Raw genomic sequence first — 72,089 nt, forward strand, 5'->3', positions numbered from 1 at the left:
CAAACACATTATATATATAATACCATTATACGCGTAATATACATGACCGCTGATGTCACCATAGTCGTTCATTGTCGTCGGGCATTCAGGGCCGAAAAGCACTCGGCAGCGGTGTGGGCCTACTGCCGGTTTATGTATATTATAAATTATAATGTGCACGACGCTTGTCACGAGAGGGTAACAGGATAGAAGACCACGGCTTCTGTTGCTGCTGCTGCTGCTGCTGTAATCCGCGGGATTGTATTTTTGTTTGTTTCTGTTAATTCCAAAATGATTTATGTACTCGCCGCCGGAGCGCAGTTTATACGTATACTATATTATATAGGGCGACATTTTCACAGCGGATTATGTAATCCGGAGAAGGTTTTTTCCGTCGCCGTGATAAGGACCAACTGTGTGATATATATATATATATGTGTGTGTGTGTGTGTGCGCGCGCGCGCGCGTGTGTATTATCTTGTCGTGCCGGCGAAAACCGAGCTGAAGAAATTAATGTGCTCGCGGTATGTTTTATGTGCATCCACTGCTGACTACGACTATACGCGTTACGAAAATCCATTGCCGCCGAAAATCGTTTACCACTGTTATAATAATAATGTACGCCCATACAAATATATTTATATATATGTGTGTGTGTTTATTCTACGTCCTACTCACGTGTGTGTGTTCTGTGATATAGTTCAGTAATACTTTTTACTCGACAGAGTCAGTCATTTTTTCTAATGCTTTTCCAACAAAAAATTATTGTTCCTCCCCATCAGAATCCTTTTTGTCCGATCTTAATTTGGTGATTTGGACCTATTTAGATACGGTTTATAATATAAATTATAAACATAGAACCATTAATTGAATCGACCTTTTGTACCTTTTATATGCCTTCTATATCTTTTATCAGTTTTAAACGGTTACACACATACATAGGCTTCCTCCCCTTGCTCAATTATCTTCTTTACCCCTTAACTTCGTCGTCACATTACCATTCTCTGGTCCAACTACTTGAATAGTTTGCCAGCTTATTTTGCATCTAATTACAAAACTATTTTTCCCATTATTCTTCATAAAAAAACTTGGTTTTACAATCTTGATCTACCAAAATCTACCATTGTCCGCTTAACCGACTCCGCGCGGGCCACTCGTTTCTTCCGAACCATGTATACAAACTTGGGTTAAATGATTCTCCCCTCTGTACACTCCACATAACGGAAAGTGACATCTCTTATTTAGTTTTTCACTGCCCTTCATTATATTCTAATCGCATGTCCTTGATTAAATATGTAAAGTCTCTAAACATTCCACCCAACCTTCCTTCCATGCTTAATACTCAATCTAAAACGGTCATTATAAAAATAATTAATCTATTATTGGATGCTGGCTTCGTAATTTAAGGTAGTTAATATTATCGTCGCATAATACTAACCAATTATACACTATATATTTATAAACTTTTTATTTTTCATTATCACTACACTATACACTATGTATATTATGTTATACATCGAATTATATAATCCTGTCACTGTCGAGCTGTCATAGTTATTAACTAAAGGCTATTAAATAAAAAAAGTAACAAAATAATTGTTTGAGTTCGATTACAAAATATAAATATCGCGGAACATGGTTTTGTGATTAAAATGTACGCATGTCACTTAATGAGCAGTAACGACATTTTGAAAAACTTGATTCATTGACCCATAAAGATGTTACAACTTGAAGAATTTTATATTTTAAATATCCATTTATTTTTCAGTAAATTATGCTATTTTATGAATGCATGGAGTGATTAAATGCCAATTAAATTTACTTTTCCATGGTGGCCCTAAAATGTAATCTATCCATCTATATGTATATTTCCATATCTTTCATTACATGTTGACGTTTAGTTTTACACGGGTTCATACCACACGCAGTCCATATGTTATCGATCTAGGGTGCGAAAACTTCTTTTGAAAAGGTTTATTATAATATTGAAGTTTCACTATACGTTTTACCAATGTACAGACTTCAGCACACATGAGTCTTTAATTCATCGTATATTATTTAACTTTTTACTAAACGAGACTATTTATTGTTTGCCACACTTGTAGTTATACATATAAACATGACTGTACGTTTTAATTAAAACGAATGTTTTTCATGAAAATTACCACTTCTCTCTACACGCGTGCGTCTGCACCACCTACATACCTACACACCTAGACATACATACCAACACTCACACACACACACACACACGCGCGCATATTCAAACACACACTTTATTCATACTCATACACGTACACACGCAGATATGGTGAATGTATATAAACATATATCTATAAAACTATCAAAGAAAAACGCTATAATACCATTATCCTATACATTTATATAAGTCAAATGCGAGTCATAAAGGCTCGGAGTTAACGCACGCGTTGTCATAAATGCCATTTGTTCATAGACCGAAGTGCAATGCGAAAATCATAAATTCTAATGCACAGATTTTACGTTGATGTATACTACAAAAATGGCGTTGCCTAGTTTATCACTCCATGTTGCGATCTACTAAATTTCAAACGTTTAAGATAAAATATATTTTCTTATCCTCGAGTAAATGTTATTCTGTTGGTAATAATCACTGAGCAGTTCAGTGATAACATTACCATCCAACAGTGGCGTATATAGATTTTCATTTCGGAGGGGGCCGATTATGTATTTGATTTTTGGGTGGAAAGGAAGGAGGAAGCACACTATTTCGAAAAATTATTACTTTAACACTATAAGACTTCTCGACTGACTTTACACCATCAAAGAAATAAGAAACTCAATTTTTTTAATGATTTATTATTTTTTAAAAGTATAAAAACTATATTGTAATAAACAAATTTTTTATTAGAGTCACTCAAAATTCACCACATATTTTCTTGAAAGACTAAATATATTTTATAAGTATAAAATTTTAAATTATCTCATAAGCAACATTCTCAGTGTCGCGACAAATTTTCAGAAAACCCCAGCATTAAGACATATCCATGTTAAAAATAACAATCTTTAACAATGGTGTTTTTTATTTCGGAGGGGGCCTGGGCCCCCTCGGCCTCCCCTCCCGTAAATACGCTCCTGCCATCCAATTATGAGTTAATTCAACGTAGGATCATCCGGCAAGTGAATCCGGTGCGCAGGAATCGCCTCCCAAAACTGGTTAGGTTACTTTTTGTCTCTCGAATCGCCTCCGGATATTTCGGAGGCAATTCAAGTGCCCCTATTTTATCATACTCGAATTCCCTCCCGTAACAATCAATATAATTGACATCGATTTCGATATTTTATTATTGGAAATTGAATGATAGTGAATATACGGCGCAAAACTTGTTCTAAATTTTAAACTTGTAATCTAAAACAAGTAAAATGTGTGGTTATTTGCGGTTGTAGTAATATTTTAGCAACCTATACGAATACAATAATAGGTATTTAAACTGGATAAACAATAGAGATAAAAGTGTCACATTTTCGTACTTATTGCTCGCTAACATTGGTTTTACCAATTGCCATTAGACAATAACGGGGTATGATGCAACATAATGTTGCTTTTTCTGGTTTTCAATTTAAAACTACAGATTGACACCAGGTACTATATCTTTACTATCGCGTCAGTATTCATTAGTGAACTATCTTAATAATGAAGCCGCGGTATATTTTTCGTTATAATTTAATAATTTAAAATTATAATACAATTAAATAATTTATTTTGATCAAAATGGCTATAATTTTAAGTGAAAAGGGAAAAACTGTTATAATGGTCTTTGGTATTATTGCATAACTCGATAGTTTATATCGATTGTATTGATACGATTAATAGAAAATTTTCAAATGGGAGGCAATTCGAGTTTCCCCAGTGGATCATAATAATAATTAATAATAGTACACAAAAAACAAAGAGGATTTGATGACAAATATCCGAAGTTCAATGTGTCCAATCAAACTGCGATACAACGTGTAAATTTTGTTTTTTTTTTTTATAGAAAATTTGTGGTCTTTTTACAACATTAAAATACTTTAATAGACTTTAATAGACGACTGAAAAATTAATTCAATTATTATTCAAAAACTAAACAGAAAAAATACTTAATGGTCGCTTACATAGAGAATTTATCATACTAAGTATTAAGTAACGATTAAAAATAATAACACTTACGTATTATTATCATTGTTAAGATACCCTGTTTTGAAAACTTAATTGGTGTGATGTTAATCTCCTTGAATCCATACCGTTCAAGCAGTTTAATCAATTTTCTTCTGGATATTAAATCTGCTCGAGATTAAATTCCTTAAAAATTTCTTGAAAATGACCTAAGACCAAAAAAAATGAACCAGATACTTAAAACAAAATCCACAATAGTAAATTATCCGCATTCATTAAAATACTTAAGTTTTCCTTTTATCTATTAAATCCTACCAAGCACACCGGTTCACCATTTTCACTTTGTGGAGGCGCAGTGATCTATTATATTATAGTAAAATTATTATTATATTTTCATATATTTTTCAATAGGGTTACAGCACTAGGCATTTTGCCTTCTATTTGTTAATTCGTCTTATTATCATGTATTTATTGAAATCAATATGAATATCAGTATTAGTATTATCATTTTAATCCTATTTACATACACTGTATACATGGTACGGATTACGAATATTATTTTAAAATAAAATACTTTGTTAATAATATCAACTCTACTTATACGAATGTTATATAGACGTCGTCTACATTGATTCTGCTCGAGGCATAATGTTACTAGACATCCAAACACCCTTATAAATCACAACTTCACTGTAATATGTTAATGTACGATAGCTATAAACAGCACACTACGAATACGATACCGTTTCAAATCATGACACGCCGTCGAAACAGATCACAAAATTATTTTAGGTGAAAAAAAACTGAAATACTCTCATGTCTAACCCTAGAGATGACATTTTTTTAAAGCTTGATAAATCATATATATATACGAGGTTATACATTTACCTAGAACAACCTACAAAGGTATGATATGGGTACGACGACCGAGTACTTATAAATAATATATATATTCTTTATATATACAGTGCGAAGGGTTCATTTGTTATTAGTGACTGTAAAATTATACGATTATGATATAATATTTCAAAATTGTATCCAATTCACCCAGTAAATCTATACATATACCATTTGTGTATGTGCACAAGTACCTATATAGTTACTAACCTAGGTATGATGTAATACAGTTTTCAGCACCGCATATAACTATACGTTAAGAAGTATATATTGCAATACTTTCACACATTTCGCTTTCACCTTCTTATATTTTTATTTTAAACAATTTAGAAAAATTATAAAATTTTATATTATTTTCATCGAAAAATTAATAAATTATAAATTCATACATCAAAAATGATATAAAAAAAGTTTATTAAATCACGTGATTGTGTGATTTTCATTAGAAGTATACTAAAAAATTAGAATCGTTATAATACATAAGTTATCGAATTTTACTTGAAGAATGCATGAAAAAAATTGAAAAATAAAAATTCATAATTAACGTGCTTTTTTTTGTCGGGATGTTAAAATCGATTCAAGAACGACCGAATAGTAAATCGACAGACGCATAGCGCTCGTTATCGAGTAGTGCCAAATGATACAATCATACGTATATATTTATTAAATAAAATACACACACATATACATGCGTATGGTCATAGTAAAAAAAGGACAAACTTCTCTATTTCTGTTTAATAAAACATCTTCATTACTAGTAATGAGTAATAACAGAACAACTGGTACATGCGACCTATGTACTAATTTATAGCACAAAAAAATACAGGAATTTTGTGTAACAAAGATTAGTGCTAAGGGTACCTCTTCAGTATTTGACACGGGCAATTTTCCGTTTTGGACCCATATTCGCCATGCCATTACGCATATGATATTCTATGATATTTCGACAATTTTTAACTTAAAAACCACTATATAAAGATATATATCTACGAACAGTAGAATTCGTTCTCATACATTACAAATCCTCGGGTATGGATATATTAAATATGATGCACTACGTCATATAGTTTTCAAGTTTTTACGTCGGTAATTTTTATATTATTTCAAATATTAAGGGATCTATTCGATTTGATCCGTCTCGGACTGGCCGTGAATTACGCACACGCGAATTTTAAGGCCGTTATTTGGGTCGATTTTTTATGATCGTAATACATCCGTAACTCACGAACGACCGTTGTCGTTTCGATTTTAAATGGGTTCGTTTTTTATGTGTCCTAAAAAAAACCTACTGACCGAGAGCAAATAAAAAGTGCAAAGACAATTCATTTTTATAGAATAAAAATGGAATCATTTTAATCGTCAAATCCTAGCTAGATACATGTATAAGAGTACACCCGTACTGTGTGCTGCGGCGTACACGTAATGTGCACGTTGCCTGAAATACCAATAAAACACGATTTCGATCTTTGCTATTCGACGACCGATTTATGGGATACTTTTTACTCCGATCGGAGGGAAATAAAAACATTGAAAATAAAACGACCTTTCAATCATGCCTGAAAAATAAAGTGAAATTAAAATACTCGGTACACAGTATAGGATTGTACACGGGGGGCGATAATAAAACGGAATACATACATGTATATTGCACGTGTATAGGGTATATATGTATACGTAGCGAATGAACAAAACGACCGATATAATCTTTTTTTATAACACCACATAAACTTTAGGTACATAATATATACATAATTTTATATAGGTACTTGCAGGATTAACCTCTGTCGATTCCGGAAGAACGAGTTCTCTACGCCCGTCATAAATTCATAAACGATATTGCGAAATGTGTAGTCTGGAGCCGATTTGTGTTTGCGGGTTTTCCAAATAATTTCGATAACAGCGTATGTGTGCTAAACTATGATGTACGTGAACACACGTACGTACGTGTATATGTTTACAATATTACATTTTAACGCGCGTACACACGATCGAACAAAAGTGACGAATGCTCACGTCAGGGTCTATTCTAAGAATTTTTGTCAACAACGCATTAAACCTCGTCTACCCCTCTGTCAAAAGTCACATTTATAACTCTACTCTTAACCAAGTATGCTGAATATAATTCTTTATATGAATAAACAATACGCTAGATATTATTGGGTGCACTCTCAAACTAATACTGTACTTCAAATATGAATACATTTTACCAGTACAATGATTAGAAAGCCGACGATTTGTAAAATAATTATTGGTGGAATTACTGGAACTGAATCGAAACAAACCAAGGCTCGCATACCTATTATAATGTTATATTCATAACGCATATGAATAGTGTATTATATACAATATACATAATACTAAATCAAACAAGTACAATTAAGGAAACAATTAAGAAACTACGTCTATGTTCGGCGTAGGCAAGTACTGATAAAGTAATGGACTTTCGAAAAATAATACGTATAACTGGTAAAATAATTTAACATGTAACATTACAAATTTGAAAATCACTTCACTAAAATACGCGTAAGTCCCACAAAATTATGATATCGGTGGTTTTTCAAAAATATAATTTTCAAACCATTTTACCCAGGCCCGTAGCCATGGGTTACAGGTGTAGTAACACCCCTCCTTAACCGCGTTAACATTATACTGAAGTCTAATAAAGATAAAAATTGATCATAAACCATGATGAAAACATATTTATCATAACGAAATATATACATAACAATAATGTAAAGCCAGGATCCGGCTTCTCATTACATCGTTTTGTCTAATAAACCAAAGCCGTGGTTTTATGTCGTATCATGCGCGATTTAAAATAGACACATATGACAAAAATGTACATTTGAAATTTTAATATGATAAAATATTTAAATACTTTCTCATACAATAGTACATTAAACATGGATAGACATTCATGTGTAATGTACTAATGTGTTTGTATTCTTGTACAATAAAGTATACGTAAAGTATTTATTTTGTTGTGTATAATTTTGAATAACACCCCCCCTTTTGAAATAGCTAGCTACACGACTGAGTTCACCAAACCAACCTTCTCACCCGTAATATTATCATTATAACATTATCAAAAACATAATAATGTACTTCCAAAATCGCAAAAAATGTTCTCGATATCGCAATCAATGCTCAACAGCGCCTTACAATATACCCTGGCTCACGTACGTTCGCATGCGACCCATTGTGCGAGCGTGTAGACGTGTGCGCGAGCATTCGGATCCATTCGTCGAATAGATCCTATAGTGAGTCGATCACTGTCGGTATTTTAGCTTTGCGAACACCGCGCGCATTCGAATTATCGTGTGGACGGTCATTTTGGTTTTGTGTTGTGCGTCGTATGCCAGTGAGAATAAATATTTATTATTTCATACGAATAATGCTATAAGACTATTTTAGTTAGTTAAGTACGTTTTTCTTTGAAAAAAATGGACTGGGATAGCAAATTATGTTTTGAATTAATCGAAGAATATCAGAATATTCAGAAGACATACGAGTGAAATTTTTAAAATGCAAAATATTTTCATCAACTGCATATCATCAAGGGCGGCTCCAGGGGGCCCTAGGGGCGGCAGCCTTCTCCCAAGACCGTGCCGTATTTATAAAAATATGTATGTTGTTAACAAAAATGCATATTATAGTATGTACTATCATACGACACGCACAAGTATGTAGATAGAGCCATAGAGGTATGACGGTTGAAAGGAGTTTCTCAACACTTCGGAGATTAAAAACCTGGTTTCGACTATCAGCATTATATCTAATTAATGTATATTATAAAGCAGAGCTTACGCTAAGAAAATATTAGAACTGCACATCCTGTTTGTTTTACAGAAATTAAAAAAAATTTGACACTCGCTTAGCTCGCATATAATAAATAATACATACTAACATCAGTATTAAATAATATTTTACTATACGTCATAATTTATGTAGATTTTAATAATTGAAATAACAAATTCCTTTAATCTAATTTTAAAATGATTCCTTTTTTTTTATTTTGTGACAACCTATTCATTATGAGTATCACTATATTCAAATTTGTGATGTTTGTTTGTAGCATCTGGACACACACCATTGAAATAATTTTGTTGCTTAGCCTTTGTTCTTGTAATTACTTTATGTTTTTGCTGTTCATCGATTTGACAATTGACATATTAGGATCCCAATCATACAAGGGAGGCATGTTATAATTAATGTATAAGTACATATTTTCAGTTGAAACATTCATGGCGGAACGTAATGGAGACTTTAATCAATTACTCATTCCGTAGTTTTAATCTCTTGATATTAATAGATAAATATTTATTATCAATGTTTTAATCATAATTTCTAATAATTCCAGAAAACAAAATAATGTCAAATGGTACATATGTTACAAACTCATAGACATATAGATTTAATTATTAAAAATTCAAATCATATTATTTTTTTATGAACTGCACATTAGCGCAAGCTCATAAAGTAGATATTCTAGATCAAATAGATCATATTATTGATATTTTTGCCAATTTTAAAAATAGACGACTTGAATTTGTGTTGTAAAAATTGTTGTTTTTTTTTTTTTGTTATAAGATTTTGTAAAATTATAACTTCGTCCCCCTCCCCTAGCCAAGGCTCTGGAGCCGCCCCTGTATATCATTCAGAAAATTTAATCCTCTATCTGTATTGTTCTTGTAGATTTTTGAAATCCACCAGCGGTGATCAAGTCGAGTCTTTTTATTTTTTAATAAATTCATGCGTTACTATAAAAACTGCAACACATAATTGAAGCTAGTTATTCATTATTTATTACAACTTTAACCTATTGTTAAATTAAATCAATTAAAGATACTTTAATTTAACTTTTAATATAATTTAACATAGGTATGTATTTCACTCAATATAAATTTAAAAAATTATCGACTACTGAAAAACAACTGATAGCAGGAAAGCTGGAATTAGTGCATTTTATAAGGAATTTTCACTGGGCGACAAAAATTTTTTTCGTAAAATAGTCAATGTAATACCATACTACGGTTATAGTATTACACGTTTGTTTCGCATTATTTCGCCCAACCTTTCAAAATATTGTCGACAGAGTATAATCATTGGGCGACATTTGTGTCACCTAGTTAACTAGTTAAAAAATGCACTGGCTGGAATAGGAGTGAATGGGTGAATATTGTTCGGCGCATGGTATGTGTCTCACATTTTGTACACACAATCAAACAAAATTCATACGAATGCTCACGCATGCTCACATATTCGTAATGTGCGACGCACAAAAATGCTCTCGTGTGTACATACCTTTATATCGTCGAATCTTTTCATTTGAATTCATTCCTACGGTTTAGCAATACACGAAATCATAATCCGAAGTAGGATCTCATTGTTAATATCATGCGTTTTTCTGTGAGTAAAATTACGCGTATTTAAAATATTTATAATAAAATGCACATATATTCTTAATGATTATGTTAGGTGATCGTGGTTCCCGAACAAGTGCACGGAAAATTTGATAAAATTGTAACATTTATTCCAAGCAAAAATGAAAAAAAATTGATTTTAAGTAAAATGGGTTTTTGGGTAAAGTTGGTTACTTTTTTGATATGGTACGTTGCCAAAGCCCAAATGTCCATTAATCGAATCCACTGTTCAACGCGTGACATTTTAAATTCTAAGTGTAACGAGCTATTGGTATGATGTATTATTGTGAATTTTTATTTTTCGTTTATCTATGTACACGATTTCGATCAAACGACTCCAATCATCACAGTCTTGGAAGATATCTGATTGGAAATGTTGTCAAATTGGTACTAAGGAGATTATTTAATAAAAATTTTAATTGTTTTTACAATAATTACAAAAAAACTAATAAAAAGTAAAAAAAAAAAAAATTGAAACAAAATTACGCCATGCAGGTTTTCGATAATATTGATTTTATTTATTCGTCGCAACTCAAAAATAATAAATTAAGAGAATTGAATGCTTATATTACTGTTCGCTATGTGTGGAATGATCAAATGATTTTGACTATTTTTGAACTAAATATAATACAATTTCATATTTTCTTAGTTTTTTTTTTTCGTAAAATGTCCAAAGAATTATTTTCTGAAAAATCTTGAAAATAAAATACAAAATAATTCACTCATAACCGTTATTGGTTTGTAAAAAAAAAATATATGTGTATTTGATTATTAAATTTTAATAAAACTTGACAAAAATCACGTAAATCCATAACATTTTGTAGTTAAAAATGCATAGAATTCCTAAGATTTAAAAATTGGATAAAAGATTTTTCATAAGATTTTCTTTATAACCGAGAAAAATAAATTTTACCGGAAAGTAGCAAAAAAGATTTATAAGCGTTAGAAAATTAAATTTTTCAAAATATGATACTAGAACGAAATTCGGTTATATTATACTGTTATTATTTGGTTGTCGCTCTATAAATATTAATCATAGAGCTATTTTCATGTGTTACGACCTTTTTTTCGATTAATTTACGTTACTAGTAAAATTGTACAAGGTAAATTAAATTATGATATTCACATCACTATCAGGGTCAATCTCAGAGGGTGACAATGGGGTAGCTCCCTCCTCCAATGACCCATTTTTTTTTTTAAATGTTTATTATTTATTATTAATATCACACTAGGAAAATACATAAATCTAAATATATGTTTGAAGTTCGCCTCTCCCCCTATAAAAGTGTCTATGGACGCTACTGATCACCTTAGTATTATATGTATTCATTATAATATATATAGGCATATATTTAGTTAAAGGCATGTGCCGAGTAAACGCGAAATCGGTGTAATTAAACATTGTTATTATCACCTACGAATACTGCTTGTTATATTTGAATATTTCTATACAAACCGGACTGTTAAACGTATGACGGAAATATCCCGGCAGACATCGGCTGTAAAATTCTCTAGGGCTTCATTTTTGTGTATAGTTGTATAAGATGAAAATAATTATTATTTGAATTTAAAGTTGTAAAAACAAGAGCGTAGTAAGTACCTAACTATTAATAACCTAACTAAGTATTATGTACCAAACTACCGACGCACAGTGAAAAATACGTAATTTTGCGTAGTAAGTGTAAAACTTTTATTACGTCGCAAACGGATTAACTTGACGTAAACGAAGCTTTTATACACATATATAAATACATTCACTATATAAATCCATCGCAAGTGAACTTGTTGGCTGTGTATATACTCGTGTACATATAATATCCACTTCTTTGTGAATGAACTTTTTTATTTGTTCAGAGCAATTCAATGTCGATTTTACACTCACAGGCAATGGCAATGGTATTCGTGTGCAGTGCCGTTTTGAGTATTTGCGAGGCTTAGTAGTGGCGTAACTAGAGTTCAAATCTTGGAGGTGCTACAATAGTTAAGCCCTATAACAGTAGCGGGGGCGAGCTCCACCTCCCCCCCACACATACCTTCTGACATAACACATTGTTCCGGAATAAGATTTCAATAATGTTCCTATGTTTGTATTTTATTAAACTTAAAGTGGAAAAAACATAATAATATAGAAAGTTGAATAATTCACCGACGAAATCGTGTAATTCGATTTGTATCGATGAAAAAAATACGCTCCTACTCCACCACCACTGTGGCAGTGTGTGGGGACCTTTATCGGTTGGTCGTCGTTATCATCAACTGATATACTCGGAAATACTCCGCGTCTTAATTTATCGCAAGATAATTATTATAACCGATCTTCTTGTGTTGTTTTTGTTCGCTCGGGTGTCAATACGTTTTCTGCAGTCGAAGTGGTCTGGTCTAGGAAGTCGTGGTAAAGTCGTTGCAGTCAATAATTTTTACGGGAATTTGAATAGGTTTCTATCCTTGATTTATTTGTTCGAAAGTCGTAACAATCACCTAGCGGTCTCCTACAATGAACACTACTAAACAATCAGAAGGTTGGGGAATGATAACGCGTTCAAAACGAGCTCGTGAATTAAAATCGGGAACTTCTGAATCAAAGAAGACAAAAACGTGTAATAGCCAATCTAATGATTCTGCTCCCGTCGATTTAAAGGTGAGTTAAATGTTTGTGACAAAAATCTAAGTTTCAATCACACAAATTGTTAAAATTAGTGATGCAATAAATACTAATGTGAGTATTAATGATTTTTGAATGTATTAGAATGGTCATTATACTAATATTAAAACAATTTTATTTTATAGATTTCAAATCGCAATAAATTAATTTATGAACTGTTGACCTCTTTAATTTTATTAAAAAGTTAAAATTCATTGTTAAATGTTAAAGCTTTTTAGTTGAACGGTTAAGGTATTGCAAACATTGTAACTATTGAAAAGTGGATTTATTTTCCATATTTTACTCTATTTAACTACCTATACGCATATTTTGTACCTAAATATAATATAATATGATATATATATATATAAAAAGAGGTACCTAGGTAGGTACATAAATTATTTTTTTCAATGTTAATGTTTTATTTTCACTATTCTTTAGTATTATTACTATTTTTAAAATTACAAATAACATTTTACTGTTTTAATTTTTCATTTCTAATTTATAGAAAAATATAAGAAAAGTACTGGTATTTTAAATAGTTGGTTAGGTACTTTTGTAAACAACTTGTAAAGTAAAAAACTTAACCCATTAAGTTTAAAAGGTGATTTTATATAAATAATATTTAAAGCACTTAATAGTAAATTCATGTATTTGGAACATTTTCAGGTGTTGTGGTATATTTAAATAATTATTACAAACTACATTTCATTCGATAATATGAAAATAACAAAATATTATTAAATAAAAAATAATTTTTGAAACATAATGAAATATGTTCTATCAATGATAAAATAATAATAAAAAATTGCTTAGATTGTTGTAAATGAAGTGTTATAATATTTACGACGACTGGTTTCGAATAAAATTTATAAAATGAACGGTTACTATCTCGCCTGACTCCATGTTCATTTTTTTTTTATCGATTTCTTATTGTTAAATATTTCTTATAATAAAGTGATTTATATAATTATAAATTATACACGGGGGAAAATATAAATATTTAAATAAATTAAATTTAATAAGTATTTAATTTGAATATTAAATATAAATTATACATGCGTATACATGGGGGATGTGGAGGTCAGATACCCCTTTTTCTTTAAATATTATTAAATAATGTGTAAAGGTGTTAGAAATGTAAAAAAATAATGATAAAATAAAAATGATGATTGTTAGCAAATCATCCCCCCCATACAACACTGAGTGAGTCTTAAAAAACTGAAGGGCGAGACTGGGCAAGTGTCCCGTTTGCCCTACTTGTCGGGACGGCACTAATCGTGTAATCCAGTGCTTCCCAATCTTTTTCGACTCACGGCGCCCTTTTTGATGTAAGGTTTTTTCAGAGCGCCCTTCTCTAAGTCATAACATGACTAATCATAAGGAAAATGTTAGACTCGATAGTATTTCATGACGGCGCGGCGCCCTTATACAGACATCGCGGCGCACACTTTGGGAACCTATGGTGTAATCCAAACATTATTTTTTAATAATTTTTGATAATTTTCAGAAAACTAAACGGCTATTTGCACCATACAAATATAATTAATGTACATTTAGGTTCATGTCTGTTGCCTATGGATTTAATTTCGAATTAATACGATAGAATTAAGAATAATTTTAAAACTGTCCGCTGGAGGTATGATATTATATGCAAATACAAACATTTAAACATTAATGGATTTATAACATTACCAAGACATTAATGAGTTAATAAGTTTTAAGTAGTAATTTAACTTTGTAACTTATTTCATTATTGTATTTACTTATTAAATTGACTCATTTCCATATATGTTATCTTTATGATTGACGTATTTTTTTTTTTTTTTAATCCCAATTAGTTTTGATTTTCGAGACCAGAAAAATATTTTTGTAAAATACCGCGTTCGATAACAACTTCATGGAATTAAGAAAATGATCAAAATAAAATCTCAACGATTCCAAAGAACTTGGTATTTTTATTTTTAGATCATATTTATTTTACGTAGAAACATATTGATCGTGGTATTTAATAATAGGGGTTTTGCCGGTCTCGGGAAAAGTAGTGACCGTTTAAAGACTATTTAAAAATAGCTTTACCGCCTATGAAAATAACACTTCTATCGTTATAAAAAATTGGCCATAAATCTATATTACAAAAATAGGTACATATTATCATTGATTATAGAATAAAATTATTACTAGAATTATACCAATAATCAATGGTATTTTAAAATTTGTATCCCCTATAAGGCTTATATAACATAGCGGCAAAGGTACAAAAATGACATATCTGCGCCATAATTTGTAGGACATGGTGAGCATCAATATAATATTATTTTCCAATTAACAAATAAATATAATAAATCGGTTGATTGCGATTATTTGAAAAAGAAATTCAGTATTTTCAACAGCACACAACTCGTGTGATATGCATTATTTTTGATGGTCTGTTGGTAATGTTTTCATTTGATTTTCTTGTACAATTATTACGATAAATGAGACTGGGCATATTATGATCGTTCCTATATCCGTGTAAATGCTTATGTACTATTGCAGTCATAAATTTATCTATCTCTATTCTAGCAGAATATTTTTTTTTAGTACACCTCAATGACCAATAGTCGTTTCTTTTATAAATTTATGTTTTTGGTTTTTAAATAAATGAACACGACACGTTTTTTTTTAACATGAATTGATAAATTTTAATTTTTGCTCCCAGGGCGTAACTCTGGGTAAAATTATATCATTTTTCATACTCCGGAAATAATCATAATAAATTACAGTTATAACTATATTTAGAAACTAACTCCATGTGTTTCTAATCAATCTGTACTTTATGGAGGATCTCTTAATTTTTCGAATCTGGGGTAAAATTTCCCATCCCCTCCCCTGCTGACGATGGTTCTGAAGTTATGCCAGTTATGGCTATATTGATCATCTAGCTCCTCGTGGATTATGTCACGTATTGACGTGCTGTAAGGACGGTCGTACACGATGAAGTTTTTCAGACAGGTTTACCAGAGCATGTATGCGAGTTTATTTTTATGCAACTATACAGTTTATAGAAGATAAAATTGTTTTCGGTTGTATTCCGAGAAGACAATAAATATGACCTTGTGGCTGACTTTTGAAACTAGTTGTGTAAACTATTAAGTACCTACTGGAAAAACAAAATTTGGGTTATTATTCCTACCACCTAGGTGATTTGATGAACCAGAAATGTAAATTTTATGTGTGAAATATCCGTGTCGAACAATATCTCATCACCAAGCCGGTGCTTTATAACATATTTTCATTGGTTTAAAATATTTTTAAATATCTCTTAAGATAAACATATGTATAACTACGTTTTAATGGATACGGAATTATTAATGATTGAAGTAGATATCGTCAGTACCGCGCCAGTGGCGGTTTTAGGAGGGGGGTGATAGGTGGACCCCCTCTCTTGAGCCGTGTAAGAACTAATAATATGAATGAGCAAATGGTTTACTAAAAATCATCTTCACGATAATTTTATGTCAAAACTGTTTACTGTTGACAAAAATGTTTGCTTCTATAAATTAGGACTGTTAATTAAGATTGAATAAAAAATAATTTTTATTTTAATTTTTTTATTGATACCTATATCTAAATATTATGCCCCATTGTCGTTTTAAGTTTACAGAACTTAAAATTACTTCTCATTATCACTAATCGTAAATCTAAGTTGGTGTTATCGTCAACGGCGTAGTAGACGTCTAATCAGCTGAGAACGCCGAACAGCTGCTATGTGCGGTCGACTGTCTGGCGCGACGTGTTTCTTATCAATTGCGTTGAAACACAGAACGACGAGACATAACGCCTGAAAACTTGTGTAAAAGAATCGATTCCAAAAAAATAAGAACGAAAATTGTCTCCGCGTTTTAACGGCTAGAGTGCCAAACGTGATCAGTGTGTTCGGTGCTTCGACGATAAAAACGAAAAATATTGTCATCGTTGTCGCCGTAATAATTATCATTACGTCACCGGTTGATCGTGTGCTGCTGGTCTGCTTACGGCAATGCTCATTCTTTATGTGATTCACTACGACCGTCTGCTCGGCCGGGTGATCATCCTCACCATGTTGTTGCTGCTTATGCTGTTTGTCGACTTTTACATCACCCACCAAAGTCAAAGTTTTATCCATGCAATCAACAGGCAGTTCAAAACCGTTTCGACTTACTGAATGCGCAAGCCTGGCACCGCAATGGAGTCTACGGTACCGTATTCACTCGTGTAACTACAGTATTTACCCGGATTCGAGGAGTATCTTCTCTCACAAACTGTTTGGTGGTTGAGCGTCATGAATTATAACAACTAATGATAAGGGGAAGAGAAAACCGAGTTTTCTCATTTTTATTTATATCCTTATTAGTGATGATGGGACTTGTCGTTCACTTAAGTGAACTAGTTCATCATTCACTTAAATGATCAATTGAACAGTATGTAAATAGTTCCCTGTATGATACGTAATTATTTCATTTAACGACTAAATAATTATGTATCATTATAGTTGGATAAACAATTCTATTCATTTTTTATAATTTATGTATTAAAAAATTATTGATAATACATTGGTTTTGAAAAAGAAATTATTATTTTGATCAAGAATGATATTGATTTCTCATACTGTAATATTACTGATGAGCGTACTAATAAAAAATTGATGAAAAAATGTTAAGGTTAATAAATACTGTTCATTCAGTTGTTCATTGAACATTTTAGTAGTTGACTGTAAATGAATATTTTGTGTACAATGAATGATTGAACAATGTTCATCTATATGTAAACTAGTTCATTCATGAATGACATATCTTTATTACTTGGATAAAATAAAGAAGCAACACTTTGTATGTAAAATTTTCTCTTCCTATATTTTATAATACTATTAAAAGAACCAGGCTTGAAATGAAATTAATTTTACATTTTGTTTAGCGTTAAAGCGCTTTACCAACAAACTGTACCCGTTTCAATTAGGTCTTCTTTTTTTACTATTTTTTATGATTATACTAGTATTACTAGTTTTTATGTGAAAATACTTTTTAGACCTCTTATCTACACCTAATATAAATCAGTAACATGTTATTAATATTTGAATATTTGATTATTTGATTATAGGAGAATGAAGCAAAAGCATTGTTCCGCAAAGGTATTGAATGTGAACGTGATGGTAATCCTTACGAAGCCACTCAATGTTACAAACGAGCATTAAAATTGGACCCAGATGTTGAAAAAAAAATAGCCCATGAAGATGCCATTGCACGTCCTATGGATACCTGTAATAATGAATTATTTCTTTTAATTATCCATAGAATGAGAGTTAACCATTTTTTTTCCTTTATAATTATGAAGTAAATGATCAAAATGATGAAAGTGAAGATGAGTATGATAATAAAGAAGACCTTTTTCTAAGATTTCAGAGGATCATGGGACCACAAATATGTTTTCCAGAACATGAACAACGTGTAACCCCCCAATTTATTACTTAACATCTTTAAACATAGTACATATTTTAATATATTATTGTTTTTCAGGCTACTCATTTTTCAGTTCTTCCTCCTGAGCTCATCTTGTACATATTTAGATGGGTTGTATCTAATGATTTAGATTTACGTACATTGGAACAATGTTCTGCTGTTTGTCGTGGTTGGTACTTATGTGCTAGAGATCCTGAGTTGTGGCGTCGAGCTTGTTTGAAGTAAGAAACATATTCTATTAATTTTAGAAATTGAAAGAAACAATTGTTATTTAAATCTAAAGTGAACTGTCCATCATGCGGATTACGTTAATATACAGCATATTCTATCATTATATATGTTACAGTTAAAAGTATTGAATTCCGTTATTTTATGAAATAACTAGGTTGTTCTTGAATTATCTACAAATGTTAGTTAAAGTATGAAATTATACATGAAAATTGTACTTTATTTAGTTATTTCATATCTAGTTATTCTATACAATTTTAGTTTGATATATGTTAAAGTATAAAATACATTAAAATTTAAAATATATTATAACTTTTTATTTATTTTAAATTAAATTAATTAGTTATTTGTACATGCAAGACTATTGTAGAGACATACAAACCAACACTGAACGTGTGTAACTGTAAGACAATACAAAGCTTAAAACCTTACTAATTTTATTGATAATCTTAATAATACATACTTAATAACAATACATGTACAATTATAATTTTATCTAGAACGATAAACATACATGAACACTGCAGTCACCGACAACAAGATTGTACATGTATAAATGTAATAATTTGACACATTAATGATTTGATGCCGGGCAATGTATAAAATAACTAGTTAAAGTACATAAATTATGTACATTATCTACACATTTTGGCTATTTTATTAATTATCAAGTAATTTCATAAAGTAACTGATTCAATACTTTAATTGTATCTTATACATACATCGGTTCTTTTAAAGTATTATGTAATTTAAATATTGAGCCTGAAACAAAAATAATTATTCGTAATAAGTGTTATAAAGTTTTCAATTTACAAAGCTAAACTTGCTAGTATATTTGAATTATTTTATTGATATTTTTTTTTAATATTGTATCGTAAGTAATGCGCTGCTATTCGGCGGGATATATTTCACATTTCATCTTCAGAATTTAACTTCAGAAATTACTTATTATTCTGAAGATAAAACTGATAATGATTTTTAAACATTAATGTACTATTAAAGATATTTATATATGGAAAAAATCCTTAGTCTATAATAGCTATGTTGTTTCATGTGTTATTTTTGTTATTTTTTAAACATTATATTGGAATGATAACTACTTGGTATGTCTGATATTTTTTAAGATTTTGGCCTTCAAGTTCTGATGACTTGGCTCCATTTGATGGCAGTTGGCGACGGATGTTCATAGAACGTCCTAATGTTCTAACAATTGGTTGTTATATTTGCAAAGTATCATATGTACGACAAGGTGAAGAATCATTCAGAGATAATTCCAATGGACCTTCTTTCAATGTAGTTTATTACAGATACCTAAGGTGAAATAGAAACTTCAATTTATATATATATTTAAATTCCAGATTACATTTATAATGCAAAATATTTATGTATTTTTGAAAAAACGCCAGGTAGAATGTACAATTGAAAATAATTGTTATTCGTAATAAAATACTAAAAATGTCATAAAAATCATTATTAATATTAATAATTCAATATAGCTCGATATTTTATTATTACAATGTTTAGAGTTATTTAATAAAATATATCAACAATTCTTTACGATGTAGCCTGAAAATAATATTGTAATTTCTCTATTATAATTTTATTGATCAATCTTATCTAGTTTTTACATATAAATATGTTTTATAATTATTTTATTATGGTTTTATAGGTTTTTTTCTGATGGTCGTGTTCTAATGTTACTATCATACCATCCACCTGCCAAAATAGTGCGCAAATTACAAACTAATGAAACTGCACCCTTCAATGTGTGTCCTGGTCACTACCGTCTGTCTGGCAATAAATTATATTTAACACTTGATAGTGAAGGTGAAGAATGTCGCCGGACCCGGAATAAATATGTATTTTGTAATGAGAACAGTGAAAGAAAGACAACATACAACATGGTTTGTAATTCTGAACAGATGATTTATATTTTTAATAATGTCCTTTTGTAGAATTTCCTCAATCATCAAAATTATTTGATTATACCCATTACTAATTTTATTACTCATTCATAACGTGTATGAAATTTCATTAATTTTTTAATTTTAGATTTTGGAAATATCGAAGTACAGATCCAAACACAACTGGAAATTGCAGTGTATAGATTATGAAATAGTCTATAGAAACAAAAATAACGAAGTAATGGTTACTAAGTATGTTTTGTCTAACAATCGTTTTCCACCATTTATATTTTCACGTGTAAAATGTTTCGCTAATGAATCTGTACATGTATTATAAATGTATGTGTTAAACATAATTGTGTATAAGGATATTGCTTAATCAATTGTGTTGTTTATTTTTCTTTGTTGATATAAAACCACATACACGCAGATATGAGTATGTGTTTCTGGGTAGATACCGTTTTTATGAGATTCATATAATTCAATTCTGTGATTTCTACCCAACTATATTTAAATCTTGTTATATTACCTGTATTCCATACAAGAAGTGTATTTATATTATATTTATTTATTTTAGTTTTTTAATTTTTCAAATTTAACTTTTGAGTTGTTTAAATATTAACTTACACTGTTTGATAATAAAATATTGAACAATTTTTGTTTGACTATCTTATATTTTATATTTTGAACAGTGAAAGTTTTTAGTGTTATATTGATTACTTAATTTTAGAATACGACTAGAATTTGTGTATGCAAGTTAAAATTCATCATTTATAATGGGGATATTAACATATATTTAATTCTGTCATATTATCAATATATATTGCTATGTTAATTTTATGGCCCAAACAGTACTTGCTATGTACTTTTTTTTTTAATGTTATACCATTATGTCAAGTTTTAAGTTACGCTTATTTATATATTATAATTAAATGTACATTTTTGTTTAAATAAAAGTAAAAAGATGAATATTACTTTTTGTTTATTAATTCATTTAATTTTATTAAATAATTTTTTTTCATTGTTAATTATACAATACGAACTGTCATTTTACCAAATATATAATTATATCTTATCAGAATATAGAAATTAAGATTAAAGTATGAGACATCCGTTGTTTCTTTCATTTCGGGTGCGCTGTTGAATGTTGAGCTGATGATTGTACTGATGTTGCTTTCTCTGCTGCTCTTGCCGCCTCGTTTGCTCAAAATATCTTTTCTGCTCTTGCTGCTTTAGAAATTCATTCTGTCTCTGCCTTTGCCGTCTTAGCAATTCATCCTGTTTCTGCTGCTTTTGCCGCCTCAACAATTCATTCTGTCTTTGGTGTTCATACCGTTCTGCTGTCGTGGGTAAAAGTTGGCCATTTTTAAAATTGTTCTTGTGATTTTTGTTGAAGTAACGGCTCATCGATAAGTCTTCCAATCTTCGTTCGTAGTACACAAAATGTAGCGGATAGAACTCGTAGTCGTTGTATTTGACGTACACGCGTCCGTTGGGGCTCATCGTGGTGTCTGCATTTTCGGGCGGTATGCTCAATCCCGAGTTCGGCTTCACTATCTTAGTAGACGTCTTGTGCACCAGCACAGTGCAAACCATTATCACACGTTTGACTACAAACATTTAATATAATCGTTGAAAACAAAACCGAAATATAGTAAAATATAGATGGTATATGTATAAACATATGGTATACGTTATACATTTTTTCCCCTTTAAATAAAAATAATACATTGTGCGGTCAACAGAAAGTCATACAATCACTGACTATGATAAATTAGCAAAAAATTTAAAAATGGTCATGTCTAAACGTATCTTAATTTAATAAGGATATGATACGAACTTTTTCAAGTAGGTCTAAATTTAGATTTCAAATGCTTGGATAATTATGTATTATAGTGTTTTAAACGAAATTTCTAGTTAATTTCCGTATTAGTACCTACGTATAACCTGCAATTCTAAGGAAGATATATTACTATTGTACTTATATTAATTCGTCAACATTATTATAGTTTATCAGTAGTAAGTTTATAATCACTATTAATATTCTTAGAAGTTGGATGGAAATGGTGATGTAGTTTAAACGCAATTTACATATATTTTAATTTTTAAATAAACACGAAGGACCTAATATTGTTGTTTTTCTGGGAGGAAGGTCATGACCCCCCCCCCAGGAGCCGCGCCTGGCTGTCACCGATTACAATTACATTTTATCGCTTCTAATTGCGGTCTACGGGCCAAATATAGGTCACTATTGTTATGGGTAAAATAAGTTTTGCCCAGGGCCTCGCAAAAGGTAACGCCGGCCCTGGGCGGTCTCACCTTCGCCGGTTCTGTTGTCCGCGAAATAGTCCGCGTAATCTGCGTCGTCGCTGAAAGACACGCCGCGCCCGAACCTGGAGCGCTTGGTCCGCCGCCAGTCCAGCCCGTGCTCCAGCGACTCCTTGGCCCTCTGCTCGGTGGTCACGTGGTACAGTGTCATTTCGCAGTCGGCCGCTCCGGTCTCCAACCGTATTTCCTCCCTGCGCAACAGGTACAAGCCGTACATGTGTGTGGCGTACACGTTGTGCACTTTGTCCACGCGACACTGTTCCGACACGCACACATACATATCGTTATTTAGTTATTAATTGTTTTTCGTATGCGTTATAGATGATTTTTTTTTTTTTTTTAAAATTTCTAATTGTCATTTTGAAAAAAAATAAATATAAAATATTGATTCCCTGATAAGTTTACCGAAAGATCGATATTTAAATGTCCAACAAGAAATTTTAATAATGTAATAACGAAGTTTTACTATTTTATACATTTCACTGTGCAGTAAAATCACGTAGAATCGATATTTTTAAAAAACAGTTTATATTCTTTAATTTTGTTCTCAACTTTTTTATCACAAAATCACTTCAGGAGGTGTACCGAAGAAAATACAAAAGTATCTATTTGCACAAAATTGAAAACGTATTCCCCCGACACGTGCTGCTATATTGTATTTGGTGTCGATTTCGGTAATTATTTAACTCCAATCCCCCCCTCTCACCACGAGCAACAAACCAAGAACCAACGCAATAATTATGTACTACGCTTATCCGTGTTTGTCCATAAATGCGTTTTTAGTAAAAATAACACTCATTTATTTTTATAAAATTACGACAGTTAAATTAATCAACTTTAACGTCATTATCTTGTTTGATCCTCTGAAACATTGCCCATTTGTATTCGATTTTTTTGGTAGTTTACACTATACTGTATGCCAGCGGTTCTTAACCTGTGATCTGCGGTCCTCTAAGGATCTGCGATGTCACATGTCGGGGGTTCGCGGCAGCCTTAACATATAAGATACGTCAATACGCGACACGAGTGCATTATTACAATATTGTTAGATTATTGTTGATTATTATTTTTTTTCGTATATTTTTTATTATATAGATCTGGTCTTTATACGAAGTTCAAAAACTTGTATCTCAAGCAGAACATTAACCATTGCATTAAGTTAACAAAAATTGAATTTTAAGAATATTAAAAAAAAAAAATGAAAACTAAAATAATTAAATTTAAATCAACTGAAAAATTAAGTGTAATAAAAATAATTATAAATATGTATGTTTTGTTGTCTACTAATATTAATTTATTGTATAAAATAATCAATGACGTAAACTGGGTGGTGCTAATGTGGCACTTGCAACACCACATCTAAAATGTGATGGTGCAAAGATAAGTTTTTATACCACTAGAAAATCATTGAAATTTGTATACCTATAATATTATTTTCAAGAGCCAAGGAAATCAGCATACTAAAAACAAAATTTGATTGTTTTTTTATTAATATTATAATAATAAAGGTTTTACTGCTAAAATAATTCAAAATTTATTTGTTATTTAAAGAAATATATGGGAAAATATATAGTTTATTGGGAAGAATTTTACTTAAGAAATTGGAAAATTGGTGTGTTAGAAATTATAAGGTGAGAATATGCCTCTGCAGTAGCGTAGCCAGGAACTTTTTATGGGGGGGGGGGGTTCAGAAAATGTATATATATTTAATCGGTTGCAACCAAAAACTGCACATTTTATGGATTGCCAAGTAAGTATATCGTACTGCCAAATACCGCACACTTATAGTGGGTAAAAACCTCGCTATATAATGTATTAACAATAATGTATTTTTTATAAACGAATGTTGTATATATAATTTTAAAGTTAATTGTTACATTCAAAAGCTAATTTTATCACACGTTAATGTGCTCGAAAAATAACCAGTACATTTGTCGATCGAAACGCGTGGTATAAAGTAAAGTTTATATACATATATATATATGTTATATAAAAAAAGTATTTTTATAAATGGATTTTAAAACTATTGATAGTAAAGGTAGTTAAGGTAGTAAAGGTTGTGAGACGGGATGGTCTTAAAGGCCCATTAAATCCTAATAAAAAAAAAGAAGAAATTACTATAAAGGGGGTAATTTTTTTTTTTTTTTTATATTTTAATTTTTTGAAAAAACGTCGGCAAAAAATTTTAGCCACTAACATTTTTATATATTTTTTAAAATTTTATATTTTAAATTTTTCAATACCTATACACATTGTACCTCAATAAATTGTTTTTGAATAAATATTTAGTATAAATAATAAATAATAATTATATATCACTATAAAATGCGCGGATTTTGGTTACAAGAATTTAAAAAGTGTGCGGTTTTTGGAGTCGTCGATTTAATCTTATCACTATCATTTTGACTATTATTTGTATTGATCTCGGTATTTTTAAGTCTGGTTGACATTAGTTTTTTTGACTAATAAATAATTAGTTTTTCTAGTCTGCTTATTTGTTAGATACTTTGTCTATAATAATCAGAGCCGGATTATGGTTTTTAGGGCCGTAAGCACATTCATATAAATGGCCTACACATAATTTTCATACACTTAAAAAATTAATTTTATTTTCCATTATTTTTTAGGTATCACAAATAAAATTAAAATAATTATAATTTACATTTGAATCTACATTTAAAATTTTGAATTCTTATATTAATTTTCTTTATAATTACATTATTTAATTATTAATTACTATAATTTTGTTTATTTAATATTATTTTTAGGAAAACCCCGAGTCGCGATAGTATTAAACTAGTAAACTTCTGAGTACTGATCACATCATAAAGGTAAATTAATATGATGAAATATTTTTGGACATTAGTTGGAATAACGAAATAATTGATACAAATCACAGTTACAAGTTTACAACAAATTTGATAATCATAATATTAAATTATTTATGATATAAAATCATAAATTCATAACTACTCATGAGAAAAAAATTCTTAAATCTTATTTTTAATATATATAAATTTGATTTTAAAAATTATGGGCCGTAAGCAATTGCTTATTTTGCCTACCCTTTAATCCGGCTTTGATAATAATAAATAATAATAATTATAATAATAACAACAATTTAGGAACTAGAAAATAATATAGGAACATAAAATACTAGATATTAGAATATTTTCTGTCCAATCACTTAGGTATACTAAAAATTAAATTTTAAAAATACCTTATCATAATGGAATGTTTAGACGTCTTAGAATGATGTAAAATTAAAATAAAACAAATATAATGGAATACAAATGTCAAATACAAACGAATAAACGAATTATAACTAAATCAGTGAGAGACCAACTATTAACTAATAACTATTAGTTCAACAATAAGGTGCTTGTGTTAAATGATCGACGAGCCACGAATGCAATAGGTATACCCAAAATAAATTTTGAATACAAACAATGATATCGCTTTTATCTCAGTTATGGGGACCAGACGACCGATTTAGAATCAACCGTTGTAGAAAATCTAAATATGTTTCCAAGCAAAAATTATCAAAGTAGTAGTAAAGTATTCATATATTATTATAATATTATGACTTGTGTGCGTGTGTATGTACAGCGTGTGTATAATACGTTTATAGTGTTTATATAAATTATTAATATGATTTCCAAGTCAAAATTCTTAAATATAAAAATGGAAAAACCGTGTTTCATGTAAAAGTTAATTTGCTATCTCAGGTTCATGGGGGGTTTCTGACCCCCCCCCCATGAATACGCCAATGTGCTTCTGCACCACTAGAAATTGGATCCAATTTATGCCACAGAAAATAATTATTATAGTTTTGGTTTTAATTATGTGAGATGTAAAAAAAATTGGTAGAGGGTCCGTAATTTTTAAAAAATCTTTTATCAGAGGTCCGTGATCTACAAAAGGTTAAGAATCAATGCTGTATGCGATTTTTTAAGTCACATGTTATTTTATTGTAACATAACTAGGCGTTATGTATCAAATATATTTTGAACTTATCGCGTCGCTCGTACGCACCGTGAAACGCAATATTTTAATTGACGGGAAATGATCACCCGCATTAAAAATTACTAATTACTTACAAAAAAAAAAAAAAATTGTTTTATTTTATAACTATGAATTGTTACGTCTCATCGGCGGACATCCGTACCCGATAGCCTCGAGGAGCAAACATTAGCTATCACGTATTAATTACTAATTATACATTATACAAGTATAAACAGCGTACACACGGGGCGGTTCGGGATAAATCCCCCAAGGACCGGAAAAAAACCATTTCGTCCGAGGAGGAACAAAAATAGACGTTTGATATTGATATAAAAATTATGTTTATAATGTAATCTCCTTTCCGTAAGAAAATTGAATTCATGCCAATGTTTAGGTACGCAGTAACTTTACTACATATTTGGTTCAACTAATTGGTAGTATTTGCATGAAAAGGTATACGAAACGCTCAATATGGTAAAGTGTCCAAGAGATGACCACAGTCTCCTTTAGTTTTTTTTCTTTGGCATTTTAAGCACATTCTTATATTATGATAGTCTATGTTTGACCGCGAAAATTTCAATTTTTAATCATTTGGAACGTACAACGCAATGCAATATGATAACCTCAGATATAGCATTCTGCATTCAGTACACGTCCCATAGTATTAACCTAAACTGTATAATAATTATTTAACTTAAAAAAGGCTCGTTTAATAATGATAAAACTGCTCGGTGTACTTGAGTGTACTCAAGTAATACTCAAGTATAACTGAATTTATAGAAAATAATCTTCGTATTATAATACAACAACAACACTGTTTTAACAAACGACACAGTCGAATAGTGGATATTGGAATTCGGATCACGACTATATCTATTATTATTATACGTGTAATTATTTTTGAATTCCGAATATAGAATAGATTAGTTTATTCTGTGTTCCGAAAAATATAAATTATACGAAAACGTATAATTACGGCATTTCTAAATAAAACCAAATCGATTTTTTTGTATTCCCAATGGAAAATTATTTTTGAATAAATAAAATTATATAGAAAATAAAAGTTTTACTATAAAATAATTTACATTATTTAATTACGTACGTAACCTAACTTATATAGATAGGTCGCCGATATTGTTGGTTTTCGGGAGATATAATTGTATAGGTTGGTATTATTATACTGAAGCCGAAATATTAGTTATCGTCAGACGTTAGTTCGAAAACGCTATGATGGTAATATTGATTAGGGAATAAATACCTAGTTAATTCTACAATCAACCGATGGTCATAAGAAAACGAGGACAGACGGTAATTTTATTTGTCGCCGTAATCGTTTAAAACGGTATTGGCGATTGGTTGTGTTTCATAACGATTAAATGTTTCGTTGGACCGCTAAGTATTTATCACGCACTCAACTACATTTTATGTAATTGGTCGTTTAGGTTTTACATTTTAATTGTATCCGTAGAGTGGGTATGGTATTGTTTCAGGTTAGTAAAAAAAAAAACTTGACGATTTTTAACCGTTTGCGCAGCTTACGTATTTAGTATTTTACGAGCATTGTTCGTTTGCTGCATAGTAATTTAGCAGTGGTTCGCAACCTTTTTCGATTCATGTCATCTTTAGCCACTAGAATCAAATACTGTGTGTCCCTAACACCGAAATAATAAACAATCTTAAGGTGCGTTTACATTAGAGCCCGCATACGAACGAATGGCGCACGAATAATGTAAACAGTCCGATCGCATAGGAACGAAGACGTTCGTTAGGTTAGGTCGTGGATCGACTGAAGAGCGGTAAGATCAAACAAACCATCCGTTCAATTTAAACGGCATTCGGCCCGTATACGTTGTTTGCGTCGTATTTTATGTTCAATATTTTATTTTGACTCGATTGTGGAGTGGACGGACGATGAATGTTCACATCTTATAAATTTATACAAATCAAGACCAATTCTATGGGATCCTGAGCATGCCCATTTTAAAATGGGCAAGAAAAAAATTGACTTCTGGTTGGAAATAGCCAATGAATTAAAACGAGACTTGAACGAAACGGCGAAAAAAATAGAGTCTACTAGGATCTTGTAGAAATGTTAGAATTTTTAAATTTAACACGTGATTTTGGTAACACGAATTCACTCGACAACAGTTTGATCGGTACTAAGTACACTAGGTGTTTCTGGAAGCGAACCTTGAGTGCACGAACAAACGCACTAATGTAAACGATATAGCGAATCTTCGTGCGGTAGCGTTCGTGCGCCATTTGTTCGTATGCGGGCTCTAATGTAAACGCACCTTTAAACGAATCATTTATTTATAGATACGGACTTGTAGGTATGCTGTTTACACGACAGTGGCGGCAAAAATAAGATTTTATATGAAAAAAATTATTTTTTTTCTCCCTCTTTTCCCGTGAAGATTTCGCGTCGCTCCTACGCTGGATCCATGTCACCCTGGCTGAGAACCACTGTATAATAGCACCGGCTTAATGAGTGTCGTTACCTACTAATTTTAAATTACGTAAAACGTTTTCTCGGAAAGAAGTCGAATAATTATTATTTTCGTACGGACATAATCTTAAAATAACAACGAGGAGAACAAACAAATTTATTATTTGTACTTCGAACCGCTGAGAACGCAATTTTTCTAAACGCATTTTTTTTTTTTTTTTTTTGTAATATTTTATTATTTAAATTGCATTTTTATTATGTAAAATGATATAGAAAAAATAGTAAAATCATATTTAAAAACATTGAGATATTACTCAAACAGCAATAAATGTACACCTCCGTAATCGTGATAGTCATAACAAAATATTTTCAAACACATTTTTCAAAGAAACATGAACCTTGCTTACAAACCTGTAAATAATATTGAATATTAATAAACTACCACGAAGCGGTTTTCAAAACGATCGAATGAACATCGTCCATTATAAATGAAATAGTTATACAGGGCTAAAATGTTGATGCAAATGCATATTTTTTTCTGATGTACCAACACATAGGCCCGTAAGTAGAAAATATGTTTCAAGTGATACTGATTAATTTAATGTAATTTTTATATTTAATATGCATTTTTCAAGTTTTTAGAGCATTTCTCAGAATTTATTTATAAGTTCTTAAATATTAACGTATTTGATCGCGCATTCCGACGTTTGTTCGCTCAAAACATACACGTTTAGTATGTAATCGTTAAAAATATGAGCACATCAATCAGTGTTCCTATTTTGTCAAAAATAGAACAAAATTAAGGTCGTCGAATGAAATTTTTCAATTTGCTAGAGTCCAACGACGATCATAACAGAAAGTCATGAAATAAATTTAATTTAAATAAAATTTAAATATTAAACAAATAGGTATCTATTTTATTATTATTAGGCTAAACAAATATAATTAAATATGTTTGGTCATGATTTTTATATAGTTTTAAAATCTTAAAAAATACATTATTTATTTTTAAAACATTTTTTTTTTTACATTTTTGGAGCATTAAAATCCCAGCATTAATGTTAAGTAAACAAAATAACTTGTTGATGCAGTAACCTCAGGGTCGCTGACGGTAGAATGACGGTCTGGTAGTCATTAACTAGTGATTCATAACACCGCTACAACGACAATAATATGCGGTCACCACGGGTATACTTTGTCTGGTCGGTGACAATGGTCGGGATTGTACTTGAGTATATTATTCACCAAAGGCCGAAACGTTGTAGAACTGGAAACATTATTTTAAACTATCGGGAATTGATTCTTAGGACACGTTACTGACTCGATTGTCCGTTTTGTCACGAGCACGCGAGTTCGTAAAATATGTTACCACACCCGCTGCGTCAACTAGGGGAGCTCTGCCAGAAATGTATTTAGAGTTTTGACGCCCCTGTTTTATTGCCACCCTTACACACGTTTTATACTATTTTTCAAGGAAGATAATATTTATTATCTATGGATTTTACGTGGTCAACTTTTGATGGTATTATCATGAAAATAAAAATCGCGGTGTGGTCTCTATTCAAGATTTAAAAATATTAAAATGTTTTGATCGACGAATGAATATGGATGATGGATTATGGTTACAAAAAAAAGCTGTTACCTTAAATTTCAAAAAAAAATCTGCCACCCGGAATGATGGTATCCCCTCGCACCCCCTAACTACGCCCCTGGGAGTTGCTCAAATGTATCGAATGGTTATAAACTTAAGAATATCGATTCTTATAGTTTTTGTGATATGACCCAGTCAAGTGTAATATTACAATAAAATTATATATTTACATGGACAAAACGTTAATTCATATGTAAAACGGTTCGATTATTATTATTATTAATATGTTCAATAATAATCTATGTAATCCAACCATAATATCGTCTATGACTGATTATTCGTTAATAAAAATTACCTACGTGTTCGAATGTAAATACTTATACGGGTGCGGTTGTATATCTATGCTCGAATATAGTCACGATACCTGCGTCAAATTTGTGGAGGAGGAAAAATTAAAATTTTTGAAATAAAATAAATTCAAATAATATAACTAAAAATCGAAAAAAAAACAATTACAATATGACACAATGTAAAAATGCACATAGTATTATTTATTTTATAACTTATCACATAAATGTTGATAAGAATATTTATGGATGTTGTATGAGGGGGAACACTTAATAGCTAGAGTGAAAACTCAACACGATGGGAAGTGCGGGAAGGTGGTAGGTAAGGACAATGGATTAACTTACCCACGGAAACGTCGTATGCACTTGTTCTATGAGTTGATCTTTGTTATAACATTCCTCGAGCTGAGGATTAGTGTAATAGCGCTTATACGTGTTCCCGTGCCGCTGATTTAAATGCTTGGCGGCGAGCGACGAGTACGAAGACATCTTGGAAATATCTTCTGCTTGGTGGTTACCGAAAACATAAAATAAAAATAATCATAATTGATAAACTTACGGTAGTAATGATAATAATAACAACAATAGCAATGACCTGAACTTATAAAAATGTAATATTATATAAGGAATAAAATCGTTAGGAACCCCTTGTTCCCTATCCTCGAAAAAATATCTGCAGCGACGGTTATTGAGCTGTAACCGTTCTTATCAGCTATGTAATGTACAAGTATTCAAAGTATTACACCCGCTGCTTTTCAGACGTTGTTTACGTATAACTACAGGAAACATTAACTTTACCTGCACAACGTCACAAATACCCCTTAATAAAGATGTACCAGGTAGAATGTATTATAAACTGGGTATCGAGTATTAGCCGCGTAAACATTTCAATATTATACCGAGTCTCGGGTAAGGATTGGGTAAAAATACAGTGTGACGCCACACATGTACTAGGTAAGGGTAGAGTCCTACTTTTGACATTGAGTACTCAGTAATCGAGCCTGTGTACCCGGAACATCTCTAATTTCTATGATTTAAAAACAAAAATAAAGGAAATTACAATGCAATCCTTATCATCGTCGATTGGATTCTTATTTTATAGCACTGATTGAATTAAACAAAAAAATTAAATTATTGATAAATTTCAAATTATAAACAGGTTAGGGTACCCGGTACATATTTACACCTTAATACACAATAATGCAAATAAGTTACGTACCCCTAGTGTACATACTTACCTAGCTACCTTTATACCATACCGAACAATAAACAATAAACAGGAGTATCGGCACCAAAGTTTAAAAACATTTCAAGCACATGACACACAGCTCAAGTAAAAGACGTATAAGACGGTTGGTGCAATAAAAGTAATCATTAAAAGATGGAATTTGTAGAACATTTTGATTATTCATGATAAAATAATAATTAATAATTACCAAGTATTGACTCCTCTAACGACACATTAACACGGATATTGGTGGTCAATTTATATACATGAATAAAAACGTGTAATTTTTTTTTTTTTGCAGTTTTTTCTCTCGCTTCTCATCCATTTTTCACAAAAAATATGCAAATGTAATAATAAAATATGATAATCGTTCACGTTTTCATAACGTGCGTAGAATGTAATAATAGCATACCTAAGTGTTTTATCCTCTGTGCAATTACAAACGATTTTCACGGCCACGTAGTATGTAAAGTAGCATTTAAGTACCTAATACATGTTTTTAATATTGTATGAATAACATTTTTAGTTAAAATACTGGAATAAAAAACACTTTTGCGTCCGGAAATCCACTCAAGTATTTAAATTGAATAACGGACTGGCTCCAATATAAACAACTCGATACTAACACAGAATAACAACGCAATACCGAACCATTCAATGGATTCACAATAAAGAAACCCCGATAACCCAGTTGCCCCACCTCCAACTAATGAATGCTCTTTCGTGTGTTTGGGCGGGCCGGCATGGTAATGCGAGATAACAACAACATTTAGTCGGTCTTAGTCACAAATATATAAAACTGTAGCCGACTTCCTATAAACAACATTACGGGAGAACATGAATCATGGCTGCCATGTGCAAAACTGGCAATGTTTACAAAATTTTGTATTGATAACGCTCATTGATAATGAGAATACGTAATAAATAAATTAATAAACAACAATGTTATATATCTGTGCATGTAATATAAATGATAAATATGATGGTAAACAACAGTTTATGTGTAACACAGGGTGTAAACGATGTAAATAATGATGTATAAATAATATAGTTAAACATTTTTTTTTTTTAATACTTAAGATGAGTAATTAGAAATGTAAGAAAAGTAGCAAATAGTGAAAATTTAAAATCAAATATCAAATACTAAGTTTTTATTTATTATTTTATTAAAACTAATACAGTACATGTATATAGCTCCTTCTTTTTCGTCTTTCTCCCAACTATGTGGGGTCGGCCATTCTTGTCCTAAACCTCCACTCATCTTGATTTTTTACATCTTCTATGCACACACCAACAGCCCTCATATCATTTTCAACCATCTCTTTTTTGGTCTTCCTCTTCCTCGTTTCCCATCAAAATTCATTTTCATAACTAATCTTGCTGCTTTTGTTGCCTCTCGCCTCATCACATGCCCAAACTATCTCAGTCTATTTTCTCTTATCTTGTTCACTATCAAAGCTGCACCAACACAACTTCTCACATATTCGTTCCTTTTTCTATTATTTCTTGTCACTTCGCTCATCCATCTAAGCATTCTCATTCCAACAACATTCATACTCTGTTCTATTCTTCTGTTCAGGGGCGGATAGGGCCACCGGGACACCGGGTGGGCCGCTGTTTATATTGTCGAAAATGGGCCGATGAAAAATATTACTATTAACGCTATTAAACATGTACATTATACCTACATACAAATAAAAGTATATAAATACTATAATACTGATATTTTTATTTAAATCTAGCATAAGTATAATTATTATTGTATGACTGAACAGTGGGGAAGTCCACTTTATTCTCACATCATCGCGCTAACCACCGCCAAATGGTGTTTATCTTGGAATTCGGGTTTCGGGTATTATTGTTGTGCGTATTGACCCGCTGCTGCAGCTGTCATCAACTAATATATATAATAATTATTATTATTGAACAAAGGACGTTACAGTAAGATATTTCCGACTAGGCAATAGACTACTAGACACTAGTTTCTATACGTCATTCAGTTTTTGGCTTTCTGTTGTCACTAGTAAATTGTACACTAGTAAAAATATATAACAATAACGTACCAATCTATTTGGATTCTGGAGTTTAGACAAGAAGGCGCATTTTCGTATTATAATTTACACTATAAACACTATTAACTGTTACACATCATAATCATAATTATTTATGTAAATTATGTGATATTTTGACTATACGCAAGACGCAACGCGTTAATTGACCAACGCCATGTTACGCATATTAACACGGATGCCGCGTATATAATAATATATGATAAGTGTTTGAAAATTGTATGAAATATTTTAGAATTTTAATAAAATTTGATTTATTTTTTAAGAGGTTCTAAAGCGATTAGATTTTTCATACATTTAGATTTTAGACTAATAAGCTGGCGAAAAATAAACTTACTTCTATTAGTCCAATTTTAATTTTGAAAAATAGTTTTAACTCGTCAGCTTATTTTCTATGTTTTGTAGGAAAAACTTTTTCATTGTTTGTCTTGTTGGCACTTTAAAGTGCATTTGAATTTTGAGAAATTAAGTAAAGTGATTGGGAACCGTATATACATACATTATCCAATATGTCCATAATTTGTTTCCTACCAAAAATAGAATAAAGGTATAGCTAAGGCCAATATATAGGTCAGAGTTCCATGTTTTTGTGTAATATTTCAAACATTAAACGCTATATATGATAATATATTCTAGATAACTATGCTTCAAAACAAATTAAAACGAAAAGGAGGAGCAGAAAAGAACAGAGATAAAAAACGAAAATTTTGGTAATTATTAACAACTAATTCGATATTTTTAACTTTGTTAAATACTGTTATTAGGTTAAAACTCAACAAGTATGATAATTGTTTATTGATTATTTGAAAATGATTCTCGAGAACAGAATTTGATTATTGGTCTATGCATGATAGGGCGTAATTTTAACATTCTCCCCGTGTGTAAAAATTCTTAGTTCAACCACGGACCGCAGGTACCAACCAAGAACTCACCCGCACTCGATTGCTGATCAGGCACCTGTCAACACGCGATCGTGGCCCGACAACCACTGTCGTTGTATCACACGCCGGGACGATATTCGGCCGTCGAACTATTCGTACGTAAAAATAATACATAAAATTGACTGACGTAAACGACAACGACCGCGCGATCAGTAAGGATCGCGGGCGCCGACACGTATGTGCCGCGAGTGTTGCGACGACGGGCATCGGCCGGTCATCGGGTGCGCACGCGCGAATGACATCGTAACCAGTAGTGGTACGTTTTTTTACTGTTTTTTTTTTTTTTTTTTTTTATATTGTTATCAATTACAATCAATGCTTTTCGAGTCATAGAACGTAACACTCTGCAGTGCAATCGTCGTGTTATTTATCTGTATATTATTACCATGGCCGCATTTAAGGGGGGGAAGGGGGCAATGGCTACAACCGCCCCGAGTGCCAGTTTTTTGGGGGCTCCAAAATGTTGTGGTCGAAAATTTGCTCAATTGTGAATTATTGGACTTTTAAAATTGTTTTAAAATTATTATTTTTTTTTTTAACAGTATCATAAATTAATGCTAATGTATTTAATTTATTAATATATTTATAGCAATATAGCTATATAAGCGCATACCCATATAACAATATTTTACATTAGGTATACGCCGAAAATCGAAAATCTGTTTATGGGTATACGCTGTATACCCGAGTATACGTACCAATACACCTCTGGTTATCAACTATTTCGGTAACCGTGAAACTCATTTGCGGTGCGCAGGCGACCAATGGTAACGGTCATACCGATCTACCGCGTATGCACTCGGTTTGCGGCGTTTGAGATGAAAACTAAAAACTACGTTTTACGAAAATCTTTAGACCACAACGTGTTTCACTGTCAAAAAAAAATTATTATCCTAACCTGATCAGCTATGTGACACGCTAACATGTTACAATAAGAGTGCGCAGCCTTCAATCGTAGCATACAAAATAAATCGGTCCATTTTTTGAACTGCCGAAATTATCAACTCTGTTGTACAAATGTTGTGTGATTGTTATTACAATGGCTAGAATCAGAGGCGTACTACTTTTAGAGGGAGTTCAACATTTTATTTAATCTTTCTCTAATTATAATTATAGTTTAATTCAATACCAACAAATTACTGTTCATAACTATAGTAATAGTCACAATAGTTATACACACATCACACATACGAGTATTCTGCACAAAGGTTTAGGTACTATAATATGTAGGTACTATAATTTGAAATCAATTTTTATTTGGTATTAAAATGTTATAAAAAAATACATTATTTAACTAACAATAATAAATAATACTAAAAAAGCAGTATAAATTAAACATGGTTTATATATTATAGGTATATTATATAATCTATAAACTTTGTGTATTGAAGATATTGGGAAATTAAAATACACTATATACTATTTACTATTACACTATTGAGTATGTAGAAATTTTAATGGGAAGGGTCCGGACCCGAAAACCCCCACCTTGGGTACGTTCTAGCTAGAATAATATAATTATTTATGTATTTACAATTGACAAGTGCAAACATACTTACATTCACTACTTTTGAAAACACCATGTCACTGTTTCAAAAATAATAATAATAATAATATGAAATGATTAATAGTAAATGTTAATCTTTATAATATATTATTATTTAATGCATGAAATATACTTATATATATATATAATTTTTAATATTGTATTATTGTAATTTAATATAGACGTACAACAAATAATAATATAACCATTTTAAGTTATATAAATATATAGCTAAGTACTTCTCCATGCAGCCGACGACCATAACCAAAACATAGTACAAAGTATTATTTTACTTTTATATTTTGTTTGTTGAATAACGTATTAATCGATTAGCTTTGTCTACAGAGTATAGTGCAAACAAAATTATTCATAGTGTGTATTAAATCGTTTTTAGCGAATTTTATAAGTTTTTAAGGTTATTCAAGATTGATCTTCATCGATCTTTGTAATTTTGATTAGATTTGTAAAAATGACTAACTTATTTGTTGTTAACTAGCCATAACTGTACAAATTATCTAATAACAATATTGGTTTAGATAAATGTTATCTACTCACAATGAATTGACCCGGCTGATCGTCTACTATGACTAATATATACCTCCGCTGTCCACACGCTAATCAATCGGTCCATAAAATGTGGCAGATGAGCATATGAACCTTGTGTTGTAGCCGTGTGTACGTCTACGATAACAATATACCTTATACTGTACTTGCGTTCGATTTGTTTATTGACATTTGTATTAACATTCATTGTCACAGCACGTAGTGGATTTTATAATTGATTGTTTCGCTTATTAGATTTCCGTCACTATTATTGATGATGTGCCACTGATGTACATGCGCTTAATGGTTATTGCAATGTTAATCATATTCGAACAACGTGTTTTATAATAATTATTCAATCGTTCATCGAATGATATTATTTGTAATATAATATACGAATACATTAGTATGCCTTAACGGTGTTAAAATATTTTCTGAACGGAGGTTGATCAATGATAAAGGCAAAGGAAGTGGTTTACGGAGTTGAACTTCATCCTAATAACATGTAAACCAGCTGCGTTGCATTCAATCAAGTTATTCTGAAATTACTCGCGTAACTTTTAACCAAAAATATAAATATTACCATCAGTTAATATTTGAATGATAGTGTAGATGCTATACGAACAGGCGTGCGCACGGCGAGTGGCGGGTGAGCTCGGGCACCCTTCGAAATGCTTTAAATAGGGCCTTACAATTTAAGTTTCACAGTAAGGCGTCTATATTTTAACTGATATTGCTGAAATTAAATGTATTTATCTAAAATATTTGTTGAAAATAAATGATATTTCGTAAAAGAAAAATCAAAACAAAATCGATGTTTTAATTTTTAATTTCCATACAAAATCTTATTGTAATAATACAACTACAATTGACTGCAAAAGTACAAATCATAAATGATCGAACAAAATGTATGAGACTCGAGGAAAAAAAAATTAAAGTTACGTTTATTTGATTGTGTATACATTATTATTTATTAAATATACCTTACACGTTTTGTTAAGATAGGGTCCTTAAGTAATGCAGGCACCCCTTGAAATACAGGTCTGCGCACGCCTGTGTATATGATAAAGAACCACGGTAAATATTTAAAAAAATACGTTCATCAAACACCATATTTCCAGCACGCATAAAGTATAAATTATGTGTTTTAGTTTGATGAACATTTTTTGTCGATTATCGTACAATTTTTTGCTGACAGTCTTTTTGCACCACACTGTACACTGCGTATAGATAATACATGTGTAAAGCCGCGTCCAGACCAAGAAACATTCGTCACCGACTTTGTCTCCAATGTTGGTAACAAAATGTTTCTTTAAATGTCATCGATAAAATTTAAAAATAAGTGCGTCCACGCCAAAGCAACATCTTTGATAAACATTTTAATCAGGCGCTGTGTCGACGACAACATACGTATTTTCTACTGTTCTGCATATACGTGTGCCGCTCGTTACTGCTTTTCACGACCTTTGTCCTTAACCATGATATTTATCGATAATAGAAATTATAATTGAACACTATTCGCGTGCTCCCTGTGTAATCACAGTATAATTTCGTATAATTGGAATGCTGATAAATTAATCTATACTAATTAGTTTGTCAATAAGTGTATACTTTATAATCTATGGAATAAAATAGTTTCTGTTTTGATTACATTATTTAATAGTGATTGCGATTGTTGTGTATAGCAGTAGTTTTCAACTTAGGGGTCGCGAATCATAGGTTCGGGGGTCGCCAAAAATAATGGATGAAATAATTTTTCCATATTAGGTATTTAAAAAAAAAAAACAAAATAAATAATTTGTTTTGTAAAATTTTTAAGCATAAATTAATCGTTCGCGCGTTTTACATAATAATAATAAATAATACATTTGATTGTTGTTCTGCCAGTTGTCGATTACTATGTACGCTAATCATGCCACTTCAAACAGCTGTTGCAGCTTATATTTACGTTTATCTCGCACTTGAGATACTATATTAAGTAGTTTATATGAACCAGTAACTATATAAAAAAAAAAGTATAGAAATAAGAATAACTGATAAAATTTGAGTTTTGTGTGTTTTTGAAAATTTTTATAAACACATTTGTCGTAACACGTTCGCGCAGGTAACATCCATTGATGTTATGTTGAAATACCGATAACTTGCGTATTTCAAATATGTTATTATTACGTATGTTAAATGAACGAAAAAAGAGTTGTAAGCTTTCGTCTAATAATCGAACGCGCTTTGATTAGAATATAATATCTACATTTTACAATCAACGTCACCAAATCAAATAAGTATGCGGGCCAGTCGCTGATCTCTAACTCAAGTGATATTTTTTTTGTAAACATTGGTTAAACCAACCTGATTACCATATTATCAGGTATTTATAAGAATGTAGTAATGTAATTATTTTAATACATCAAGGCGAGTTACTTATGCTTCAGTCGTCCTTAAGAGTTGTTTTAATTTGAATTACACTTCAAAAATGTATATTGATGTCTTATTAATTTAAAATCATTACTTAATCGTACACATCAGTCACTCATCCCTTCACTCGCCCCGACCATTTTGTATCTATTTGATGAGTACGACCAGCGTTCACATTTACATGAAATTTAGAATTATTTTCATACACTTTTAAAACTGAAACTATTTATCTAAGAGTTTACCTAATTTTATCTAAAAAAAAACAGGGTTTCTCAATTCATTTTTCGTGATTCCTGTTGTTTTCTGTAATTGTAAGTTGTCGCACGAGATGTTGCCAATAATTATATTCTAAGGGGTTATTTTTAAGAAGCGACCCAGTCGTTGGATAAACGGGCGAGACTCTTTTCGATAAAAATTGTACATTTACTTTTTCGGCTAAACTTAAAAAAAGTAAATTATTTTTTTAACCAAAATCGTACCTTTCACTTTTCAGCCAAACTAAAATATTGAAAAACTATATATAAGAGAACATGTATTTATACGTAATAGAAAAATATTAAATATAATAAGTTATAAATTCGTTAAAATGTAAATATTTTGATTGGCCATTGTCTGATTTTTGCCAACGACGGTTCACTATATATTTTCGAAGTAATTAATTGAAACTGATTTAATACAATTATTCCCTAAAAATGTAATTTAAATATTTTAGTAACATAATAATTATTACTACTACTAATTATTACTATATTTTATAATAAAGCATATTTTGCTAAAAAACTAACTAGAAAAGGGAAGAGTTAGTGATGGGCATATCCGGATTTGACAAATCCGAATTATTCGGATTTCATGGATTATCCGGATTATTCAATTCAATTTTTCTGTTCAATTATAAATACTATTCTTACAATATATCTCTAAATCAGTGGTTCCCAAACTTTTTCCCATCGCGGCACATTATTATTAGTTTTTATAAGTCACGGCATACTTTGAATAAATATTATCTACTTATCGAATAATAGGTATATAATGATCGTTATTAGGTAATAATATTATTAACTCTCGATACCGTTTTCTCGATTACGTTCAAACCACACCACGACAAGCCTAAATTTTATTGAATTTTTGCGATGTTTGTTTTATAATAACTATGGATAAGTTTTTAAATATAAAAAGAAAGCTTAACGATTACGATGAAAATAATGGCGAAAAAAAAGAAAACGACAGTTACTGAAACCATAAAATCTGGTACCGTAAGTACCATGATAATTATTTAAATTTTGGTTTCACTTTCTGTGGATCAGAAACTATTCCTATTCCTCAGTGTTTGGTATGTGGAGAAAAACTTAGGAACGAATGTATGGTACCTAAAAAATTAAAAAGGCATTTTACTACTAAACACGGACATTTATTAAATAAAGACAAAACTTATTTTAGCCGCTTATTATCATCAAATGTAAAACAATCAAAACAATTGGAAAAACTTACAAATATATCAGATAAAGCTCAGATTGCTAGTTATAAAGTTGCTGAATTAATAGTTAAAAACATGCAGCTGCACACTATAGCTGAAAATTTAATATTACCAGCTTGCAAAGAAATTATAAAATCAATGTTAGGTGAGAGTGCTGAGAAGGAAGTTTCTCGTGTTTCATTATCAAATAACACAATATCTCGACGAATTGACGATATGTCTTCCGACATTCAAAAACACGTTTCTGAAATTTTATGTGATGGCTGAAAATTTTCATTACAAATTGACGAATCGACCGATATTAGTAAAAAATGTCAATTATTAAGTTATATACGATTTATTGAAAACAATGAGGCTATTGAACAATTTTTATCTTGTACTGAATTATTAACAACATCGACCGGGCAAGATATATATAATTGTGTCAGTGATACTCTAAAAAAAAATTAACTGTTATGGATAAATTGTATTTCCGTATGCACATATGGAGCTCCTGCAATGACTGGTAAATTTAAAGGCTTTGTTTCGAGATTAAAACAAGATTTTCCAAATATTATTTCAACCCATTGTTTTATACATCGTGAAGCTTTGATGATTAAATCGATTCCAGATAAGCTTAAAAATGTTCTTGATTTGGTAATTAAAATGGTAAATTACATTAAATCAAGAGCTCTTAAAACACGAATTCTCAAAAAAATGTGTGAAGAAGCTGGTTCTCGTTATGAAGTTTTAGTTTTACATACTGAAATTCGATGGTTATCAAAAGGTAAGGTTTTAAACAGATTTTATGAAATGAAAAATGAATTGTTGCAATTGTTCAATAATGAATACTCAAACAGCGATTTCGTAACTCAATTAAATAATCCATTATAGTCTGCAAAACTTGCTTATCTAGCTGATATTTAGATAAACAGTCACTAAAATATCATTATCTCAATACATTTGTATCATCGACTGTGTTCCTAATTTTCTTACGTTCAACCGTTTGATTGTACGTTAATTGTACACGTACACATTTTCGGCTCGTTTGCGTTTGAAGACCTGCGCTTGATGAAAACGAAAACAATTTTACAGTTTCCCGTGATTCGTACGATCCTTTATCGGATTTTTATTCTTTAACTATGGGTTCAGGGCCGGCGTTAGAGGAAGGCAAAACGGGGCATTTGTCCAGAGTCTCGCACCTTCAAGGACCTCGCGCTTAAAATGTTTATTGAAAAATATTTTCTACGGAAATCTCATAAAATAAAACGTGAAATGTGTAGATCGCCTGGCGATTACGATTCCTCGAGAAATCCATTGGCGTGTAACGAAACAAATTAATAAAACAACAATATTATATTGAATATGTCATGCACCAACGACGATCCGTACGGCACTCCACGCGGTATGGAAACCGGGATACATAGGAAATTAATTTTTTCACGTTCCTTAAATCGAATCAGTCATTACTCAATGTCGCGTGCAGCGTGTCTGATTACATGTTATCGCCTTTAATTGCGGCCTCCTACAGGCTATAAGTGACTATTTTTGTGGGAAAAATAAGTTTTGCCCAGGGCCTCGTAAAAGGTAACGCCCGCCCTGTATGGTTTCGAAGACACGCGCGGTCCGCTGGAATATTTTATCCCTAGGACGATGGGGGTAATTGTTTTTTCGTCTTTCGCACCGCGGTGAGTTGATGTGAAAACCGTACTACACATCTTGAAACATCGTAATAACAGCATTTGTTTTGGGATTTTCTCGTACGACCCAACAGCGGTGCCGTCGCGGACGACGCGTCCCCGACCTTTCGAACACCGTTGACGGGTATGAATCACGCGACGCGCACAAACGCACGGATCACGGACTTCTGGAAATATTTACATTAGTATCGGTATTTAAATTACTTAATTTTTTTGCAATTTATAATTTTTCAACAGTTTTTTCAAATATATTTGCCAAAACATTCATCACAAAAAATACCAATTATTATTATTATGTTCCCCATAAATTAAATTTAAAATAATATCTAAATTAAGCAACTTTGAAGCATTGATTAAATATACTTAACTTAAATATAATATTTAATCAATGGTTAAAGTAATCAAATAGCAAATAAAATAAAAAAAAAAAAGTGCTAAGCATTAGAATCATAGATTTTAAAAATAGTATTTAGTAATTTATTTTATAAATATGTATTTTAAAGTATGTGCTTATGTCATTTATGTATACATTCATATTTACAGTTTGTACATAATATATTTTTTTTTCTTCGAATTATAGTGTAAAATTAGTCGTAATTTTTGAATTTTCATATATATATATATTTATTTCGCGTCGAAAAATCAAATTAATTTTTGTACTGATGCTAGTCAGTACGAAGATCGACTTTCTCATTCTAAAAGAAGATGGTTTTCTTCCAGCCATTGAACGAATAATAATAATATTTCATGGATCTTAATTTATATTTCAATTAACTTGCCCTTATATTCATATTTTTAGAATCTTGGTAATTGTCGAAAAAATAGGATCACTGAATTATTATTATGATTTATATCATGATTAAAGACATAAAACACTACTAATGTTGATTAGGTAAATGTTTTGCATTTATATTTTAATATTCGGTTTAATCGAGATTAATATTTCACCAACAATAATATTAAAATATAATTGAAAATTATATTTTCTTGACAGTATAAATCTAAGAATATGAAAATATTAAAAATAATAATATAAAATAGTAACATATGATGTGGATTGTTCATGAATATCACGTTTTAAAATTTAATAAATGACATGCACGGGCAGAGACAACACGACTTAAATAATGAGGACCCAATACAGATATACAAATGTTAACATTTAAATTATTCCGTCTTTGGTTAAAACGCATCATTTTCTGTTTGAAACAATATCAATTGTTAGTTTTATTAACAGAATAACACAAAGTTCTACAAAACTTGAAATATAAATTATGATAAAAAAAAATTATATTACTTATATACATTTTTATTACAATACGACAGTGATGATTAAAAAAGTTAATATTTTCTGTACCGTTTAAAACAAAAAACATTGTCATTTACTTTTATTATAAAATCAAAAACTGTTGGCTAAAAAGTGTTATTATATTATATTACTCGTATTTACAATTTATACATAACATGCTATGGATTTCAATTATATTTGTTTATTGTTGAATCTCAACATTGCATTTTGTCATTCGTCGTTCAGCAGTATCCAGGTATTGTAACCGACAACTTAAATAGAAAACAGAATTAGTAGCTACTGTTATAAGTAAGTATATTTATAAAAATATTTTGAATTAAAATTATATTCGATCTACAGAAGTTATGAACACACGGAGGTAGTCTTTTTCTAACTTTTTTCTCACTTCAACTACCAGCCCACGGCGAGCAACGTCAAACAAATCATCCTATCATAGGAGAGGGATGTGGGGCACACATGTCGAGTCTTTTACCAGCGAGAACAACACGAAGTATAAGTTGTCTTCATCGGAATCGTATTGGCAAACCCAAAATCATTTATCGTTAAATGTACATATCATCATGATTTTCAAGAATTACGACGAAATTTTACAATATAATTTTCATAACAAACTTTTCCTTTTATCATTTTATATCGTATACCCGGAAGGTACATAAAATATTTCGGATTTATGAATACGATAACAAGAAATATTGATATATAAGTTACAAACTATCAACAGCTAATGACATCTTATATAAATATTAAATATTTTATAGTTTTTTCGTGCCATTGTCCAAAACATGTCTGAATTCAACTATAATAACATAAACGTTTATGTTTAGCGCAAATTTTTTGTTTAAACCTTTGTTCTAATAAATGAAAAGCAGGATAAATTAAAACAATTAATGGATCTTAGTAAAGTAACAGAATACTAATAAAATGCTAGTTGACTTACATTAGGAGTTATGAAAAAAGACTTAACATTGATCTTAAAACCTATTTAAACTTCTTAATCTGGCACAAATCATGTAAAAACTTCATTACTAAATGTAATTGTGACTTACCAAAATAACTTTTTCAGATTCTCATAATCTATTTAGACTATTTGATAATAGAATACAATAAATAAGATGAGTGCTTCCAATATGATGAGTGAAATCAAAACAGGCAAGCAAATCAAGAGGTAACACATTCAAATTCATACCAAACATGTTTTATATTTTAACATTGAAAAATAATTTATTATTATTTTGAATGAATCTTAATAATCATAAATTCATTTTTAAATTATTCTTTTTAAGAAATTCTAAATTATTGTGATTAACTTATCAAATCAATGTAGGACTGAGGAATATCCCACAATTGTGAAAAGTTATGCGCGTGAAAGTCCAAGTGGAAAAAGAGAAAAAAAAAGGATTTGCAAAGCTTTACCTAAAGATGGGTATGATCAAATAGTTAAATATTTTATAGATTTAAATTTTTAAATATTTAACTAAATGGTTACTAATTATTACCTTTATATCTGATTATAATAGTAATGTATGCCTTAATGTTTAGAAATAACGGAACTCAACAGAAGAAGTTGAGCAAAAATACGGCAAAAAAACGTAAACGCGCTCAGCAAATGGAATCAATCACAAGCGTCAATGAGTAGAGTTAATTCAATTTTTTTAAAATTCGTTTATCTAAATTCATTGTTATTCTACAGAACGGTAACTCAGTATGAAAGTCTACCGAAAAATACTAATTCAAAAGTGGTACCAAATGAAATTATCAATTCTACTGATGGACCTCATAATAGGTATTTATTATAAAATAATAATTTAGTGTACAAAAAATATTTTTTTCGCTAACACAAAGCTTCTTATGATTACTATTTTGTTTTACTAAACCAAATTGTATAAATCTATATCCATTATATTTTAAACTAAACTTAAATCTAGTGGTCAAACAACATCGAATAATTACAAGTCTTCAGATCATAATGGAACCAAAAATTTTGAAATAAAAACTAATGTGATTATAAGTAAAGATAAAAACGAAAAGGTTTTGGAAGATTTAAACGTGCCAAAAATCCAAACCAAAGGAAATGGAAATTGGTATATTATTATTTATAACAAATGCATTTATGATTTATTCTATTAGTGCCACCGAATTTTTATTTATTAACAAATAATTGTTTATGTTTTCCAGTGTAATTAAAGAAGTTGACGAAAATCTGTTCAATTTACCTAGAGACATTGCTCTAGCCCATTGTATTGCAGAAGATTTACGTATGGAAAGAGGAGTCGCGGTTCAATTCAAGTAAAACTATTTTAAATGTATATTGATTAAAACAATAATTATTTTTCTCGCTATCTAGACGTTATTTTGGAGGCATTGGACAACTTATGGACCAAAAACTTACCGTAGGCGATGTTGGAGTGGTGGTTAAAAACGAAACAGAATATGCTTTTTATCTGGTGACAAAAAATTATTGTAACGGCACGTCGACAATGTTATCATTGTCACATGCATTAAAGTCGCTCGTAGAAAAAATGCAAGAAAAGAAAATAATCAAACTAGGCATTCCTCAAATTGGCTGTGGAACAGATGGATTGGAGTGGTCAAAAGTTAAACCACTCATTGAAGATATTTTTGCCGAATCCGGAATCGAAATAACTGTTTGTTTACCAACAAAAGTATGTGTTGAAAATAACAGAATATTTTATTGTTTTCATAATCATAAACCTATTTTAAGATATTCTATCGTCCATTACCACCTCAAATGAAAGTGTATATAACACCTAAGAAACTATTGGAATTTCATAACAAGCTAAGTGACTTATTATTACTGATTGATATTGAACAAATAAAATCAAATCATTTGAATAATGATTTGGTAGATGCTGTAAACTTAGAATATCCTTTTTTCAAAGAAAAGTAATTATTTAACAACTGTATTACATAATTTTAATTGTTGTTAGCTAAATATATTATAAATAATTAAAACAAAAATAAAACGTGAACATCAGTGCTGAGCACTCTTAACAATGATCTAAATGTAATTCTGTAATTCGTACGTTTTAAATCCTCATTTTATTTTGTCCGACCATAGATTAATGAAGGACATTAAAACTAAAGCATTGAAGCCTGGTGACGTTACCTCTTATTTTATAAAGAAAGAAAATATACACTGTTTATTCACTAGTCAGTCAGCATATTACAGTTCACTAGAAAAAGGATTTTTAACAATAAAAAACTACGTAAGGAGAAGTTATAGGAACTTTGCCATTCAGAGTGGTCCCATAAAACCAACTGCATACTTTAAGCACATATCAAGAATTGTGTTATTGTTACGTTCGATAATTTATGGATCAGAATTATGGTTATGCGGTGATAATGATCAGACTAATGAAAAAGAAGTGTACGAGCACTATTGTAAACAAGTTTTTGAGGAAATTAGACTTTCAAAAAAGTCGAAAGATAGAAATAATCATCAGATAGGCAAAAGAAACAATTCACCGAAAATTAATTTGCAAAGAACATAATTTTCGAAAATCCATAAGAAAAAACTTACACGATTAATCAAAATACTAACACAGTTGTGCATTTAAACGAATAATAAATTATTTAAATTATAGTTTATCATAATAGTTAAAAGTTTTCGGAGTATTTGTAGTACACATTATTTTTATAAACATAGAAATACAAGTATACAATATTGTTTTTGCATTATATTCCGATTTCATAAAAAAAGTTATCCACTCAATAGAAAAATTTAAAAATTGCGTTAAGTGTAAAATATAGGTTTCCATTTTGTGAAATGGAAAAAATAAATGTCCATTAGATGAACCTAAAAACGACTTACGCGATATGATCTAAGTTCATGAAATAAATATCTATTTCGTGAAAACTACGATTACACTAAGTGGACTTTAGATGAAAAAAAAATTTTTTTGAAAAAATTCCAAGTAGATTCTTGATCATGTGGCAATACTACTCGTATTTATGATGATACGAATTTCTAAATTGGTAGTTCATTTAACTTAGACACAAAATATCGGAGTAATATTTTCCATGTTTTACGAAGTTTTGGTTTTATTAGATTGACGTTTCGTACGTTTGATGTTAGAAGAAACAAAAATTAATATATTACAAATCACAAATAAAACAATTGTCATGTCAAAGAAAAAATCAAATATGCAATATGATTTTTAGCATTAAATACTTATTTCATAAAATTTGAGATTAAGATAAGCAGAGTTTTTCATCAAATATTGGCTAGCTATTTGTTTTAATATTTAAATATTGTTATCATCTTCACTCGGATTTTCTAATCTTTGAACAGCAGTTTTAAGAAATTAGATGACGGTATTTGATCGTGTAAGGAGTTGCAGTTTTAAAGACTAATGTTTTCTTTCGTAATCTGAAAATTACGTATTTACTAAAAAAATTACGTAAAAATAGCTATGAGTATACTTTCATTTAACTGTTTAAAAACACTTCTAAATTATTCAAAAAAATGAATATTTTGTTTTAAACAAAAAAAAAAAAACCATCATTCTTCCCCCGTGTTACGTGTCACTACCAAGTATGGAGTCCGGAAACATATTTCAACAGCTTGATTAGTTTCGATTGCCAATTATTTCCAAGTAAAATGTACGTTGAGAGTAAAACATTTCTGCGACACGGAAAATATTTATTAAAACGTGTAGTTGACCAAAACTTTACACTAATAGCTGTCGTGGTAGAATTTGCGACATAATAATATATTTCCAGTCGTAATCGTAACGATTTAAATCACTTGAAACCTATAAGGGCACGTATCGGGCGTATAGGTTTGTCAACTCCATGACGAGTGCCACTTTGTCATATACATGCTTCGAGTTAAATAATCATAAATACACCGAATACGTATATACTTGCATGAAAATTATTAAAACATATTAAAACATAAGAAAAATTGTAATGTATTTCATATACTCACTATTATTAGTACGTCCTAGATCGAGAACCCCAAAAATCCATTTTTCACCGCCGACCGTCGAAAGTTTAGACGTTTTAGAGTCTAAATGATACTTTTTAATACTCAAAGATAATTTTTATTTGGTAATTGTAAGAAAAATTGTCCGTGTAAATAATTACATTGATAACAATTATTATTGTACCATTTTTAAAAAATTTAGTAGTATAAATTCAACTTATCTTCAGAAAATTGTATTCAATAACCATTCAAAGGTTATGTAGTTAAGATAAGGTAATTGGGTGTTCAGTCATGATATCACTTTAAGTCATAGAGGTATAAAGTAAACCCAGAAATTTAATAAATTTTAATTTTGGTAACTAATAATACATTATAAAAACTGTTGAAATTATGATAAGTAAATTGAAATTCATAAAATATAATATTAATTTGTTGTTACAATAAAATAAAATAATTAATTTTACTGGAAATTAAAAATAATTATAAGTTATATAAAAAGCAAATTCATACATCTGAATAATCCGGATACTTCGGCAAATCCGGATAAGAATTTGATTCAAATCCGGATTTGTATATCAGGATATCCGGATAATTCAGATATTCGGATTTCATGCCCATCCCTAACCTAGGAAGAGTACGATTTTGGTTGGAAATGGTTTTGTCCGCGTAAACAATAATACGTTTTAGTTGTGATGAACGTTTAGTTGCCTATCGTACAATTTTTTGATGAGTCGTTCTATCTGCACTATACTAAATAATATCCAGTGCAATACGCGTATAATAGTAGAATCATGTAAACAACAATCTGCGTAATTTAATTCGAGTTATACTTTAACGTGTGCATTTAGCACTTTCTTATTTTTCGTGACCTTTGTCCTTTGTTATGCTATTTGACAATAATTAAGCTTATTTTAAGAAGTAATAATTACATACCGCTTCAATCACAATACATTCAATACATAGATAATTTAATATGTTCATGAAAATATTCTATACTAAACAGTTTGTTGACATATTTTATAATCTATCGATTATCGTATTTTTATTCTCGATTATAATATTTTATAATAATAATAATCCGACTATATATCCATTTATTCAAAATTCCTATAACCATACCTTTATTCAACATAAAGGATCATCATTGCAAATCATTATATTATAGGTGTACACTGTTGTTATATTATAGTTTACACTTTTCCGTATTTTCCATATCCGTATCTATCAGTAAAATCCTCAAAAACATTGTCTCCTACAAATTTTAAAATAAGCAAATGGACGGTGCGGATACGGAACGGTTATAGATAAATAAACCTTTATTAATTAATTGGCTGATTAATTTACCGATTTAATGGGTTTCAACAAAATCGAATTATTGTTTTCGTCGTTACTCAATTAATAATAATTGTAAAGATTTGATATTTTCACTGAAAGTTTATATCACTGTTTTTAATAAGTAGTATAATTATCAAAATATTTGGATTTGGGTAAATTGACCGAAAGCAGAATGAAAAAATGTTTATCACTATGTAAATGTTGGGATATTTTTAGCTTTTTATCGAAAATGTCAATGAAATAATTTTGATTTGACACAAAGGCCTGAAAATGTAACTCAAAGTTTCTTTTATATATCTATAATTGATTAGTGAAATAATATTGAGCTTAATTTCAAAAAAGAAATTTACGAGTGTTTAAATATTAGATTTTGACAAAACGATAAAAATCATGAAAGAATAACTTAGAGTCGTGTTTTCAAGATCAAGATTCAAGATTTATTTAAATGATATAACGTGGATTTCCAATGAACCAAGAGTTGATACCTAATTAATATTTCAATTATTTAATCTAATGATTAATAAAATAATTTTATCTAAGAAATATGTATTTGGCGAAGCGATGCGGGTTTTATTGAAGCAGCTGCTTTATGACTAAAATAGGGGGGGGGGAGTAGGTAGTATTGTGTGACAGAAAATTGAAATACATAATCTGTACATTTGGCATAAAATATTACTATACAATTTTTTTTTGGACCCGTTAATTTTAATATGTATGTATCTACAAGTACATTGAACTATAAATTGTAACTTGTGGTGGGTATTTAACACATGTAACTGCTTCATTGGAAAATAGACTTCGCGCCGGCACTGCAAATCAGCACGCGACTACAAACAAATACGTATCCGAAATTACAATATAATTATGCTAAATTTTAAGTTCTGAGAATAAAAATAAAACGTTTTACCATTTGTAAATAACGCTTGTTTTTATTACAAAGAACGGAATTCGCCTTTTTATAAAGCTGATAATTAAAACCTTATCTTATTAAGCTACATGAAGATATACGAGTGCCCTTCTGAAATCTGTTTTATATTTAATTTTTTCATGCAGTATATAATTTATGATTGAAGTCTTTTTCAAGAAGAACAACTGTTCTAGGGTTCCATGGTGTATATTATAATTTGTATTAAAATTAACTGAAAAGTTTTTATGATATTATATTATCATTTATTTTATTAAAGATAATATAATAAAATATAAGATAAATAGTAAGTTACCAATCTATACATTTCAAATCTTAATCCTTTTATAAACCGACAATTTTAGTACTAATAGTATTTTGATATGATTATTGTGTAAATGTACCAAGAATTTTTTTTTTTTTTTTTTACCCCAGGATGTTTTTCGATCCTTAAGTTATATTTAAATATTCATAGGTACCATGCGTATTAGTATTAACTCATTATTATGTTGAATTATGTTACGTTTTAATCTTAAATCATCATTTAAGTGATTTGTTTAGTATAACTGCATAAATAAAAGACAACATCATTGAATATACCGTATACCAAGTATACCGGATGTTTTATGCCAAGTTATATGACCAAGAATAACCCGACGCATAATACATACAAATAATAATAACTGTTTGTTTTGAATTTAAGGAGTTTTTGTTAAACCACATTACCTCCCCCTCCTCGAAATTATAACGAAATAATTCAAATTATCTGGTTCTAATAATAGAAATGATTAATAAAAGAAAACATTTTTTTTAATAACAATAAATTTTATAATTTAATATTATATTCAGGTAGGAGTATATGAATGATGCGTTCAAATAAAGTAGGAATAAATAGTTGGTTAATATGAAAAAAGAGGGATGAGTGTTTCGTAAGATAATATAATTAGAAAGAGTAAAATATTTTGAAGCTAGAGAAAAAATCGATAGTCATAATAATAGTTTATTTACGCCCATAGAGCAATTGAGTTTATAGCACAATTTACAAAAATTGTAAACAAATGTAATAATAGTAATAATAATAAATAATAATATTAATAATAATACTTAATAAATGCAAATAATTATAATGATTAATTACTTATTTTGTATTCTAAAAAACATATTTAGTTTTACTAAATAACAATTCCTTATTAACTTGAAATTATGCTTAATACATTTGGTGAATTTGCTATTTGAAATTATATATAAAAGCCGGAATTACCTATCGACAATTTTTTACAATAATAATCGTAAAGATACCAACAAAAATAATAATAATTATTATTATGCTAAATTAGATACATAGCAATTAAGTTATTAGCGTATAACGTATAATACTTACTCTGATTTTGGTTTTGTTAATTCCGGTATACTTTTTTTTCATAAATTTAACACATTTATATGTAGCGTATGAAATCAATAAAGCAATTAAAAATAGCACACCGAATACGTCCAGTAAGAGATATTGATACCAAGTCAAATTTAATGTGTGAGATTTCAAGTCAGGAGCTCCTTTATGACGAATAACATACCTCGTCCAATAATCGACTGTTTGTGCCGGTGACATTGGACGGGTTTTAAATTGTTCAGCAGCGATCTCAGCATTTCTCTTATACCTGAAACATAAAATATTAAACATTTTGACTGAAAACTGTAATGTATCCTTTCAGGTAAAGAGAGGATCTTTTTTAGTTGATAGATTATAAAAATCAAGCTCTCATTCAATGTAACCGAAAACTTACTTTTCGTTATTAATAAGCTCTGTAATAGATTTTAAAAACATATCCTTGGTAATTGATTTTAGTTTTAGTGAAATAGCTATCCTTGCGTTTACTAATTTTTCTAAATTTCTTGATTGATCGAAAAATACAGGAAATCCAAGTACAGGAGTACCAGCGTCAACGGCCTCATATACATCAAAAATCCCACCGTGACTAATAAATAGTTTTACATTTGGATGCACTATAAAACAAACGAAACATAATATTAGTGGATTTTTTAAACTTAAATACTTCACTTTATATTAAATACTTAGTATATCTCGTTGAGGAAACCATTTAATTGTCATTATATTTATTGGTAAATCTGTTATCCATTCCTCTTCATATTTCATCAACACTCTCTGAGGAACTTGCCCTAGTACATCTATTATTGCGTTTTTAATATTTTTTGACAACGACGATACTGATACAATCGAACCAAGTGTGAAAACTATAACTCCTCGTGGTGCATTTTCAATAAATTTTAAAATATTCTAAAAAATTGAAGATTTTTAATAAGGTGTGAAAATATAATCTAAAAAGTTTGGTATTTTTATTTGAAAATGTATTTTCTCATACTCTATTTGAGTTTAGTCAGTGTGCTATGTTGTAGTTGAATGAAACTGACTAATTATTAAAAATAAAACAACCTAATAAATGGGATACTGGTTCTCGAAAAAATCAACATATTAGTTCGATGTAATCAAAATATAAATATAATAGTATTTTGAAGTTCACTATTATAATGCTATGTGATGATTTTTTTTTATTTATATCTTAGTGATATTCGTGGTCCCTTAATATTTTGAAAAATTTAAAAATTCTATGTAAAGTTATGAATATTTTTATTCTGGTTGAATATTACAACGTAACATTTCGCTTTTTGTAAATGGTAGGTCTCCTTACCACATATTATTTTAATCGATAAATTATATCTATTCGGATGAAAACGGAGAAGTGTCGGGCTCGCATAAAAAATAGCAGTGAAAATATATTTTACGTGATATTATGGTGAAAATTGTATTAGTTTAAGGATTAAAGACGAAATTTAATAGCAATAGACTCGCGCGATATAAATGTACCGTAGTTACTCACGTTAAGAATTCCTTTCAGCGGATCAAGGTGGATACTTTCGACCTGTATGACACTCGGTGGCAGAGGTCTGGAGGAATCGGTAATGTAGTGCGCGTTATTGAACACTATTGATGGCTTGGCCGGTTCTACCAGGTCAAAGGGTTGCAGATACTTTTTGGGAATCGACCAGACTTTGTATTGGAGAAGCGACGACTTGTAGCAGTGCAACAACGTGTTGGTGAACCGCTCCAGGAACGTTCTGGACACGCTGTATTTGGATAACGTGTGAGACACGACCACCGGGTTCGAATAGTGTCCGAAAACGGAACGTTCTTTGTACAAAATCAGTGGCGATGGACTCACATACACTAACGGTACGTTGTTCAGCAGGACCGACAGATACGAAATGCACTCCGAACTTATTATCTCTGCGAAGACGACGTCGAATTTTGCGTGCGAATCGTTTGTTATTTTACCGAAAGCTTCGTGCTCGTAAAGTTTTTGGCATGCATTGCGCCAGTATGCGTGCACATAGTTAATCAAATCGTCGTGGTCCATCAATTCCCTTTCCACGAGGTCGATGTCCATCTTCAGTAATGATGAGAAACTGTCCGTCAAGTCGACTTCCGTGTAGTTCTTCCGGTCGCCGTCAGGATTTGCGGTAAACACGGTGACGCGGTGACCGTGATCCGTCAACACGCGCAGGATCCCTCGCATAAAGTTCCAATAGCTCTTGCCGGCTACCGGCGAGACGGCCAGAAACGTTTGAACTCTCAGATGGTTGAGCGGCGAAAAAAATAACCGTTAAAACTAACAGGTTTAACAAATCCGTCATCATTTTTGATTGTTACGACTTTAATCGTTCGAATATAATCCATACAAGTTTACGTTGTTAATGAGCGAAAGCTCATTATTGGTACGAGCAAGAATAACGTCAAAATATTAGTGTTTATTTATTTTTATTTATAACTTTTAACTTTTATACGTTTTGTCATACGTTCATATAAAAAATATTTAATTGTTAACATCAAGCGTTTCAATAAATAGTTACAAGACTAGTGATAAGACTTACGGATACAATAGATTTGTTCGTTTAGGAAAAAAAGTGTACACTAATTAGTGTAGTATCTGGATGAAGTGTAAGGGGTGTGATCAGATACCCGTCTTCAAAACAAACGGTTTTGGTGTAGGTTAATCAGCTGATCATTTTTATCAATTGTAATAATTGATAATCTATTTCTATTGGTAGTAGAATTGAACAATAGTTAAGTAAACTTCTTGTATAATATTTAATATTAATAATTAACAATTATAATATCAAAAGAAAATATATTAAATACAAAAATTGCACGTGATGGAGTTTTGTGACTCTTCCGATGAAGAAATATTGTTAGAGCTGTGGAATCCTATCAAAATCCCAGCAGCTGTATGTGTAAACGATGACGATTTACACTTGGGTCAGTGTAAAAAAAGTGTACACTAATGTTACACTTTTTTAAAAAAAACGGCGTGTAAGACTACACTTTTTCAAAATAAACGCTTTGGTGTACACCTGTTGTGAAAAAGTGTACACTTTTTGACAAAACGAACAAACCTAATATTTGATTAATAATGATAAGTGATAGTGTCCTTAATGTATGTGAAAAGTCTGAACACGAGTTAAGACAAGGATATATCTGAAAAAGGAAACAATATTATTATACTTAGTAGTTTGTTTTTAAAATAGAAATTAATACTTTCTCACTACCCAAAACTAAATGTATTACAGATATAATTCACTTATTTTCATACTGGTTTCTGTCTTATTGAATTTTTTACCTTATCGTTCTATGAGAATTAATATTTAATTAAAAATTCGCATTTAGAATTATTATGAGTGTGCTTTATTAATTCGTAATTTGAAATAGATAACAAGATACTTATTATAAAGTTATATAATATTTTAATGCTACAATGTTGAGACGTTGTAGATTTTAACCTAGCAGCATTAATAATATTATAATTTTTGAGATTATTGCACGTATATAGAAGACTATCTACGTTGTTGAACATCCACGCTGAACGTGATACAATAGTATATTTTATAATAGACTTAATATAAGTGTATAATGTTGTATTAGTGTATGATTGCATTTATATATTTATGGATTATATCATATATTTATTTATAATTAGATATGGATAGGACTCATTTTAGGAGAGAAGGTGTAATAAAGTGAATCCAACTTTACTGAACAAGGAAAGACATACATTTTTAAAATGGGCTAAACACTTTAGTTACCTTTTTCTGCGGCAAGAAGAAATATTATTTTGTATTTTTGTCTAAAATATTTTCTTACCTCGTCTTGACACAGTTGATTTGTACGAAAAAGATCGAATTTAAGAAAATAAATGTTATTCGGTATTTTTTTTATAACTTTGATAAATACTTGATGGAGACGTACGACACAATACTGTTTATGGAGACTGTCCGAGAAGTGACATGAGAGCTTTTCTCTTGCTTTTTTATGTCTCTTATTATTGTTTTTATTGTGCGCTTCCATCATTAAGTTTTTATTAATGAAATATAATACAGTGATACTTAATGTTATTTTTTTGTATAAATAATATTCTTAAAATTATATAATATTGTAACGTACAAAGTAATTTAATAATTAATATGTGTTCATAAATACATTTATTATTGATTAGTATTCATTTGTTTTTATTAGTTTTAATGGTGACTAACATGCCTTATGTGTCTTCGAACAATATTACAAAGGATAGGCGTTGGTTTTTTTTATCCCTATTGGTATATTTTGAAAGATTTTCATAGGACCAGCAAATCGTATAAAGTAATTATTTTTTATATTTAACAAAAGCAAATGGTCTGATTATCAGTCTTCAGAACTACAAAAAAAAACAAAATTCTGGAAAAAATGTTGGATCAATAATAATATCAATAATATAGTATCGACCATAAGCGGTAAAATTCTAAATACGTCCCAGATATATGCAAACCCATATCGTTATTTGCCATTATCTAATTACGTTATATATGCACATCCGTCGGCGGTTTGTATGGAAATTGTTTTCTCTCACGCTAAGTTGCTCCAAACTGATACTTGCTTCAAACGACCTATAGTATAGTATGATATACATAGTGCACATAAATAATAATTATTTTTTTTTTTTATAATTTAACGAGGTTTAGTATACGAACATAGTAATATTCGACAGTTTTTGATTGCAAATACATTTTATTTTTTACGATATTTACTTGACGTTTTTTATTTAGCTACTACATCAGAAAGTCAAAACTTATTGGCTGATACATTTTATTTTTAAATAATGATTAGTAATTATAATAAAAATTACAATATCTTTGTTTAGATATATTCATTCATAATAGGACCTGTAAGATGGCACGTTTAATATACAACTCTTTATTGGGTAATAAAATTATAAACTATGCATTCGATCGCATGAAGAATATTATATAAGTATATAAGACACTGAAGACTTCTTTGACTACATTTTTTCAAGCACGACGAGGAATACATTTCCAATACTATATCATTATAAATATCGATGGATTTAACAAGCAGTGCGTACTAGAAAAGTGTGATTAGACTTTTGTGTGATATCATTGACCCAAATTGATACGATAATAATTAGTACTTAAGTTGTTTTGTAGTTCACGGTGAATAATTTTAAATTTAACGTTAGTTGTTCATTACTAAACGAGATTATTTTGATCGTATATAATATACGAATCCATAGAAAGATTATAAATAGTATTAAGAGGACGTCACACCCGTATGCGTTGTCTTCTTATAATCAAACGTTTGATTAGAGGTCAGTTTTCTCTAATATTAAATCTTACTCACTAAATTTGAATCACTGAACGCAAATTTGCTTTGTACGTAAACACATGCGGATGTGACGTCCTCTTAATACTGTGTGACATCCAGTACGGAGAAATTTACTATCTTTGTTTTAAAAAGTTGAACTGCCATCGAATGTTCCTCGGAACCACACAAAAATTGATTGTACTATCTTATTTTGCGTTCGGTATAGTAATCAATCACTAGTTCGAATGTCAAATCCGCATTGCTGCAGTTTTATCGTATACACTTGTGACACATGTGTTTACTACGGGTTTATTTTCATTTAATTAAAAAATATTACGCACGTCACACGTTCGGTTTCAATTTGTTTGCTAATTTAAAAATAAATTATAATATCATCATGAAATACGGTCCTTTAAATGCACTAAGCTTTTCGAACAATTGATTTAATGTTATTGTAACTCGCTATCGCGTTATTTCCTCCGAACGAATTGTGCACAATGTCGCGTTGTTCCCCGACGAACGAAACAGTGCACTGCTCAAACGGTCGTGAAAAACGTATCCCGTAAAACGAACGTTAAATGTTGTCGGTATACGACCATTGGTATATTGGTAAATTATACATATATATATTTAGTATATTTGTGGGTATACGCACTAAACAAATATGGATATTAATCCTAAAATAAATTTTCTCGCTTCGCTCGACAATTCTTAGATTGATATACATATGAGATAGGCCAGGCGTTATAAATTGCATGATGCAGATTTAAGAACCATGGGTTGAATGCCCACACCGGTGCATACTACTTGCGTCCGAGATTATTGCGTAATTTGCGTCCCACCAAAAAAGGCTATTATTTTATAATTTTATACTTCAATGTTATTCACTACATTTAACAAAATACATTAAACACAACGTACACTGCAATCTTCAATAATCTTCAACAGATAAATATTTCATTCAATTTCATGTTCATCACAAATTTTTTAAACGAACTGTTAAATTATTATTTTTTTTGGTTTTCGAGTTGTTTTGGAAGCGTAAACCCGTAAAATAATATTTTACATTGGGCCGAAAATCTGTTTGATGGGTATACGCTGTATCAGGGCTGGACTGGCCCACTGTGCTATTGTGTTACTAATATTATGTGATATTGTTCTAACGCGATACTCGCTTTTGGCTTTTGCTTATCAAAATAGTATGTTATCTGAGTTTTTCTAATGGGGGGGGGGGGGGATAAAGTAAATTGTACGTTTAATATTTGTTATGAACCTTTAAAAAAAGATATTTTTAATTATTAATTCGAAATGAAATAATTTAATTTACAAAAAATAATACTGTATTTTTATTAAACTCCACTAATTCTTTGTGTATTATTTTAAAGAGTATACTTTATAGTACAAAGTAAACATTATAAGATAACATCACATAACTAATCATGATCGTTGAATATAATGGTTATAAGAAAGTGCCTCCCCTCTAAATCCTACCAAATATCAATTTTGTGCGACGAACACCTTAAAAAATTCCCGAAATAATACGTTGTGGACCGCCTGTTTACCTAGAATAGTAGACCGGTACCCTCCTAGTCCGGGCTTTCGCTGAAACCCGCGTATACGTAGTAAAACAACCCTGCTGTACAACGGTTGAAGAGTGAACCAGCAGCGTGTGGCGAAAACCGAAAACGGTTGGTCGACTGCGTGGGCACTGGTATTACTCTACGGATCACCGACGTGAACGTGCACACATATATTATCGTGACACGACGCCTGCGGGCGAAATTGTTGTCGTTGTGACACGTTAATCCTGCACCGCGAACCGGAAGCAACACCGCGGACCGACCCCGTATGGTTCGCGCAAGTTTCGACCTCGTGCGATGAATTGGGTCACCGGCGATAAGTGCTGCCGAAGGGAAGGGGAACACAAAAAAAACCGAGTGTGCGAAAATCGTCCCGAAACGCCTCAAGGCCCGCACGTATTGTGCAAAGGTTTCCGAACGGTCGACGGTTCGCAAAATGCGTTTCGGAATCCTGCGTTTTCGAAACGTTTTTGAATCGTCCTTTTGTGCGGTGTTTACATTTCGTACACGATACGATATTATGTGAATTCCAAGTGCTACTAAGTTGTTCCGAGAGTGCATTGGTGTATAACGTTGCTATAATAGGAACATTATCTATACTCTGTTTATTCAACTATTTTAGGCCATTGTAAACAACATGACGTTTTACATCGAGTTGGTATAATATTAGTAAGTAATCTATATGCAAAAGAACAAAACAAAATTAACCGAACATAATATTATACCTGTATTGTTGCGACCTATGCAAAGTCATGACTTTACACTTGAATTTCAAAATATGTTTTAATACCTACTTGGCGGCATCTATACGAGTGTACCCATTAACATATTCCAACTATCGTTTTCGCTGTGACGACAAACAGAATACACATGATTTGTAAATCGTATTATTACTATCTTGTAAAAATGGAAATGCAATTAGGACAAGGGCCGAACATGTTCATTTCAAGTTAATAAAATAATTATTAATCTAATCACCTAATATTAAATGTTTAAATTATAAACAAAAAGCGTTATACAATATTGTTTGAGTGATATTTTATGTAGAAAAAAATTCTTTATTTAAGAGTCAATATTATTGTATGTCACAGTAAGAGAAAATTATTATTTAATGACGAACAAGGCGTGACATCTGAAACAAGGCATACGACAAAAACGAATTCTGTGCAAAACAGAAACAATTAATAATAACACAAGTACAATATCAGTTTGATAGTTTTTATTTCAATTAATCTATACACGAAATAATAATCACCTATTTTATAATTAATTTGTAATAATAATAATAATAATAATAATAATAATAATAATTAACTGTAGTTAAAAATCAAATAAAATTACATATAATTATGCAAATAAATAAATAAACAAATAAATATATATAAATTAATAAACGTTTATATATATATACACGTCAACGTTGTACAGCGTGTGTAATGAAAAAATGGCATAGTTTTATTTTATATTTTTTACGGATAAATTTCAAACATCAAGACCAAACAAACAATCGGTTACTATTAGAATATACATTATACAGTATAATATTCTACATATTATTATCATTACACAATAAACTATCTTCACTATATTATAGACGTCGTTTCAGAGCGCGTAACATCATCTCATATTATCCGACTTTAGAAAATAATTTTTATTTTATTTTTCATCACTAGTATCTATGAAATATTATTTCTATTATGCGTTCACGATAAAATTTATTATTTCTATTATAATAGTAGTAGTCCGTAGTAATTGTTACTGTAGTCGTAGTAGTAATAGTAGTAGTAGTAGTAGTAGTAGTAGTAGAGTAGTATTAGTAGTATTAGTAGTAGTATTCAAACTAATATATCTACATGCCAACTTAATGTTTAGTGCAAAACAGGAATGGTCTGCGATAGGACTTTTTTTTTTCAAATGTTATACCGTTTTGCCGCGTACGAACTTTTGCGTCGGGAAAACGTGTAACCAATCTGCGACACGATGACACCGTACGATGTACGTGTACCGTACACGTAATGACGTGCGTTTGTGCCACGTTTGTTGGGATGGGAGGGAAGAACAGCGGTGAAAAGATGCCGTGACGTGTCGGTATAATATTTACTTCGCCCGTGTACGTGTAGAAAAAAAAAAATTAATATTTTTCGTCGCCGACGGGTGGACATGTGGATCGAGGACCGCCGCGATGACGAGGTGCTCGACACCGACAACGGAAATATGTGTCAATTAGTTTTCCAAGTACCAGACGACGATCATATTCCGACGATAGTATACCGGATAACGAGGGTTGGCCCTCGCGAAACGTGATCGAAAGTTATTTTGATTTATTTTTCCCTGTCTGTCCCACGGTGTACGTGTCGCAGTGACCCATTTTTTTTTACTATTTTTTTTATTATCATCTTTACCTAACACTTCAATAGTGACACTTAAATTTTTAGTAATTTTTAACACACACACACACACAAACACACAACATTACACCGATAATATAATGTAATACGCACGCAGACCTCGAGAATTAACACCTATTGGTTTTCTGTATTTGAATGTTTTTTTTTATAATTTTTAGTTATTAATTTTTTTATACACACGATAACATCAAATTTAATTCAAACTCCTTATCAAAGGTGTAAATATTGTGCTAAAAAAAAATTCGGTCAGCTCGTACCGATATAACTATAACGAAAAGATACGAGTAAACATAATATAAGTTTATTGTCCGCCGAAAAGTATACAATAGAATAATATTAGTATTATCTTTTAAGTTTAGGCTAACAATTATTAATATCATAAACATTATAAATGTATGTACGGCAGACCATTCCGTGTAGCGTTGTCGAAGCCGTATGTTTTTTGTATTAGACAAGAATAAAAAAAAAAAAAAATGACGCGACGCTATCGACGATATCATCTGCAGATCCGAGGTAGTGGTTCTACTGTGATTATTATATTTCGAATGATATTTTATATACAATATATATTATATTATTACTACGGTCGTATACGTTATATACGCTGTAATAATATTTATGATATTTAAGTACTGCTCGTTTTCCGGCCTAAAATATCGACGACCTGCAGCTATCTGCGCGGTATAATTTGGATTTTTTAAGTAAATTTTTTATAAGTTGAATTTTTTTTTTGCAACTGTATTTTTTTTTTGTTTTATACATTTAAATTATTATTATTATTATTTTTTTTTTTTTGTGTCGGCACTGCTGCGTAAAGAGGTTTTGTTGTTGCAAGCACCGTGTTTGTTTGCGGGGGCAGTCGTGACGGCGGTATCCGAAACAGGCCGGCCTTAACAGCTGCAATTCGGATTGTTCGGACCTTGTGGCTGTTCAGTGAGTCTGGTCCCCTTCGTGCCGGCCACCAATGTCGGATCCGAGTCCAAGCTCTCGGACATCTTGTCGCATATAATGTCCACGAGTCGTTCGAACACAGCCTGCAAACAAAGACACAATTATCGTCGTACTGTTTCACGGTGATCGCGAAATATTTATCTTACAATATTTACGCCATGAGGCATTACAATACATATTTGAACAACAAGTACTGACAACGAGATAACGAAAGTGACGAGCAATAAATAAACCAAGCTAGTAAAAAAAAAAATACAAAAATTGTGAAAGAAAGAAAATTTAAATCATTGGCTGGAGTGACCGGAACACACGATGAACAGTGGAACATGCGAGCAGACAAAATTTTCCTCAATTCGATAAGTAAAGATTCCGAATGAGATAACTGCAATTATGTCGGGTGCGTCTAGCGTCCCGTCAATATAGTGTTGCAACTTACGAATTTTGATACTGTAATATTACAGTCATCCCATGCATGCGACGAGAATGACGTAGGAACGCTCTTACCGGGAATTAACGTTGAACGATTTATGGATGAAGCGACGGCCAACTTATGGAAAATACATTTATGATTTCGCGCGTTTTTTTGAACATTAACAGGTTTCCAATATTATGAATAATGACGATAAACATTAAACGTATGTAGCATAATACGGCAACAAAAGTTTGACGGGCGACACATGCATGAAAGTAATTCGATTCGTTTGGCAAACGACTCTTTGATTGCACAGACGTTCATCTTAATACTGTATAGAATGCGTTTACAAGGGCTTCGTATGTTGCGTATCGCACAGCGAACCCGGCTAAGAACGTTCCTTGGTGAAAAATCAAATTGTTCAAGAATATTATTTTTTTTTTTATATTGAAACGAGTTTTCCCTCGTCAATGTACAGTATTAATATGTAATATATTAGACGAATTTTAATGCGATAGTATAATTATCCAACCCCCTCCCACGTATAACCTCGATTATTTAAGAATGTGATTGCAATTACAAATCAACACGGTTGTTTTTGCTTTATTTTCGATTGCATAACACCGACTAATTTTGACATTTTGGCAAACACTCTTGTGCGAAATTATGCCTATAATATTATATAATTTAATGATTGTAATCACTAATCATAGAATATTTTATCAATACGTTAAAAATACAAAGTACCACCTCGGTCTATGGACAATAATTATTTCTCACTCAGTAACTGCATCGTGGACCTATAATTTTAGCAGAAGTAATTGTTAAATAGTAATTACTTTAAAATTAGTCATCTCCTAAAATGTAGTTAAACAAAATTAAACTATATTCAATTAAAGCCAAAGAATAAATATTTTATTCAACTATTTGATTGGAATTGGAAATGAATATATTATAATTGTATTGTATTTTGGGTCGTGATTTATTTAATCTTGTTAAGACGTGATTAAAAAGATTGTTGTACACCGTTACGTTCAAGTTTTGAGGATCATTAAATCGTTTTAGACGACTAAAGCTTTGTCGAAGAAATAACGAATCTCACGGTGATGGCGATGAATCCAACCCTACGTAAAAATACGGCGTAATAAGAGGCCGTCTGCGATAATTAACGTAATAAGACGAGAAAAAGTTTAAAAAGCCGTCCGAGGCAAGGGAATGCAGTTTGCGATTAAAGCTATTAACTCGACAACCGTGCGTATCTCGCTGCTTTTATAAGACGTTTAAGAACCGTGATTAAAAGCGCCGGAAAATATAATTAAAACGACTTTACTCCTACGCTTTATATTAACAACAATATTAATAAGCCCTGTATTACATAATCGACTGGCGCAAATTAGCGTTAACCATCTGTGTGTAATATATACTCGGTAGTGTACGCGAGCGTCACATTAGAATTCCGAAATAAAATCTCGCAGTTTATCATCGAAACACATTATCGCGAAAACCCGAAAAAGGGTCTAAACACCCTTTGGTAGGTATGAGAAGGAAAAAGGACGTCGCCACCGCGTCTACAGAGTTTCGTTATGGCAACGTGACAACGTAACTGGAAATGGCGATGCCGCCGAGTTAAATTGGGTCACCGGGACAGAATTTCCAATGGCCTATATAAAACCGAACGATGGGCACGGTCCGCATTAGCGCCGCCACCACGGGTCGTTTTCCAATAAGATTTAAAGTTTTCAACGCGCATAAACTACGATCATAAAATTATTATTATTGTTATTACTACTACTATTACACATTACGATCATCATCGCGGTTAGGCGTTTCGTCGACGTGTTACGGCGGATCGTAAAACTGCACTACCCGAAATTCGACTGGTGGCAGGACGACCCCTGGAGCGAGAAGATTTCCGACGATAAAAGCGGTGTTGCGTGCGTGTGCAACGAACTGACGGAACGGATCTACTTTATGTTATGTTATATTATATATATATACAAATACACACACACGAACACACGCTGGATTGATTAAGGGGTGTGTTCAACGATGACGGGCATCCCCTAATTGAGTACGGTTTAAAAGCCGTATTCGACGTAATATAATAAAAACGCACACCATCATATGAGCAGAAACCGAACGTCAATCTAAAGTCCGATGCACATACGTTTTACAGATTTAATATTATATACACTTTTTGCGGTGAATAATGGATTTTGGTTTATCATTATTAATCCGCGATGGCAATAAAATTCACGTGTGTTTGACTATATACTTATGTTAATTGTAAAAGAAAACATGTATATAGACACACGGGCTTTGAGACGTGCCTGTGTAGGTTGTTGGACCTACCACCACTCGTGATCCCGACCTAATATATCGTGTCTGTACGATGCCCACACTTCGTACATGCCTTACCCGTGTAAGTCATAAGTACAGCGATGAAATTTTTGTATAGGTCGTTCAAAATTAAGGAGCGTACGGATCAGTAGGTTTTTTAGGTTGTTCAATAAGTAATGCGACAGAGTCTTATATTGATTTACGCGTGTATTCGAGTTTTTGTTCGTAAATGTATTCTGGGCCAAATTTCGGGTGGGTCGATTCTACGCGGAATTCACCGAAGTGAGATATCCTGTGCTCGTTTCACCGCTGTACGACTTCTCTTCTCCCGACTCACGAAGCGTACCGATGAGCGATTCGGCACGCCAACGATCGCGTCGATATAGCAATGTGTTGATACTACGATAATCCCGAGAGCGAATACGTCATGAAACGGCGGTAGGAATGTTTCATAAAACACGAGATGCATGTGTGATGTAAATAAATACACGTAATGTATGTAATTTTTATTCTCAATACCGACCTTGACGTTGTGGTTGTCTTTGGCGGACGTTTCGAAGAACTCAATGTTCAGCTCGTCGGCCAACGTTTTGCCTCGCTCGTACGATATGACGCGTTCGTGTTCCATGTCGCACTTGTTGCCCACCAGTATCACCTGCGCGTTGTCCCAAGAGTACGTCTTGATCTGCGTGACCCTGCAAAGGACGCACGCACGCACACGAAATCGTTGTTAATACAAGTACATCTGATGAACTGTTTCGCGCAGAGTAAGCCACAGGGCGAGTGCACGTCTAACAGAAGCTCCAAAGGGAGCACAGTGTGTGTACTCACCAATCTTGCACGCTATTGAACGACTCCTCGTTGGTGATGTCGTACATGAGTATGAACCCCATGGCACCCCGGTAGTACGCCGTCGTGATAGTCCTGTACCGCTCCTGGCCCGCCGTGTCCTGCATAGATATATTGGAGACAGCGTTTTAATGACACGGTAAGCACACACACATACAAAGTCATACACGTATACATTATATCATAGTAATACACCATGGGTGACATGCTGCAGTCCGTAACACTCACCCATATTTGCAGTTTGACCCGTTTGTCATGCCTGAAAACGGTTTTCACCTTGAAGTCAATGCCGACCGTGGACACGAACGCTGATGTGAAACTGTCGTCCGCGTACCGAAACAGGAACGAAGTCTTACCCACGCTGCTGTTGCCGATGATGAGCAACTTGAACATGTAATCGAAGTTCTGATCGGAACCTTCCTTCTGCCATTTTCCGTCTTGGCCGGCCATGTTTTCTCACTGTTGGCCAAACGTTGTGTTAAGAATCGCGTAACTTTTACCGTAGGCCAGTGAGCGATAAACGGAGGGGGGGTTAAGGAATAATATTAAAAAAAAAAAAAAAAAAAAAACACTATACGCTACACACGCGTAGTAATTTTTGGTAAAAATATATTTTTGTAACAACAACAATGATGACGATTGCGAACACCGAACATGCGTGTCCAAATCACTTACCTCGTGCGAAACCCAACGGCGACTAGTTCACTGCGTGCGAGACGTGGGGGCGCGCCGCTTCTTCTTGCTACCCTACGCGTTTGCGTGTACGTGCTACGTACAAACTTTCAGGGCTGTCCTGACGAGCTTCGTTTCCTTTTTTCCTTCTTACTCTCTCTTTATGCGTTTGTCATCTGTTGAGGAGGAGAAGGAGGAGGTGGAGGAGGAGGAGGCGATAGCAGCAGGAGTAGCAGCGGAAACGGACGTTCACGTTCTGAGAGACGTTCCGGAAACACACACGCGCCCGCGCACACACACGCACACCCACACGCACGCACACACGCGGACACAGCGAGCGAAAAGGATCAAAAGCCCAATCGATACCCGCGGTGGCACCGGCGGTGGCGGTGGGGCGACACCTAGCGGTGCGGAACCGAACGACCAGACCGGGATTACATCGCCGCGCGATTAGATTTTTGAATATTTTTTTCGCATTGAAACGGACTTGCGCGTTCACACTATTTCGCGGTGCGAAAAACTAATTTTTTGTCCGTAAAATTATCAATTTTAATAAATTTTAATAAATTTCAATAAATTAATCGAAAAAGATAACGGTGCATTGACGTTGTTATCATTTGGTGAGCGCGCGTTCGTATATATACGGGCTGGAAAAATCTGACGAGCGAAACAAGGACAAGAGGATCACGGTGGGTAGAGAGGGAGGAGGGGACGGAGAAATGGGACTCGAAAAACGGCGATGGGGTCTATATTGATTTTTGGAGGCGAGAGTCGGCTTCGGCGCGCGCACGCTCAACTCCGCCCGAATAGCGTTGCCGTCGCCGCCACCAGGAAATGTATCGTGTTCTCGGTAGGAAAAGCGGCGCCTGCGTACGTATTCTTTTCCGCGAGTCCTTATACACACATACACGCACGCGCGCTCACACACATGCGTCCATGTATACGTGATAACTAACCTGTTGGTCGCCCAATCCGTTATCGCATCGTCCTGTTGGTCCGGTCCTGCAGGATACCCGAGTGCGCTCCCCGCGTGCTTATTATTAACGCCGGGTCATCGGGACGACCCAGGCGTGTGTACGTGACGGTTGCACTGCACGAATGCACCGGAGCTGTTGAACTATATCGTATTATTATTATAATTGTTGCAGCAACGTGCACTTTTTGACCGGCTGCAGTTCGACACCGGTTTCACCGCAGCAGTGGTCTTCGCGAAACTGACACGGACCACGAAGGAGCGCGCGACTTTTACGATCTACATGTACATTTGCATATTATAAGGCGGTTTACTTGCTGCTACACAACGGTCGATTTGCGTTCCGTTCGTGGTTTTGTTTTTTTTGGTTTTTTTTTTTTTTGTTACGTGTGCGCCGAAAGCTGTGCAAACAGAATAAATAACGGAACGCGCGCGTTCGTCCGTCGCCCGCACAAGCGTTTCTGCTCTTTATTTATTCCGCGCCACAGCTGTTGTTCCCCGTTGCCGCAAGTTCGTTGTTGTTGCAAACGTTATGGCACTGTTGTTGTTATTATTACCGTCGTCGCCACGTCGCGTTAGGCTACGATAGTATAATTTCATTACGTGACCACCGAAGGAGGAGAAACCTAAATTTGCATAGATACATACTAATAAAATAAAACTGTTTTTAATTTTTTTTTTTTTTTTTTATATATTTTTATTTTTTCCTATTTAATTGACTTTAATCAAATCTATGTAATCAACCAAATGACAATAGATTATTGTTTACATGTTTGTATTTTTAAGTATATGATATAATATAAAATAATATATATATATTTAAATATGCATTGTTCGTGATCGCAGATAGTAATTTATGATAAAATACAATAGTATTACATTATAATGTGTACTCGTTAGCTTCAGGAATGGTTTAAAATACGATAAAAATACTCAGGAGATAAAAACGAGAAACCTTGGTACCGATTATGAAGTTTAAAACAATTTGCACATGTATATAATAAGTACGAGCATATGAATAATGAAAAACGTAGAAAACAGATGATTTTTTTTTTTTTAAGAATTAACGAGAATAATATTCTATAACGACTCTACTTGTCTGTCTAATATTATCAATATATAATATAATACGTATTGTACATATCGTATTTAATGTTTGTAAACGGATACCTAACATTATAAATTAATGATATCATTAATAGAAGTATTTCATATACATCAACATAAAAAACGTATTTCAATAATGTAAATGTATTATATAATCATAATTTTTAAAACATCGTTTATAATTAGTTATACATACGTCTATAAATCTTAGAAACAATAATAATAATTGAGTGAACGCTTATATTTTTTTATTATAATATAATAATAGTAATAATAATAATAATAACGGTTCCGAAACGGCTATATATTATAATATTAACAACAACGACGACGACAACGTTATAATTATTGCATAACGTGGAGATGTCGCCTCTTTTCCTCTGTTTCCGCACAACAAACGGCAGCACTTAATCTACGCATTTGAGCATCGATTACCCTAATACAATTGTAGAGACAAATCTCACCCGTAAAATAAAATAATAATTATATATATATATATATATATATATATAGAATACACTACGCCACCGGACAGTCTTTCATCGCCACGATTTAATGAATACAATACAATAGTAATAGTAATGATTAGAGACAGAGAGAAATAGAGAAATGGAGAGGGTGAGAGAGAGTGAGAGAGAGGGAGAGAGAGAAAAAGAAGAGACAGAGAGATAGAAACCGACAGAGTTATATTGAAAAGAAAAATTATTATGTAATTATGAAAAAGAATGAGCGGTTTCTTTATTATTATTTTTTTTTTTTGATTATGATTTTCGATTTTCAAAGACTTATCTTCTTGATCGCACCACATGTACCGCCGCCGTAAATACACGTCATCTCACGACGCGTCGTTAGCGCTGTTGCAGCCACTAAGACTGCCGTCGACTTGCAATCAAGTCGGGTCTTTGTCCTTGAGTGCTTGCAATATGCAGTGTTTGATTTCGTCCTCGGACATCTTGCTCATCGCTTCCAGCTCCGTCCTAGGCGCTTGTCTCAACCACCGGAACACCTCCACCGTTTTCCGATTCTTGGTCGGCCGGTGTCCGTCGCTGGACCTGCGCGCTCTCTTCACCTCTACGATCCGCGACAACGTGGCCGGAGGCTCGTCGTCCGACTTGCGCCTGGCCGATGGCTGCTGTTCGCCATTGATCACCACCCTTGGAGGTCCCTGTGAGTAGCTCGATTTCCGTGACGTTATCCCTCCGAGGTCGGGTCGTGACGACGAGGTGTCCGACGAGAAACTCGATCTAAAAACAGTGAACGACGACAACGATGTGAATTAGAACGTTGATAAAATGTAAATACGAATCTGATACGAACGGTTATTAACGGGTCAGGACGGAAAAACATGAACGAACGCTAAACGTTCGTAGTTTTAATATTATATGATATCTACGTAAGATTCGAATTACTTTTGAATACAACATCATGTGTGTCCATCGTCGATACTATTTCGGTTTTGTTAATACCTGGGTATTATTTCAAATACATACGTGACGAAATTTCATTGAGAAGCGCATCAATATTTACGTTATCATATAGGGCGCGTTTGTTTTGTTCCAAAAATTGTTGAAAACGGTTTTTAGACGGTTGAATGAATTAGAGTAGCAAAAAAAAGTACTAAATATTGAATAGGTACGCTCGTTCGATTTAGTAAACAGGTATTGAGTGCGTTAAAACCATATTAGTGTTAATAATATTAAAAAAAAAGGGTGAAAAAGAGATGAGTTGATGTTATTGCACTATTGGACTTATAAGCTTGTAACCAATGTACTATTATTTTCAAATAAACCATTCTGATTGAACGAGTTTAGGAGAATCAATTTATATAGAAGAAGAACAAATATTTTAATAACTTAGGTTAAACTTTTAATAATCTACTTTTTGCAAAAAAAGGCATCTAAAATTTGGCAAAATCGAAAATTTCAAGTACTTATAAATAGCCTAATTATTCATTAAAATAATTCGAAACTATGAAATATTTTTTAACTTATATCGATAAATAGAAATTCATTAATATATCTGATTTCGCCAAAATTAAATTTTGTAATGCATATGAGTATAGTACTCGTAAATACTTTTTACGACTTTCAAGACATTTGTTTTAAACTTACTAAGTTTGTAATTTTTTTTTTTTAAATGAAGTTTCATTTTTTTCTTTAATCAGTAAAATATTTATATAACATATGTGTGGAATTTTTCATTAAATTTTCAAAAACTTATGTTAAACCAAAATTATTTTATCGACATTTTCGAAAGATAGCTAAGAAAACATGAACATTTAATACATTTTCAATAAATA

General features: G+C 31.5%; 7 protein-coding genes across 17 annotated transcripts in view; 3 read left to right on the forward strand and 4 right to left on the reverse strand.

The window, feature by feature from the left end:
• Window positions 1-12,772: 12,772 nt before the first annotated feature.
• On the forward strand, window positions 12,773-21,284 carry LOC112686029 (F-box only protein 9). Of its 2 annotated transcripts, none has more exons than XM_025558134.1 (7): window positions 12,773-13,072; window positions 18,194-18,353; window positions 18,428-18,540; window positions 18,610-18,773; window positions 19,905-20,096; window positions 20,450-20,684; window positions 20,833-21,284. In XM_025558134.1, the coding sequence occupies exons 1-7, from the start codon at window positions 12,929-12,931 to the stop codon at window positions 21,019-21,021; spliced, it is 1,197 nt and encodes a 398-aa protein (XP_025413919.1). In that variant the 5' UTR covers window positions 12,773-12,928; the 3' UTR covers window positions 21,022-21,284. The 2 variants fall into 2 exon arrangements, with proteins under 2 accessions (XP_025413919.1, XP_025413927.1); XM_025558142.1 differs by lacking the exon at window positions 12,773-13,072 and adding an exon at window positions 16,858-17,294 and having other exon boundaries at window positions 20,833-21,276.
• A 407-nt stretch (window positions 21,285-21,691) lies between these two features.
• LOC112685788 lies at window positions 21,692-36,555 on the reverse strand. 7 transcript variants are annotated; one of them, XM_025557782.1, is made up of 4 exons: window positions 36,341-36,555; window positions 31,750-31,907; window positions 23,004-23,268; window positions 21,692-22,294 (listed from the first exon to the last, which is right to left on the reverse strand). In XM_025557782.1, the coding sequence occupies exons 1-4, from the start codon at window positions 36,384-36,386 to the stop codon at window positions 21,780-21,782; spliced, it is 984 nt and encodes a 327-aa protein (XP_025413567.1). In that variant the 5' UTR covers window positions 36,387-36,555; the 3' UTR covers window positions 21,692-21,779. The 7 variants fall into 7 exon arrangements, with proteins under 7 accessions (XP_025413567.1, XP_025413584.1, XP_025413576.1 ...); XM_025557799.1 differs by lacking the exon at window positions 36,341-36,555 and adding an exon at window positions 35,634-35,843 and having other exon boundaries at window positions 21,693-22,294; XM_025557791.1 differs by lacking the exon at window positions 36,341-36,555 and adding an exon at window positions 33,045-33,309 and having other exon boundaries at window positions 21,693-22,294.
• Window positions 36,556-42,115: 5,560 nt separating this feature from the next.
• On the forward strand, window positions 42,116-42,490 carry LOC112685681 (zinc finger BED domain-containing protein 5-like). The gene has a single exon (XM_025557622.1). The coding sequence runs from the start codon at window positions 42,116-42,118 to the stop codon at window positions 42,488-42,490; it is 375 nt and encodes a 124-aa protein (XP_025413407.1).
• Window positions 42,491-44,752: 2,262 nt separating this feature from the next.
• Window positions 44,753-48,183, forward strand: LOC112686180. The gene is made up of 10 exons (XM_025558381.1): window positions 44,753-45,153; window positions 45,669-45,770; window positions 45,930-46,028; window positions 46,145-46,237; window positions 46,296-46,388; window positions 46,531-46,686; window positions 46,781-46,891; window positions 46,950-47,268; window positions 47,328-47,509; window positions 47,685-48,183. The coding sequence occupies exons 2-10, from the start codon at window positions 45,718-45,720 to the stop codon at window positions 48,115-48,117; spliced, it is 1,539 nt and encodes a 512-aa protein (XP_025414166.1). The 5' UTR covers window positions 44,753-45,153; window positions 45,669-45,717; the 3' UTR covers window positions 48,118-48,183.
• Window positions 48,184-50,057: 1,874 nt separating this feature from the next.
• Window positions 50,058-55,460, reverse strand: LOC112685690 (UDP-glucuronosyltransferase 2B2-like; the record flags this gene model as incomplete). Its single annotated transcript, XM_025557632.1, has 5 exons — window positions 50,058-50,261; window positions 53,174-53,447; window positions 53,574-53,793; window positions 53,863-54,085; window positions 54,687-55,460. Coding segments are annotated over 5 exons (1,695 nt in total), but the record flags the coding sequence as incomplete, so codon positions are not given.
• Window positions 55,461-63,227: 7,767 nt separating this feature from the next.
• On the reverse strand, window positions 63,228-69,108 carry LOC112685523 (ras-related protein Rab-3). 2 transcript variants are annotated; one of them, XM_025557448.1, is made up of 5 exons: window positions 68,667-69,108; window positions 67,267-67,497; window positions 67,021-67,139; window positions 66,713-66,884; window positions 63,228-63,520 (listed from the first exon to the last, which is right to left on the reverse strand). In XM_025557448.1, exons 2-5 carry the CDS (start codon window positions 67,486-67,488, stop codon window positions 63,377-63,379), a joined length of 657 nt encoding a protein of 218 aa, XP_025413233.1. In that variant the 5' UTR covers window positions 67,489-67,497; window positions 68,667-69,108; the 3' UTR covers window positions 63,228-63,376. The 2 variants fall into 2 exon arrangements, with proteins under 2 accessions (XP_025413233.1, XP_025413226.1); XM_025557441.1 differs by lacking the exon at window positions 68,667-69,108 and adding an exon at window positions 67,714-68,061.
• Window positions 69,109-70,444: 1,336 nt separating this feature from the next.
• LOC112685494 (glutamate receptor ionotropic, NMDA 1-like) overlaps window positions 70,445-72,089 on the reverse strand; it is a 208,795-nt gene continuing 207,150 nt past the window's right edge. For all 3 annotated transcript variants that reach the window (XM_025557424.1, XM_025557419.1, XM_025557414.1), the window contains one exon: window positions 70,445-71,034. In XM_025557424.1, coding sequence (XP_025413209.1) covers window positions 70,680-71,034 — 355 coding nt within the window. In that variant the 3' untranslated portion in view covers window positions 70,445-70,679. The remainder of the gene's footprint in view (window positions 71,035-72,089) is intronic.

This window comes from Sipha flava, unplaced genomic scaffold (assembly GCF_003268045.1).
Source record: "Sipha flava isolate LNK unplaced genomic scaffold, YSA_version1 107_pilon_pilon, whole genome shotgun sequence".
Taxonomy (NCBI): Eukaryota; Metazoa; Arthropoda; class Insecta; order Hemiptera; family Aphididae; genus Sipha; species Sipha flava.

Excerpts from the sequence above, each read along its gene's own strand:
- LOC112686029 (XM_025558134.1), top strand. The coding sequence starts at position 12,929 with ATGAACACTACTAAACAATCAGAAGGTTGGGGAATGATAACGCGTTCA. Across the intron at positions 18,354-18,427 it reads TGCACGTCCTATGGATACCT|TAAATGATCAAAATGATGAA; the intron begins GTAATAATGAAT and ends ATAATTATGAAG. Across the intron at positions 20,685-20,832 it reads GAAAGACAACATACAACATG|ATTTTGGAAATATCGAAGTA; the intron begins GTTTGTAATTCT and ends TTTTAATTTTAG.
- LOC112685788 (XM_025557782.1), bottom strand. The coding sequence starts at position 36,386 with ATGAGTTTCACGGTTACCGAAATAGTTGATAACCAGAGGTGTATTG. Across the intron at positions 31,908-36,340 it reads TGATAACCAGAGGTGTATTG|AAGATATTTCCAAGATGTCT; the intron begins GTACGTATACTC and ends ACCACCAAGCAG. Across the intron at positions 22,295-23,003 it reads GGACAACAGAACCGGCGAAG|TCAAACGTGTGATAATGGTT; the intron begins GTGAGACCGCCC and ends AAATGTTTGTAG.
- LOC112685681 (XM_025557622.1), top strand. The coding sequence starts at position 42,116 with ATGACTGGTAAATTTAAAGGCTTTGTTTCGAGATTAAAACAAGATTTT.
- LOC112686180 (XM_025558381.1), top strand. The coding sequence starts at position 45,718 with ATGAGTGCTTCCAATATGATGAGTGAAATCAAAACAGGCAAGCAAATC. Across the intron at positions 46,029-46,144 it reads AAAGCTTTACCTAAAGATGG|AAATAACGGAACTCAACAGA; the intron begins GTATGATCAAAT and ends CTTAATGTTTAG. Across the intron at positions 46,389-46,530 it reads ACTGATGGACCTCATAATAG|TGGTCAAACAACATCGAATA; the intron begins GTATTTATTATA and ends ACTTAAATCTAG.
- LOC112685523 (XM_025557448.1), bottom strand. The coding sequence starts at position 67,488 with ATGGCCGGCCAAGACGGAAAATGGCAGAAGGAAGGTTCCGATCAGAAC. Across the intron at positions 66,885-67,020 it reads TTCAATAGCGTGCAAGATTG|GGTCACGCAGATCAAGACGT; the intron begins GTGAGTACACAC and ends CGTCCTTTGCAG. Across the intron at positions 63,521-66,712 it reads AAGACAACCACAACGTCAAG|GCTGTGTTCGAACGACTCGT; the intron begins GTCGGTATTGAG and ends CTTTGTTTGCAG.